Source organism: Triturus cristatus, chromosome 8, assembly GCF_964204655.1.
Source record: "Triturus cristatus chromosome 8, aTriCri1.1, whole genome shotgun sequence".
In the NCBI taxonomy this organism is placed as follows: Eukaryota; Metazoa; Chordata; class Amphibia; order Caudata; family Salamandridae; genus Triturus; species Triturus cristatus.
Genome location: NC_140591.1, coordinates 247,556,564 through 247,628,652, shown reverse-complemented (window position 1 = coordinate 247,628,652; position 72,089 = coordinate 247,556,564). Strand labels below are relative to the sequence as shown.

The 72,089-nt window shown below is 43.7% G+C and overlaps 1 protein-coding gene across 1 annotated transcript; it reads right to left on the bottom strand.

The window, feature by feature from the left end:
* Window positions 1–21,850: 21,850 nt before the first annotated feature.
* On the bottom strand, window positions 21,851–70,760 carry LOC146801916 (inhibitor of apoptosis protein-like). Its single transcript, XM_085621445.1, has 9 exons — window positions 70,538–70,760; window positions 49,979–52,409; window positions 49,769–49,868; window positions 43,518–43,596; window positions 37,818–37,863; window positions 36,661–36,903; window positions 34,765–35,019; window positions 22,770–22,811; window positions 21,851–22,214 (listed from the first exon to the last, which is right to left on the bottom strand). The coding sequence occupies exons 2-9, from the start codon at window positions 50,847–50,849 to the stop codon at window positions 22,021–22,023; spliced, it is 1,830 nt and encodes a 609-aa protein (XP_085477571.1). The 5' UTR covers window positions 50,850–52,409; window positions 70,538–70,760; the 3' UTR covers window positions 21,851–22,020.
* Between the last annotated feature and the right edge of the window lie 1,329 nt (window positions 70,761–72,089).

Below are 72,089 nucleotides of genomic sequence, written 5' to 3'. Positions count from 1 at the left end.
AATGTAATAAGGTTACCCAATGTTATCCTGTGGGAAAGGTAGGCCTTTCAGTAGAAAAAACTAGCTTAAAGGTTTTCTACTACCAGGACATGTAAAACCTAAAAGTACAAATCCGACTCTTTAAATACCATGCACCCTGCCCTATGGACTGTGCAGGGCCTACTTTAGGGGTGAGATGTTTTTATTAAAAAAGCTTTAGGCCTGGCAAAAAGTTCATTTTGCCAGGCCGAATAGGCAGTTTAAAACTGCACACAAGCTGCATTGGCAGGCCTGGGACCTGTTTTGAAAAGCCACTTTAGTTGGTAGCACAATATGTGCTGCAGGCCCACTAGTGGCATTTAATTTACAGTCCCTGGGTGCAAGTAGTACCAATTTACTAGAGACTTCTAAGTAAATGAACTATGTCAATTGGGTCTAAACCAATTTTACCATGTTTGAAGGAGAGAAAACAAGCACTTTAGTACTGATTTGCATTCGTAACCTGTGCAAAGCAGCACCTTCTCGTCGCTTTCTCACCGCGTCTCTGCTCCATAGTCCCTTGCTTCAGCTGGAACAGGAAGCACACCCAGGCTCCCCATAGCCAATCACAAACTGTAATGTAGCATTGTGATGGGTCTGAGCGCTGTGGTTAGGCGCTCAAACAGGCAGTGAGAGCCAAGGCATGTTCTTCACCCTGGCTGCAATACAGCCTGGGTGGAGAACATGCAAAGAGCGCATGAATGTTTGTGCGCACTTACAAAGTGTGCCTACCACTCCTCCCCCTGCTCCAGCAGGAACAAATAAAATGATAATAATGTTGAATTATTTTATTTTTCCTTTATTTCACAGCTAAAAAGCAGCGGGGTGACACTCCTTCACCTTAGCTGATGGAGCCGCCACTGGTGCAAATTCCTAAAAGCGGACAAAAACAGGTTCAGAAAACAGGAAGGGTGAAGGCAAAAAGTTTGGGGATGATCGTATAGAGCTGCTAAGTCTAGAAACAAAAAGGGTGTTACTACCGGTTTGAGTAACGGATTTACCAGCTTTGTAGGAAAAGAAGGCTGAGGTGTCCTAGGCATGGTGGCAGAAACATGAACTGCAACTGAGTAAATATATCCAGATCCATAATGCAAAACATTGGTGCTTTCCCTCCCACCTTGGTACTAACTAGAGGATGGAAGGTCATCATTAGGCTTTAGGAAGAAGAGTGTAAGCCTTTGGACTGAATCTCTTCCTCTTTTCAGTGACATCTTGGTATTTGGTATATTCTTGCTTCTGGAACTGAGACTTGAATCCTTTGAAGAAAACAAAAGTGCTTTCAATTTTCAGGCAGGCTTTTTTTTCCCGCACGTGGCTCACAAATTTGAGGTTATCAAACTCTGTTTCCATACAGATCTCACCTGTGCTGTAAAAAGGCAGGTTCAAGGTCTTTTGATGCACTTTTGTTTTTAGTTCTAACAATTGCAGGTAAGAAAACATCCAGGAGGAACCACCCTGTGTGGCATTTCCGCCTTCACACTGGGGTGGACATGTTCATGCCTTTACATTGAAACCACATGAGCACCTGTGAACAAATCCATAAATTCTTGTCTTGTTCAATGGAAGTGTTAAATGAAATTTCTGATCTTGTCCTAGAAGTACAAGAAAGGTACTAAAGCAGCTCTTTTAGCTAACACACTGCTAGTGCATGCTCATTGCCAATGAGGTCTGCCCCTTTATCAGCGCTCCTAAAGAAGGTGTTTGATGTATAAAATGCTGTACTTCTTGCCACATAGCAGCGCTAAGAGACCTGTTGGTATACACGCGCTATATAAATCCCCCTACAAATACAAATCAGCAATAGATCCAAGGTAAACTTGGGCACAGTCGCATGTAAGTTGGTGTATACAAGGTCAGCAGGCGGAAGACCTAGTAAACTGGCATTAAAATTACATTAACACAAAAACGTATTGAAGAAGACCAGAGTTGTGAAAACTGTAATGCTGACAACACCGCACTTTTCTGGTGATTAACGAATGTGGTAGCAGAAGGCAGGGAGAGGCAATTATCCACATCAGTAGGTAGCAGAGAAGGAAATAGTTACTTACCTGTAACCAACTGTTGACACCTCATGGTTTTGTAAACTCAGATGCTGAGCACTATTCGGCCACATAGTGTTGGATTCAAACTATTACAAGTTTTTACTTCAAGAATTTAGCCTCTGATAAGGATTCCTTTTCATTGCTGAAACCCAAAATGCATCGACAGACTATAACCTACATTATGGTTTTTATCCCCTTGGGAATATATGGATCTGCTTTTACCTGTTAGGTTAAGTATGTAACGCTTCGTAAAGTCAATTAACAAATCCTCCCTACTTTCCATCCTCAATAGAGGTGGGTGACGTATGTGAATTAACAACATAAGCCACAAACACTTGGTTACAGGAAAGTAACAGTTTCTGTTCGCAGCATGTGATGTTGCAAATCAAATGCTATGCACATACTGAAATGCAGTGGGCTGTCCCCTTAAAGATGAGGTTGATGGAAAGTAGAGGTAGCTGCAGTAAGGAATATGCTACTTACCAGTATGCATCTGTTCTTGGCATGTAGAGCTGCAGATCTACACACTTGTGCATAGATCGCCATCTGGTGTTGGGCCCGGATGTTTGCAGTTTGTTTTTCCTCTTGGAAAGTCTTTGGAAGTCACGAGGTCGGTGACTCCTCCCTTTGGATCGTATTGCGCATGGGCTTCGGCTCCATCCTCCGATAGTTTTTCGCCAGCAGGGAAAGATGGAGCGTAGTAATAACAGTGAAGATGCCCATGTGTGTGTTATCTAAATAAGATAAACTGGAACAGATAAAGGTAGCCGGGGAGGCGGGTGGGCGTGTGTAGATCTGCAGCTCTACATGCCAAGAACAGATGCATACTGGTAAGTAGCATATTCCGTTTGAGGCATATGAGCTGCAGATTACACACTTGTGCATAGATTATATAGCAGTACCCACCGTTAGCAGCGACCACCAGTATCTGTTGCAGTGGTTTGAAATAATGTTTTGAGTACAGCCTGGCCCACACTAGCTTGTTGCTTAGTTTGCACATCTACACAATAGTGTTTGGTGAAAGTGTGCCCGGTTGACCATGTAGCTGCTTTGCAGATATCATCTAATGGGATGTTTCCTAGAAAAGCCATTGAAGCCCCTATTTTACGTGTAGAATGGGCTTTAGGGGGAACGGATAGCGTTTGTTTTGCTTTATGGTAGCAAATCTGAATGCATTTGACAATCCACCTAGCTATCCCCGACTTGGAGATGGGGTTGCCCTTGTGTGGTGGAGAGAAAGAGACAAACAGTTGTTTGGTCTTACGGAAAGGTTGTGTTCTCTCGATGTAGTAGAGTAAGGCTCGTTTGACACATCTAGTGTGTGAAGAGCTCTTTCTTGCGAGAAGACTACTCGTAGTTCTACAGATTGGTTTAGGTGAAAAGGAGAAATGACTTTGGGGAGGAATTTTGGGTTGGTACGGAGAACCACCTTATTATGGTGCATTTGTAGAAAAGGTTTTTGAATAGTAAGTGCTTGTATCTTACTGACCCTTCTGAGGGAAGTGATGGCTACAAGAAAAGCGGTTTTCCATGTTAAAAATTGAAGTTCACATTTATGTAGTGGTTCAAAAGGAGGTCCCATTAGTCTGGTGAGAACGATATTTAGGTTCCACACAGGTGAGGGTGGCACTCTGGGGGGAATTATTCTTTTAAGGCCTTCCATGAAGGCTTTAATGGCAGGTACTCTAAAGAGTGAGAGATGTTGCCCGTTTTGTAGGTAAGCTTCTATGGCTGCGAGGTGTAGTCGAATGGACGTATAGGCTCGATTGCACCTTTGTAGGTGGAGTAAGTAGCCTATGATGTGTTGAATGGACACATCTAGGGGATCGATGGTGTTGTTATGACAATAGACAACAAAACGTTTCCACTTGGCGGCGTAGCACGCTCTAGTGGTAGGGCGCCTAGCTTCTTTGATGACGTTCATACAGTCAGGGGGAAGATTTAGGTACCCGAATTCTAGGATTTCAGGAGCCACATCGCAAGGTTGAGCTGAGCTGGGTCCGGGTGTCTGATCTCTCCATGGTTCTGGGTTAAGAGGTGTGGAGAGAGGTGTAATTTTTGATGCGGTACTACTGATAGTTCCAGCAGTGTGGTGTACCACGGTTGTCTGGCCCAAGTTGGCGCTACTAATATTAGTATGAGGGAGTGCTGTTGTAGTTTGCGCACCACTAGTGGAATGAGTAGGAGAGGCGGAAAAGCGTACGCAAATCTGCCTGACCAGTTCATCCATATCGCATTGCCTTTGGACAATGGGTGTGGGTATCTGGCAGTGAAGCTTGGGCATTTTATGTTTTCGTGGGTGGCGAAGAGGTCTATCTGTGTGCCCCACATTTGAAAGTAAGGGTGAAGAACTTGTGGGTGAAGTTCCTACTCATGGAGTTGTTGTGTTTGTCTGCTGAGTAGATCTGCCAGTGTTGTGTATTCCTGGGACATGTTGGGCTAGGAGAAAGATTTTCTGGGGTATGACCCATCTCCATATGCTCTGTGCTAATTGAGAGAGGTGTGGAGAGTGTGTGCCGCCTTGTTTTTGAATATAATACATGGCTGTCATGTTGTCTGTGCGGATTAGGACTGCCTTGCCTGAAATCTGTGTTTGAAAGGATTTTAGGGCTAGGAAGATTGCTAGTAACTCCAGATGGTTGATATGGAGTAGCTTTTGTTGAGGTGTCCATTTGCCTTGCATGGTGAGATGTAATAGATGAGCTCCTCAGCCGGAGAGCGATGCGTCTGTTGTTAGTACTATCTGGGGAACCGGGTCCAGGAACGGTCGACCCTTGGAAAGGTTTGTGGTGGTCCACCACTGCAGAGAGCGATGGGAACGACAGTCTACCAACACCAGATCTGTTAATTGACCCTGGGCCTGGTTCCATTGGTGCGCTAAGCACTCTTGGAGAGGACGCTTCTGGAGTCTCGCGTGAGGTACTATGAAGATGCAAAAGGCCATCATGCCTATTAGTTGCATGAACACCCGAGCTGGAAGGGAGTGTTGTGCTATGAATTTTGCGCGTAGAGCCTGAATGCTTGCAATCCTGGCAGGATTGGGGTAGGCGAGTGCTTTTGAGGTGTCTATAGTGGTACCTAGATATTGTTTTATGTGTGATGGTTGTAGATGGGACTTTTCGTGGTTTACCGTGAAGCCCAGCTGGTGAAGTAGCTGGATCGTGGTGTGTGTGTGTGTGTGTGTGTGTGTGTGTGTGTGTGTGTGTGTGTTGTACACACCGATTGTACGAACTGGCTTTTATCAACCAGTCGTCTAGGTATGGGAAGACATGAATGTGTTGTCTTCGCAGATGTGCTGCCACCACTGCTAGGCACTTGGTGAATACTCGTGGTGCAGTTGTGACTCCGAACGGGAGCACTTTGAATTGGTAGTGTTGGCCGTCCACTACAAATCTGAGGTACTTTCTGTGAGCGTTGTGCACCGGAATGTGGAAATAAGCGTCTTTTAGGTCCAAAGTGGTGAGGAAGTCCTTTTTGGAAAGTAGCGGGAGTACCTGCTGAAGCGTCACCATATGAAAGTGGTCTGAGTGTATGTATTTGTTTAGGGGCCGAAGGTCTAGGATGGGCCGTAGAGTCTCGTCCCGTTTTGGTATGAGAAAATATAGGGAGTAGACCGCCATATTTTGTTTGTTGGAAGGAACGTGTTCTATTGCCTTTTTGTCTAGGAGGGAGATTACCTCCTGCTTGAGTAGCAGTAGATGTTCTGGTGACATTGGGCGTTGTCTGGGTGGAATGTTTAGGGGGGTAGACATTAGTTCTAGGCAGTAGCCTGACCAAATTATTTGCGTTACCCATTTGTCTGAGGTGATGGTAGTCCAGACCGGAAGGAAATGTTGGAGTCTGCCCCCGACCGGAGTGTGATGGTCTGGGGGAAGTGGAGGGAAGTCATTGGGTAGGCGCAGTGGCAGAGCAGGCGGTGTTTGTTTTGCCTCTGCCTTTGTTATTGTTGCCCCTGTAGCCGCCTCTTTGGTAACCCCTTGTAAAGGTGGACTGAGTAGGGGATTTGTATGAAGTGGAAGCGGTGTCTGAGGAGTAGCCTCTAGATGTGCTCCGAAAGGAAGAGCGGCGAAAGGAGCGTCTGGGAGGGTGAGATTGTAAGGCTCCCATGGATTTTGCCGTGTCAGTGCCCTTTTTCATTTTCTCTAGGGCGTCATCCACTTTGGGGCCAAACAGATGTTCCTGGTCAAAGGGATGGTTGAGGATGGAGGCTTGTACCTCCGGTTTAAAACCTGATATCCTTAGCCAGGCATGGCGACGGAGGAGGACACTAGTATTGATAGCCCTAGAGGCTGTGTCTGCTGCATCTAAGGCACAACGTATGGAGGTATTGGTAATTGTTTTGCCCTCCTGAATTAGCTCATTGGCCCTAGCTTTGTATTTATCAGGGAGATGGTGCATTATGGCTTCTAGCTCGTCATAATGGGCCCTGTCATACCTCGCTAGTAGTGCTTGTGTATTGGCGATACACCATATATTGGCCGCTTGAGATGCAGTACGCTTACCTGATGCGTCCAAGAGTTTAGACTCTTTGTCAGGTGGTGGTGTGTCACCCGACGCCTGGGAGTTGGCCCTTTTCCGTGCTGTGGATATTACCAAGGAATCTAGTGGCGCTGGCCCTCTGATGTAGGAGGGATCTGTTGGGGCGGCTTTATATTTCTTCTCAATGCGCGGGTTAATGACCCTGGCCCTGACTGGGTCCTTAAAGACCTCCGGCGCATGTTTTATAACACCCTTAAGCATAGGCAATATGGAGGTAGTCCTATGTGTGGTGTCAAATGTATCTAGGAGGAAATCCTCCTCCACTGGGTCGGTATGTAAATCTACCCTGTGGTAGTGTGCCGCCCTTTGCAGTAAATGGTTGAACCCCAAGGAGTCTTCTGGTGGAGAAGGTCAGGAAGGGTAAAGATCGTCTTGTGGGACGTTAGGGACATCAGGGATATTAAAATCGTCCCATGGGTCTGGGGATCCTGTGGGAGTGGGGTCCCCTGTAGGTATATCTTGGGGAACATCCACTATGTCATCGTTTGGATCCCCTTGATCATCATCATCCGGGGATGGGGTCGGGGAATGATGAGGTGAGATGGAGGAGGGGAAGGTGTAGGAGGTGGGGAAGGTGTAGGAGGTGGTGGAGGTGGGGAAGGTAGTCTGAAAGGGGAGGTAGCAGAGTCCTTCCTTTTTGGAGGTGGAGGCGGAGCAGGTTTGTCTAACTGTCTCTTTTTGATAGAGAGCATCAAATGTCCAGTCTTGGGATCCTTAGTTAATGTTTTTTGTAAGGGATCCGGTGCGAATAGTTCTGGAGAGGTTGGTTGGTCCGTCGGCGCCGAAGGCGTCAGGCCGTTGGTTTCTTAGGCTTGTCGCTGCTGGTTCGTTGTTTAGAACCATGCTTGGAAAGCTCCCATTGTTTAGTAGGCGGCAAGCTGGATTTCGGCTTCGAAGTATTGGTGCCGGTTGTCTTGTGGGCTTTTGACGGTACCGAAGATGGGGTCGGTGCCGAGGAGCTGGGTCTCGACCCCGAGTGTTTGGGTGTGGGGCTCGGTGTCGAGATGGAGGCCGGTTTCTTTTTCGGTGCCGAAGAGTGTTTATCGGCTCCGACGGTGTGCTGGCTCGAGCCCGAGCCGCCTGAAGGCTTAATTGGCTTCTTTTCCGGCCCCGAAGGTGCGGTGTGGGAAGCAGTGTCTTTGGTCTTGCTTAGGCCCGAAGGCTTGACCAAAGCCCTTTTCGGTGCCGGTGTGGGGTGGTGGGGGGGGGGGGGGGTAGAGTAGTACTCACGACCCTCTGTGCCAGAGTGATGTCCTCCACATCTGAATCGTCGGCTTCGGATGCGCTGACGAGTAGCTCGTCTGTGTGTTGTTCTGGAGCGTCGACGCCTTCCCCGAAGATGTCGTCCGGGATCGCCGTCGAAGAGTGTGCCATGGTTCTTCTGGCTCTTCGGTCCCGAATAGTTTTCTTGGACCGGAAGGATTTACACGCCGGACAGTCTCGAGCCTCGTGTTCAGGGGAGAGGCAGAGGTTGCACACCTCGTGGAGATCGGTGTGGGGGAATTTGGACCCACATCGAGGGCACTTTTTAAATGGAGTCCTTTCCATTAGCCAGGACCGGAGCTTGGGTAGGCCCAAAGGCCGCCGTCGACGACTGGGACCGAAGGTCTTGCCGATGAGATGTGCTTTGAGTGGGGAGATCGCGATCGAAACAATACCGCAAATTGGGGTGAGGATTGCGCGTCGATCGTCGATCTGGAAGCTGTTCGGAACCGAAGCGCGAAGATTACATCCGAGCCCGATGGCGGGAAAAAAACAATCTGAGGATGGAGCCGAAGCCCATGCGCAATACGATCCAAAGGAGGAGTCACCGACCTTGTGACTTCCAAAGACTTTCCAAGAGGAAAAACAAACTACAAACATCCGGGCCCAACACCAGATGGCGATCTATGCACAAGTGTGTAATCTGCAGCTCATATGCCTCGAACATAATATTACTAAAACAGTTTGGTCGACCTCGGTTTCCTTTCTAGTATGAATGTCAGTAATGTTTTGTGAATGTATGAGCAGATGGCCATGTTAGTGCCCTGCAAATATCCATTCGTAGAATGTGGTCAATAAAATCATGGTGGCACTTTTAACTTATTAAATTTGCCTGTGGAAAAAGTCAGTAACTGGTCTGCACCTGCTCAAAAATTCCGACGGCATCACATAAACCATCTTTCTATACCCCTTTAAATATGGGCTTTGCAAGGTGCGCAGGCATGAATGTGACAAAACTAGGCCTAACAAGTTACTTACAAATATCGAACAGAAGGCGTGTTACAAAAGGTAAATTGTTCTTCTGATGCATACTTGACACACCTGACTGTAAAGGCAATGTTGCTTCAAAAACAAGTCCACTGGTGCAGAGCCGTCCATCTCAGGGATAAAAAAAAAAGAAAAAAAAAAAGAAAAAAGGGGGAATGGGTCTAATGGGGGAGGGTTGAATGAAAGTATGACCGCCCATCAAGGCCAGACTGGCCGTAGCGGGCACCGGGCAATCCCCCGGTGCGCAGCACAGGTGGGGGCCGGTTTTGGGCCCCTGGGAGCCGTTTTTGTTACAGGGCCGTTTTTGCAGCAAACGGCCCTGTAACAAAATCGGCCGAAAACCGGCCCTGGCAAAGAGCTCGGTGGCACCCCCAACCCCCCGCGGGGTGGGGCAGCCGAGCACTTTGCCAGGACCGGTTTTGGTTCCCAGTCCAGCCCGCCCATGTCAGGAAATCTAGGACACCGAGGTGGGTGGATACATTTGGTTAGAAGGGAAAGGAAAACCCATGATTGTATGGAAATTTTACATTGTGCTCCTTATGTTTCAGAGGAAAAGGAATGCTTCCGTTGGGCATGAATGCTAACTGCGGAGTGATATTATATATTTTGGATTTGCAATGGGGCACCTCCATGTAGATGGCTGGGGACGGTGTTCCCTGGTCACCATGCACACCCAGACCCTGGTCATCCCTGGAGAACAGCTAACAGATTTGTGCAAGCAACCATTAAGGAAATAGACCAACTTGCTTCACCAAGCTTGTCAGAGGAAAGCTGTGGACTATTTAGCTGGACACAATTCAAAGACATTCTAGAAGAATTCATCCTGTTCAAGAGAGCACAGCTGGGGGCCAATACCCTTCTTCACCCAGCAGAAAAAAGCTGATGCCCACCGGCTACAAATAAGTCGGTGGCAGATGCTCAAAATGATTAATAGCACTGAGCTCAGCCTCAATTCTATCAAAGAAGAAATGTGAGCACTCAGCCTCATGTAATGCATCACAGATATGTACTGGACTTAATGACCACAATGGAGGGAGGGGTCTGTGCCATGATTAGAGCAGGCTTCTGTACATTCATCCCAGGGAATGACATGGACAATGGGACGCTGACATTTGCCATTCAAGCATTACACAATCTACAGAGACATGCTCAAAGAGGGAGGAGCCCCTGAGCAGGAGTTTTCGAATTTGTTCTCCTGACTCCCATGATGGATATCCAGTTTATGTAAATCAATCTTGCCAGTTATCATTATGTTGCTATTGGTATGCGAGGTTATACAATTGAGGATCACTTGGGTAAAAATGCAGTCCTCAAATGGGAAGAAAGGTGGTAAACAGGAAGGTAATCGTCGAAAGCGGGCATAAGGAACAAAAGACCCCAAATAAAGTAACTGTCAAATTGTATGAGTTAGGTAGTGTAGTCAAAGAATCAAAGAGAGGGGGAATGTTAATATGGCATTTGATGCATTAAATCAATGAAAATGAAATCTCATTCTTATTAACAGAATCGCTCATTTGGAACTCTAAATCAACCTCGACTCGCAGATATGTAATCAAGCAAGCGTGAGACCTTAGACTGGGATTGCCGATTTATAGGTCACAGGTGGGAAAGTGCGTAGCTGACAGGCAAATGCTCAGGCATGAAACTCTTGTTCAATACTACAGATAGGCACAGAGACATTACAAAGGGTCAAAGGAGATTGCACCCAATAAAGCACACATGGCTGGAGGGGGTATGCGGCGCTCCTAAAAAACCATATTAAAAGAAGATGCCACTTGAATTAGGAACACATTCAATCAGGACCTAGTACACGTAGTGATCACGCATTTCCCATGCCAGACATCTGGACACGTTAACCACTGGCCACACTGTGTCCACACGAGGCTGAGACCCACCTGTAGTACCCCTTAGACAAATAATTTATGACTCCAGAGGCAGCCACCAACATTCTTCATATATATGGTACACTAGAAACTTGTAAAACCCATCATGTTGTGTATAAAAGGATACTTGCAACTCGTAAATTGAGACAGTCCTCAGACCATGTCCCTATAAACGTTCTCCCAGCCTTTTGTCTTTTTTTTTTTTTTTTAAGGGATTTTGACCTCCAACATGACCATCTCCCATTCCAGAGGATAGTTCCTCATTCTTCCGCTGCCCAATGTTTTGAGTCTGGGAGGATGTACACTGAGCCATAGCTTCCATGCAGTGAAAGCGCCCATTGAATGGGAGCCTATTCTGTGACCTCTAGTGTTCCGTAGAAAACGTCCTCTTTGAAAGGATTGGTTTTGTGGGGTATGTTGTGCTTGCTATATAGCTTCTATCTCTTTGGAGGTATGACGTAAGTATGTTAAATTGAAAGAGTTTTTGTGACTCAAGTGTGCCCATGGCTTAATCAATGTCCTTGTTAATGTTTTCAAGGGTCTAATTAACATGTGGGCCAAATAAATGGCTACTGTCGGAGAACAGGTCTAACAAATACTTCTGTATCTTAGAGTAGAACCCAGAAACACCTAATCAGGCATGGCATTGTAAAGAGATGCTGGCATTGATCTGGTGGCATGCCACATCTGCAGAATTCAGAGTGCGGCATATGACCCCCAAAGCAGATGATTTCCCTTACACCGACATTATGTTTGTTCTGTCCCATCTATGCTCAATACCAATGGGCTTATCTGGAATCAGACGTTACTAGAGGTGCGAACTGCGGACTTAAGCAGTGACCTTACAGTCTGGCAATAAGTAAAATAACATTTTAACAGGTTATCCACAAATGCAAAATTCAAATTGATTCACTATAACTACATCACACCTACCAGTCGGCAAACACAAAATGTTCCCATCGCCGCCGAATGAATGCCAAGGATGCTACTTCAATAATGCAGATTTGGCAAGTACATTTTGGAATTACACTGCTAGATCTCAGAACTGGATACCAGGGGAGTCGAGCTTTATCAACTACAGTGGGCATAGGGTTTTGTATGGGCTTCTTATCTGCAGCTTGACAAATGAAAGCTTATAATTATCACTAAGAGAAAGAAAGATAGGATGATATAAAAGCAAAAGGAGGATGGGCTAGTGGATGCATGATTAGGTGAAAGGATGGCCGATTGGGTGAAAGGGTGGGTGGATAAAAGGATGGATGTAGGTGTGGTGAAAGGATGGGTGGATGGATGGATGAGTGGGAGAAAGGGTGGGTGAATGAAAGGATGGATGGAAGAATGGGTGGGTAAAAAGATGGGTGTGTGGCTGAAAGTATGGAAGGGTGAATGGATGAGATCGCAAGATGACTTGATGGTTGGGAGAAAGGATGGCAGAGTAAATGGAAATCAGAGGATGGAGGATAGAAGAATGGATGAAAGGAGGGCAGAGTAGATTGAAATCTGAGAATGAGTGGGTGGATTGAAAGGATTTCAGAGTAAATGGGGATCCGAGAGGATGGATGAATGGCAAAGTAAAAGGAAATCTGAGAAAATGGGTGTGTGAAAGGATGGCAGAGAACATGGAAAACCGAGAGGATGGATGGGTGAAAGGATGGCAGAGTGAATGGAGATAGTAAAATAAATGAAGCGAGAGAATAGATGGGCAAAACGATCAATTAATGGATGAAAGGCTTTATTCATAGATGGGTATGACAAATGATGGATGCATCGATGGCTGATGTACAGATGGATGCAAGCATAGATGATTGATATCAGTATGGATGGAATGACAAATGGATCGATGGAATGGTGAAAGATAGAATAATGGAAGAAAGACTCAATGTATGACAGAATGTAAAGGTGAAATTGTGGATATGAACAGGCGATTGGAAGGGTCAAAGGATAAATAGCTTGATTCTTGGATGGAAGAGAGAAGGGAGCTATGCTAGGGAGATTCAGTCTCGCATGCCTCGCTTGGCTTGGTGCTATCGGAACTTGGGTTTAAAGTGGGGGGGGGGGGTATTAAAATATTCTGGCTACTCCCTTGCTGGGTACAATCACCAATATGACTGACAGGTAAAACGTTTAGTAGCCCCAGAGTATGCATGCTTGGTCTAATGACTCGAACTAAAAATACCAAAACTGAAAATAAATCTGTGGAAATTCGTAATATGTCTCAAGTAACAAAATGGCATAACTCCTTAAGAGGACAGAAAATTCAGTACTGTCAAGTCAGTAAACTTTGTTGGGACACAATAGTTTTACAACTAGCAAAAACATGAAAATAGACAACTTTGAACAAAAATCATTAGCATCACATTCATAAGCTGCCCCATTTAAATTGTTAAGCTCAAACCTAAGAGGCATATACGAATGCGTTTTACAGCGGAAGAGTAGACATATTTGTCAATACAAATATCAAAATGGGAGGTATCTTCAAAATGTGAACTTAATACACCCCAACCTTTGTCTAAAAATATAATCAATTTGAAAATGCTTTTTTATGATGACCTATCGTATGTTTATTACGCATAATAGCCTTAGCCAATAAGAAGGGTGTTACTCTGTAAATAACTGCAACCATTATGTTGGAATAAAATGTCTTGAGTTTTGTTTCTACTCCAGTGCTGATTCAATACATTGCACGTACCCATTTGGCTGAATAAATAGGTCGTACCAATCGCTTGCATTGCATAAAATGTTAATAAAAATATAACTAGCACTTGCAATGCAAAAGGTCTTGCATTTATGAGAGTTTGAGCTATTGGCATTGTAAATGACAATGCCTTTTATTTGTGTTTTTGTTTTAAACAGATAAAGGGCATTGTCATTTACAATGCCAATAGCTTGAACTCTTGCAAATGCGAGACCTATTGCATTACAAATGCTTTCAAAGAGAGCATGTCCTGCCTTTTCCTGCCAGCAAAAGCCAGCAGGATAAAGCCATTTGAGAAAATAGAGTTCGGAAGCTGTAATTAAAGTCTACTGAGCAACAACACACGTAACGGGCTGTCCTCATGGGAGGTTACAAAATGGGAAAAGGTGATACTAAGGAGGGACTACTAAGCCTATTGACTAATTAAAAGCCACAGTTTACAATGGACAATGACATAAGCCAATTAAAAAATGTGCGGAGCTTCACGTCTATACCTTAATACAGCATGCCTTGCAGGCAGCACATGCGCTGCCCAGGCTCAACCTAAGAAATTAAAAACAGTTCAATTTAAATCTGCAGTATGTAAATCTGTTCATGAGGCTATACTGAAATTACAGACGGTTTTACTTTCACCTCCAAAGGACTACCCTGCTCCGATGGATGTCTTTCGGGACAAGCATCTCTCCTGGGCAGAGCTCCTGTCCCGAGATCATAATCTATGGCTTCTTATTCTCTCTGGAGCATGATTATTTTTTTAAGAAGCGCTGCAGCAGGTGGAGCATTGTGAGGTAGAGCACTAGGACACAGGGTTTGGCTAGGACAGAAAATCAGCACAGGCACCGAAATAAAAGAGGCTCCCATTAGTGATTTAGATAGCTATAAAAGTGGCCCATGTTAGCAAATTTGGGAAGGTTTGAACTTATTAAGAAATGCTGTGTAGGTGTTTTGCAATGTATGGAAGACTACATGGAATTGAGCTTGCTGCAGGCAATATTTGTTTTAATATCAAGGAAATTAACAGTAGAAACTGGCCCACAGCACCATATATTAGGCCCCTAACAGCCTGAAAACAGGCCCATACACTGTTAGACCAGCCCGTTGGGCACTGCCTGATTGCTCAATAAATAGGCCAGTCTGACCCTGGACCAGGAGGCATCGAGGTCAGTTTTTTCTCAATTTCAAAGAATGCTTCTATGGCCAGCTTCTTTGGGACAAATGCTATGGACACAAAGGTGACATTAGCAATCAACTAGGCTCAAGGTGGCCACACATTAGGGAAGTTCTCAACACCAATGAATAGTATGTCAGAGGAGCTGTGATTCTATTTTAAAGAACAGGCCGAGGCAGGAGTATGCAGAGCATATGTATCTACAGCAATGCAACCTACAAACATGCTTTAAGTTTAAAAGGATTATGTGGATTCTAAACAGAAGGTACACTGGGATAAATGCAGTAGCGGTGCATCCATTAGGGCGTAGCCCCCCCCGCCCGCAGCGTTGGCGTCTTTGAACTTAAGTAAACTGAATCAGTTTACCTAAGTTCAAAGAAGCAGAGGGAGAACTGACAATCATGTCAGTCAGCATGACGTCGGACCGCCGGTGGGCGGTCCGCCGTCATGTTGACTGACATGATCGTCAAGATGGACCAGGCAGGGGCAACAGGCAGCAGCACAAGTGCGCATGATTGGGGAAGGTGAGCGAATTTTCGCTCCGTGCCCATTCATGCGCACTAGTGTGTGCTGAGGCTGGGGCATGCCCATTAGGAGTCCAAGGGTTGAGCAAAGGCTCAAACCTCGGTCTCCTAATGGGCAGGCGGGAGAGCAGTAACCGTGCCCCAAACCAATGGATTGGCTGAGGGGCTGTACCGCTGTAGGCGCTAACGAACGGACCAGATGCGGCGCGGACGTGCTCAGGACCTCAGCAGGTAGGATAAAGATTTTTTTTAAATTTATTTCTAACACTCTCTCACCCCCCCCCCCCCCCCCCCCCCCCCGAGCCACGACTGTTGACCACGCGTTCTGCAGCTCTCGGCGCCGCGCTGGGTGGGAGCAGATGTTTATTTTGTGCTGAAGGGGGAAAGTCTTTTGCTAAGTTGTACAAACATGAACGGAGTCAGGGCTCAGAGAGGGTTGTTGCTGCCCAATGTACATGTGGCTCAAAAACACCAGGAACGAAGGGCATTGTCAACCTGTGTTTGCACAGAAATATATATTAAAAAGGACAAAACCGTAATGGGCTGAAAAGCCATGCTTTGGAAAATGTCATTATATTTCATCAGCTCGGTGCAACGGTTTAATTCTGCGGGGCTGGGAGAAAGGTGCTTTGCCTGTGCTATAAATTACCATGCCTGTACTTTTCATTCTATCTGCTTCAGAAAGCAGCCCCAGAGCCTGGGCTCCTATTGGGCCCGTCCTAGGGCTACAGTAATTGCCTGATGACAACTGAAAATGATAGAATAATTGTCAAGAGAGACATTTTTAATGGGCAAGGTGATTTAAGTATGCATGAACAAGCATAAACAAGAGCATGATGCAAGCCAGTATAAACACAGTCGGGGCGATGACACATCTCACCGCAAACACCAACAGATTCCTCCTCTGAACTGTAAGGACGAATAGGCAGCCGCAAGTTTCGTTAGTGCTGTGACGATTTTTTGCTTGGACTTTGATTCCTGTCTCTTTCGAATTCCCGCATCTTATTAGTCTGTTTGCCTTGTTTATGCTCGTTATTGTCAACCTGCATCATATGCTATTCACAGTTAGCAAAAAGCAGAAGAAAAGCAGTCTGAAAAAAATATAATACCCTTACGGTCCGTAACTTCACACACCAGCCGGAGCCGAAGATAATCTATCACAATAATTACAGATACAGAAACCTACCTGACGCCGGGCACGTTCATGGCAGGAAATTCAATTTAGATTCCATCTCTTACTAACGCAGCACAGTATATAGATTGCCTGGGGAGAATTCTAATGGGAAATAGTTTTTAGCACTGGAAGAAAAATCCATGCAATTTTGTAGCATCCTGGTTTAACAGAATCACACAAAATAGCTGATGATTAACAATGATAATTCAATGTAAATTTGATTGTGTTCCACTGACAAATGAATTTAAAAGCTAAAGAGCTCGTCTGATTGATTTCCTGGTATTATTTCTTTCGAGGATTTTCAGCAGGCAACCGCTAATGAACACCTACCTAGGGGTTGTGTCGCAAAGCATATGTTTTTCCATCCTAAATGCTTGCATTCAATTTCTGGAAACTCTATCAGTGAACATGCCCCGTGAAGACAAATAAGGAGCATTACAAAGGCTGCCTGGTTGTTGCTGGGCAACATTTGTGACTAGCGATTGATGCAAGCTGTCGTTTTGCAACGGCTTGCCAGTACCAATCTACCTTTATACTTGTTAAGTGATGCTAAAGTTGGTTAAAATTGCACCACCATGAAAGTAATGATTATTATCCGAAGAGGAAAGGTTTGCCTGAATCATAAAATAAGTTGGTCCTCTCATATCAAGAGAGGTTCACTAAAACCTCAACAAGAACTGGTGCCATGGTTAAACTGCACAAGCAGGCCCAGCTGGGGGCAATTGCTGAACTTCCTCGCATGCAGTGACGAACAGCCTACAATAATGCCAGTGTCTGTGGGGAGGTTGGTTGTATTCTCGGGTTTGTGCTGAGCACCCCAAGCTGCTCAGAGGCCCCAGCAGACGTGGTGCTATCTACTGTAGTCTGTTACCAGGCAATGTCAGGCCTAGACAGGCTTTAATAAATGAAACCTATTGGGTGCAGTGCAGCTAAGGGCGAGTGATGTCTGTGTGAGTGCAGGTTGAGCAGTGTGCCTGTGTGAGTCCAGGGTGAGTGATATGGATGGGTGAATGCTGGCTTAGTGATCTGTCAGGGAAGGCCGAGTAGTGTGCCTATGTGAATGCAGGGAGAGAGATGTATCTGTGCAAGTGCAAAGAGACTTGTCTGGCTACTCCCAGAGATGTATTCGCTAAGCCACCTCTTTCTCAAGTTTGCTTGAGAATGCACCATTTGCCCACTCTTTATTTTCAAAATGTTCTCGAACACCTCGTAGGTGGTTCGGCCTCGCTCGCCACAGTGCAGTATTTACGCCCCACCACTTTCAAATGTCACCAGCCACCCCTGGATAAATGTAGTAACTCCACATTATTACATGTGTGACACAAAAAGGTACTTGAAGGTCAATGTGTGGAGTTTCATTCCAGTATAATCTCACATCACACATTCATGCAGTAAAAGAGCAGAATTCTCTGCCAGCAGATGAAGTAACATTTGGCATTCCCACACTACTACGGATAAAAAAAAAGAGCACTATCTCATGTGACGGTAGGAATACTGTAGGAGAAAGGTATGACAACCACAACCACAACCAGGTCAAAAGTTATTTTCATGGGTCAAATTTCCTAGAAATTCGCCATTGGGAGTAGGCTGCAGTATTTGACACAAGGGAACCCTACCAATTTAATCACATTTATGTGTTGGAAAAGCCTGGCATTCTAGTCTCCAGTGGTAAAAATCTTACCATCCTTCATTTACACACTTCTCCCTTTGAAAATGGTAGTCTACTTGTGGGTAGGCCTAGTGTATGGGACAGAAAGCAGCTAAAACCAGGGACAACTAAGGAATGCATTTCATATCGACTTTATAAGGGGAACAGCTGCAAGATTTTGCCATAAGGCTCGCCCTGAGCCCTACCAGCCCAAGATTGTTTTGAAAAGTTGAGATCCAGGGATTTCACAGAGGTGTTATTTAAGTAGAAGGCACCAACCTTTTTTCCTTCATGTAAAAGGCCCTGCACACATCAACAGCTTCTCCAAGTAAACATCGGTCTCCACCGGTGACACACTTGACATGCAAAAGCAGAGGGCATGTCAAAATCTTCTGGAGCTCTTTTCTTTAAAAATCATTATAATCTGGAGAATCACAGGAGTCCAGGGAAGCATAACCTGCTAACTGCCACGTGAGTCGGAATGCCATTCACGCATAAACCTATAGCTATTTTCACCACTGTTACACGCCATTACACAGCACGTAGACCAGCTACAACATCCATACCATCCTGCTTTCCCCAATTCTCTGAATTAACATAATAAATCCACTGTAGACACGGGGCCTACTTATTGTCTTCTAGAGGTTCTTTTCTTTAGAACTTTGCCACGGTGCTGGCAGTTTCCCACCCCGAAGTCTACCCCAGATATGTTTTAAAGAGTAGCGACCATGGGAATTCAGGGAGCCCTGCCTTGCATGGATCACACCATCACTGAAAAACTAGTAAATGGTGCGCTGTCAGACTTTCTTGAAGAACATGGCCTCCTCCACCCCTCCCAGACGGGCTTCCGCCCTCGTCAAGGTACGGAGACAGCGCTTTTGGCAGTGACGGAGGAAAGCAAAAAGATCTTGGACTCTGGAGGATCAGCTGCTATTATTCTCCTTGACCTGAGCGCCGCCTTTGACACGGTGAATCACCGGACGTTGATCCGGCGGCTCAGGAACATTGGTATCAGGGGCACAGCTCTCCGCTGGCTATCCTCTTTTTTGGAGGAGAGAACCTTTCAAGTTTTTAATGACACTATGGTTTCCAAATCCATACAGCTGCCGAACGGGGTACCTCAGGGCTCCTCTCTTAGCCCGGCGTTGTGTAACGTATATATGTCTCCCCTGGCAGCTAAGATAGAACCCCATGGCATCCGCATTATTAGCTATGCTGACGACACCCAGCTAGTGGTCGGACTCACTCAAACTAACCAAGAATTCCACACCATCCATGCGTGCCTGAAAGACATTTCAAGCTGGATGGACGATTCTCAACTCAGGCTCAACGGGGCGAAAACCGAGATTATGGTTTTGGGTAACCCCTTTCACTATACTCCCTCCAAGTTATGGCCACTATGCATGGGCCCACCCCCCACGCCAAAATCAGAAATTAAGAGCTTAGGGGTTTGGCTGGATCAGGATCTAAGCCTAAAAACTCAAGCTAGGAAAACTGCAGCCCTCTGCTATGGCCTACTTAAAATGGCCCGGAAAGTCCTACCTTTGCTCCCTCCATTGCCTAGGAAAGTAATGATTCAGTCACTAATTCTTTCCAGGCTGGATTACGGAAATGCCTTATACCTGGGCTCCCCCCTCTCAGTAATCAAGAAACTTCAAGTGGTACAAAACAGTGCTGCTAGGCTCCTATTAAGAGTCCCCAATAGATCGTCAGCAGCACCAGCTCTTCGAGCCCTACATTGGCTCCCAGTGCAGGAACGTATCAAGTTCAAATCCCTATGCTTAGTACATAAAGCCATACAGGGACTTGGTCCCCCATCTATCTCGAACTTGATTCGCCCATACAAAGCCAATCGCAGACTTAGATCAGACGATCTTCATCTGATTGAGATTCCCAGGATAAAAAAGGCCAGATGTGGTGGCAGACTTTTCTCATACAATGCACCCAGACTCTGGAATGGCCTGCCCCTGCATCTTCGCAACACCTCTGATCACTTGTCCTTCCGGAAACAAATAAAAACCGGAAACAAATAAAAACCTCTCTCTTTTCGTAAGCTCTGTCTTCTTCCCTCTTCTTTCGGTACTAGCGCTGGGATGCTTCCGGGTAGCCATGCGCCCTACAAATGTTTTTCCATTCCATTCCATTTTCTATCCAGGAGGACCTGAACATGTCAAATGGTGGCCAAAGAAAAGTAGAATTGTGTCTCATTGCATAGAACCAACATGAGCATTAGCTGAACATTTAACCTTAGCCAAAAACAGTCCAACATAATGAAAGCCCTCACACTGGTTATGCAGGTATTTTTTAATGCTGCCATGACATTCAGGATTTGCTGGGCCGGAGTACAGGAGCAGAAATCTGACAATAGTCATTCCCCAAGGTCTAACACAGCCATAAGAGAGACTTACTAACTCAATTGCTTCACTTAATGGATGTGCACACCCGAGAAACTAGTTACAATAAACCACCATTGTAACTATACCCTTAGCATGGCATTAGATGTCAGATCTACCTAGGACTGTAGGTGACCATACATAACCCCGATTTAGGTCAATATCCACACGTGGAACACTAGATGTACTTTTATGACAGGGTCAAACTTTAAACGAAAGGAGACTATGGGGATCCGAGTTTATATTCAACCAGACCAATATTTTTTTTTTAAATAGAACCTAATCGTTGAAGGGCAGGCCAGATTGTAATTTTTAGACCACAGGTTCATCTACAAATCAGCATATTTTTGAGAGTCCCTTAAACTGCAACACAACTGTTTGACACATCGGTGTAATTCAGTACAATGTATTTCATAATACAAGTCCAAAGTTGCTCTCCTGTATTGAAGGAATATTTATCCTAAACTTTAAAATGTACAAACTGACGAATATTCTCCAAGGTATCATAACACAATTTATCCCTTATGATCAGCAGTTTCTGAAGGATGCATCTAACCTCAGATTCCTCATCTTTAGAATATTCCCAGCTGCCAGATTGTATCCGGAAGATGTAAACAGCATTACTTCTGTATGGCGGTAAGTGGCACCATGTAGCTACGCATTCCCTTCGACCACTATTGTTGTCCCAGTAAAACTAGCTAAAAGTATTTTAATATCAAATGGCCATTTCACCATACCTTTTCAGCATCTTCTTCATGCAACATTTTTAGAAACAACTACACTTTGGGGTCTGTTAGGATGGCGGGCGGATATCTACCGCCGGTGGACATCCGCCTGCGATCGCAACCCTGAAAACCGCCGGTCCCATTAGCATGGTGGTGATGACCGCGGTAGTGAGAATCTCCGCCCACCACTTTTCCGCCGGTACCAGTCCGCACGCATGCCTAGCGAGTGAAACTGGACCGCCACAATGATGCCGGCGGCAGCCAGCCTTTCCGCGGTGGTGGAACTGCCATGGAAAGGCATGCAGAGAATGTCTCCGGGGGCCCATCATGGGCCCCCAATGTGTTGGGGGTGGGTGCACTGGGGTACACTGGGGTACTGTGATACCTCCTACATGTCCCTGTACCAGGTGGCACAGTGCAGTGACATGCAGGACATGCTCCTTTTCACACCGCGGCGGTGCTGCTGGCAGCAGCAACCGCCGCAATGTTGATCGCCAGAATCCGACCACCGCGGTCGAATTTCGACTGTGGAGCATCCTAATTGGACCGGCGGTAATGCCGGGGTCCTTGCGGGCGGTCTTTTCCCGCTACCATGGCGGTCGGGGAGATTTTCCGCCCGCTATCCTAATAGACCCCTTTGTCTCCATTAGCAAGTTTCATGAAACAACACTTATGACAAATGCAAGAATGATTTTAATAACAGAGGTGTTCTGGCAATAGGCAATTATATGCACGTGCATATTTTACATGCCTCTGGTTGTGCAAGACATTCAACACCGTCAACTTTACAGTTACTGTTGTGAAACTGCTTTATTTTAGACATCTTGCAATACAATGAAAATAAATAAACTTTCACATTATGAGAATTCTGAAAAGTGGCTTCATCAGCATCCAAAGACTGATTACTTTTAAAACTGTTTACATTTGCTCAGTTTCAAGAAACATCAAGGTTTACCTTTCCTCAAGAAAGGAAAGTGCGAACTGTGCCTTTAATTGTGCCTCTACAAATAGGGCACTTCCTAAGGGAAGGTGCACAATCCTTGCATACTACCAAATGGCCACATGGAATGAAAACAATTGAAACTTCTTTATCCATGCAGACTTTGCATGTTCTTTCTTCTTGCAACCGTCGCAGTTGTTCTTCCATAGGTAAACCTAAACACAAATGAGAGGAATAAATCCCACAGAACACAACTGGATGATGATCAGAGATGATGAAATCAAGAGAAAACAATGTTTTTGTAAAGATTTCCATTTGAGTTCTGTGGTAAGCAATGCTTTAAAAAATGTTTTTATTAGAATGTTGTAATGCTGGATTCTCCTTTGACACAAAGTGTTGTGGGACTAAACGAACATTCCAATTGTTTTCCTTTCTTCCGGACTGATTATAACATTTTGACCTCCGTGGATGGACCGTTTCAGTATACAGTCGGCAAATGGCATCATTCTGGTTAGACTGGTCTCTCCTTATGGTGCAAGGCTTATGAAATAAATAAATGCTGAGAAAATTTAGAGGGTAGTAACGGTAAACAAGGGGTGATTGTCTTCTCTTCACATGAAAGGATATTATTTAATTTGCTTGCATAAACCAGGAGAGGCCAACAACAATACATCAAAGATGCAAGCTAAAACACTACTCTTGATTTGTTTCAACAGCTAACTTTTAGGTGAATGCTTTACTAAAAGAATAACAAAATATAAACATTTTACCTGAAACATCTTCACTTGGTGTGTACTTTAGCGAATTGTCAACTACAACAACAAAAAAAGAAAATGAGGAATATTACCACAAAAGAAAATGAAGAATATTTTATTTTATTTATGAACACTTAACATTGTGCTTATACTCTGCTAATGTGGTGAATAAAAATGTTATACGAAAACCATATTTAATATGTTACAAAGAAGCTTTGTAAGTAAGCCATTAGGACACACTTCATTCCCTCATACAGGTGCCATAAGACTCTGCATCTGTTTTTCATGTATAGCATCTACACCTCCAATACAAGTTAAACCAAATTCTTTAACTGATCACTGCCTAATTACTTTTAGCACAAATCTGAATACAAATATTCAAAGCCCCCTCCAACCCCCCCATTTTTTTTTTTTTTTGTACATACAACCAATACAAACCAATAAACATTGATAAGGGAAGCCTTCACCTCTGTCATTATTGCAAGCTCCTCAACTAACAACCTACAGATTTAACCAACCCTCTCCTCCAAAAACTTTACAGAATCTTTAATAACAGAGGCTCCTGTTCAACTTAAAATAAAAAAATCAGACATTAGCAGATTTAAAATGGAGCTTCCCCAGTTTTTATACGCTTTACAGAATACACCTTTACCGGTCTCGGGGTCCTATTTTGGGGCAATAGAGGGGAGGTTAGAGCCCTACTGTGGGATGGGAAACCCCTGAGGATAGCTACAAATAAATTGACACAGGGGTATGACCGAGAGATAGAGTTACCGGCGTCTGGAAACTGGGAGTCATCAACCAATGGGTGCACTGACCTCAAGAAGAACCAGCATATCGGATGGACAGATATGTCCTACTCCCGGGAGGATATGTGCGAGTGTTATATATCGACCCTATACACCTCCATCCTACGGGTCCATCGGATCACACAACCAGGCTCTAGCACGAGGTGCATAGAATTTTGGGGTGGCAAAATAAAAACACAGTCTACATCGCTATGGGACACAGAGAAGCTGAGTATGCTGGGAAGATGTGCCCGCTTTGACAAGTGGCAGCTCATAGGTATTTCCAGAGTGGGCGACCTGTGGTCGAGGGGAGGGGTGGTTCCATTCAAGGCATTACAGCAGGATCATGAGCTGGTAGCTACTGAAACATTTAGAAACATGCAAATTAGACATGCTCTCCAGGCTATCATCCCAGACTCTCCCAGAGAGGTGGCCATATCGTCAAGGTTTAGGTTGCTGCAGCTGCGGATAGTCCACAAATCCTATTTCTTTTGCAATACTCTACTTAGGATGGGCAGGGGCGCGGACTCCGGTTTTCGCAGACAGTGTTGCAGAGAGGGTACTTTCTATCACATAGTTTGGGAATGCCCAGCAGTGAGAGCTTTCTTGGAGGCAATCCTTCACTACATGAAAGAGGTGTGTGGGGTGGAATTGGTACCATCGCCTAAGAGCGGTCTTTTAAACATATGGAAAGCTACCGAACTAACCAACAAAGCTCAGGCCTGGTTGAACTTGGGGGACAACTATTGCCAAACATAATATCGTATGCGGGGAGCGCCAACTGCACCGCCCCCGAGACTGGAAAAAAAAAATATGGACTGGTGCATGGCGGCTGAGCAACCTGTATTTGAAATTCGGATGCGGCCTCTCTCTGCGAGGCCAAGTGGTATAACAAGTTAGAGATATAATGCCTACGATGAAGAGACTAATGGAGTCTGGGGATAGAATTCAGACTAACATGCAGTATTGTACATCATTGCATGAATATAGCACTTCCGGAACCCATTAAGAATTAGTGGTGAATTAGTATAGTGAAATATTAAAGTAATTTGAGTGGCGGATATGTCAGTACTGTAAACCTGAGTGCTAGATACACCGTTGATATCCTTGATTGCTCTGATGCAACTGCTGCCGAATACCTTGTTGTATTATCAAAAAAAAGAATGCAATATTGAAGATCTAGGCAGGGTTATATTAGGAATCAAGGATACCACTCAGTGATATGGTTCATCTGCCTAGCCCCCAAGCTACATTTCCTTCTTTTGTAGTCCAGTAGCCAGTCCACAAAGAGATTGAGACCACGTTCCTCCCTTATTGCTTAGAAAACAGCATCAAAGAAGTGTAGTTCATTGTGGAATGTGCAGTACAGTAAGTATACTGTAGGGGTGGTCTCCTTAGGGGGCACTGCTCAATTGCATGTACAGTCTCAGTTTTAAACTCAGTAACTATTTTCCTTGTCATTTTTTTTTTTTATTTTTTTTTTTTTAGAACAGCCTTTCTTAAATCTTGCCTTTAAAAGCATCAGGATATAAATGGACCACAACAAACTATCCTAAAAATTAAAACGTGAAAAACGTCCAAGAAAAAGAACAGAAAATTTGCTTCGTAGGTTTTTGTACTGCTTTTAGTTGACCACTGAAGCACAGTCCATTGTGAATTTCAGGCTAAAAGATAGTGACAAAAGGATGCGTGGTGTCATGAATCAGACCATCAGAAGTTGTGTCCCAGGGGCCGCAGGCTATGCATACCCCACGAGGCACCTTAAATCTAGACTGCGATGGAGTGCAACAGAGATGCAGTGGGACGTAATATCAGAAACAGCAGGGAAAAAACCCAGGTTGCTGAGAATGGGTACAGTCTAATGCCAGAAAGGGCAGCAATAAGACTTTTTGGGTTCCATATGTTCCACTTCTAAATCTTGAATACAAATGGATCATGAACACCTCTGGTAGTTTTCAGTTGAGCCAAAAAACTAAAGTTCACTGCCCGACCAGAAAAACTCAACCAGGTCTTCAAAACAGAGGTAAAATAAACCACCATCTGCGCAGTCCTCCGGAAAACTTGAAAGAGTGTCAATCCTAAGGACTATCTACCTTAGGGAGCTGGCTTGAGTGGTCAAAAACCTGATCTACCAAGTAACCTCAAGAGAAGCTACATGTCTCAGGTGTAAAATCCGAAATGTGAAAGCCAGTGCAGCCACTGGCATTAACAAAACAAATGCTTCTTTAATTGCTCTTTATTGGATACAAAAGCTAAGGCACACAACTCTCTTGGTAGCCTTAACAACCCATACTCATATGGTATGGTGATGAGCGGGGAAGAGGTAATGGGAAGGGGAGAGGAGAGAATATGGTGGGCAGTTCAACTCTTAGGTGATAATGTTTGTTCTAAGCAGAATATCAGTTACAAGAGTTGTGGTTGTTGGTCTGTGTCACAGTGAACTAAGACTAGGTGCACTTTTACACATAGGATGTGCTGCTGGGTCACGGAGCTCATCTTGTCATACAAGATCAGCATGTAAGGGCATGCCTTGGAAATGGAAAGAGTCGGCACTTAATACTGACTGCATTGGTACTTGTATGAGGGCATCTATTCTAGTCCTCTCTAAGCAAGCTTTGCTTTAATGAGGTCAGAAAAGACCGGCATACAGAGACCTAGTTATTTCTCTTTCAAGATGGTTATTAGGGAAGGGGGCTTCTGGAAAAGAAGAAATTAAGTCACGTACCTGTAATTGCAGTTATCAAGTATTGGTGTCTTGCTTGAATCATTCCCAATCATCAAAGTCCGAGTCCCATGGTACCAAAATACAGCAGGATGTATTAACTTAGCATAAGCTAAAATGGCACTAGTCCAGGACATTTTTTTTTTTTTTTTTTTTTTTAAAGAGGACCAAACTTTAACTATGACCAATCGGGTCATACTAAACACTCCCAAGAGATGCCGATTTCCTCAGATTTTCAAGCACAAATGGGGATAATATCCCTAGTGAGAAGGGGAGCATCTCAGTGTAGGAGGGTGGGTCGCATGTACATTTTTGAATGATACCAATACTCAATAAATGCAGTTACAGGTAAGTAACTTATTTTCATATCCACTATTGGATCTTTCATATATTCATATGCTCGAATCAGAGTAGCAAGCAGTATTGTAGATAATGAAAATGGTAAACAGCCTTTAGTGCGCGGCTGCTAGTGTGCATACCATTACTGTGCAAGCGTTACTACGCTTGCGATGTTACAAAGCGTACCATTAGTACACAAGTTGTTACATCGCAAGCGTTGTTACAACGCATGCATTGTAATGGTATGCGCTATTCACATTGTTGTTTGGAAGGAGCTTCTGTTTCCAAACAACGACGGCCAGATCGGGAGGAGAGAGAGAGGTAAGTGTAGTTTTTTTGTGTCGTGCAGGGGTAGTCTCTTAGGTTGAAGGGTTATGTTTGAGTAGTGTAGGGTCGTGCTGGAGTTAGGGTTTAGGGTAGTGATGTGGTGTATGTGTAGTGTAGGGCAGTGTTTTAGGGTAGTGTAGGGGGGGGTCATGCACAGTAGTGTTTCAGTGTAGGGAACGGACTGGGGGTAGGGTCGTGCTGGGGGTAGTGTTTTAGGGTAGTGTTGTGGTGCTAGTGTAGGGTAATGTATTAGGGTTTAGGGTAGTGTTGGGGTGTAGTGCAGGGTAGTGTTTGGGTGTAGGAACAGGACTGGGGGTCGGGGAGGGTTGTGCAGGGGTAGTGTTTAAGGGTTTAGGGTACTGTTGTGGTGTTTGTGTAGGGTAGTGTTTAAGGGTTTAGGGTAGTGTTGGGGTGTCATGCAGGATAGTGCTGTAGTGTAGGGAGCGGACTGGGGAAAGGGTGAGGGTCATGCAGGGAGTAGTGTATTAGAGTTTAGGGTAGTGGTGTGGTGTTGGTGTAGTGTAGGGTAGTGTTGGGGGTGGTGAAGTGTAGTGTTAGAGTGTAGGGTCCAGGCAGGGGGGAAGGTCGTGTAGGGTATTAGGATTTCGGGTAGTGTAGTGATGTTTAAGTAGTGTAAGGTAGTGTAGTGTAAGCACGATTTTAGTGCGATGTTTGTAATTAGCATAAACCATAGTACATTTATAACCAATTTGCGTTATAAATGCATGCGCAGTTAAAACTTGCGAAGTAATGATTTATGGTAAGTGAAAAAATGCGAAGTAATGGTTTATGCCAAGTAAAAACATTGCACTAAAATCATGCGAAGTATCGACATACATCCAATGAAAATTCCCTTAGAGGACGGTGGGTATAACATTACACTTTGTAGAGGTTAATATGACCATTTGAACATATCATATAAACATATACAGTTCTCTATATATCCAGACAGATATGTTGAGAACATAAGCATTTAAGACGTTTAGAAAAGATTGCAAATAGAAAAAAGACCATAACTTGAAACATTTGATTTGAACATAAATAAACTAATTTATTTAAAGAGACTAACCTTATTTAATAAATGGCGTAACACTGCCTGGCCTACGGCTGCGTCACTTCTCTGCGCCGATTCCAGGCAGCAGTGCTGCGTGAATGAGTGGGTGCTCTTCCACGTCGCAGCACGGCACAGTTTGTGCAGCAGGATGCCTGCAAACAGAGCACCAGAAGTGGACACTGCTCTTGTTGAATGAGCTTTAACGTTTCTTGTTAAGGATTTGCCACTTTGGAATGGCAAAACAGAGTTGTTGTCGAGATCCATCTTGGGATCATAGGCTTTGTCACTAATGTGCCTTGATGACCTTGGCCATGAGCTACAACTAACTGGCCAGTCCTGCGAATGAGTTTAGTGTATGTGAAGGTAAAATTTGAGACACTGCTTGCTGTCCAAAGTATGAAGAGCCTGTTCAGCCAGTATGGCTGGGTTTGGAAAAAAGTTCGAAGTAGGACAGGCTCACTGAGGTGGAATTAAGAAGGGACCTTTGGGATGAACTTCAGGTTTGTCCTGAGAAGTATGAAATCATCTGACGAATGAAAAAAAGGCTCCTGAGTGATAAAGGCCTGTATCTCACTAACCCTTCTAGTAGATGTGAGAGCAAGGAGAAGGGCAACCTTTCACGTAAGAAACAAATTCTCAGCCTTAGGAATGGGTTTGAAAGGCTGCTTCATTAGTTGCGAGAGGACCGCATTGAGATTCCATTCTGGAGGAGACGCTCGCACCGGTGGGATAGCTCTGAAGAGTCCTTTCATGAACTGTTTTATGAGTCTTGTAGAACAGAGAGACAGATCTTGTGCCGGGCGCCTGCACCTTGAAATTGCAGTAAGGTTAACTTTGACTGAGGAGTAAACTATGCCCGACTTGGCGAGAGAAAGAAGATAAAGTAAGAACTGTTCCGGAGAAGCGTGGAATGGGAGTAAGTTGTTTTGTTGACACCAGTGACAGAATATTTTCCACTTTAGGCTGAAGGTTTTAGTCATGCCTTTCACTCCAGACTTAGAGAGGATATCCCTGCACTTCTGAGTGATATCTAAATTCTGAAACTCATAGAATTCAGGAGCCATGAATGCAAGTGGAGAGAGGCTGGTTCCGGGTGGCATATCTGACTCTGGTTCAGTGTCAGGAGAGATGCCGCTGGAGAAGCTCTGAAAACCAGTGTTGCCTGGGCCACTTGGGAGTGATCAATATGAGAAGGAAGTGCTCCATCTTCATATTGGCGAGAACCTTGGGAATCAGTGGGGGTGGGGGGAAATGGAGAGTACACATAGATCCCCGGGCCAGGAAATTGAAAGGACATTCCACCGCTACCCTAAGAGAGGAAACTGACTGGTGAAGTATTGCCATTTGGCATTGCTGTCCGTTGAGAAGAGATCTAGCGCTGGTTTCCCCCACAAAGAGAATATCTTATTCAACTGCAGTTGGTCCAGTTCCCACTTGTGGCAACTGCCCTTGGTTCTGCTGAGAGCATCCAGTGGCGTGATGTAGACTCCGGAAACGTGCTCAGCTTTCAAGGAGATTCCTTGGGCTGTGAGCCAACCACACAGCTTGTGAGCTTATTGAGATAGTATTAGATATAGAGTTCCTCCCAGTTTGTTGATATAATACATGCTGGTCGTATTGTCGGTACGGACCAGCTCGGAGGCATTTGCGGTCTTTAGGAGGAAAACCTGCTCTGTGAGATAAATAGCCTTAAGCTCCAAGCTGTTCACGATGAGAGATCTTGGACTTGTGGACCACTTTCCTTGGATCTGAAGGTTCTGTAAGTGGCCTCTTCAGCCCTTCATAGAAGCATCCGTGGTGATGAAATCCGGGACCAGTGGTAGGAAAGTGAGGCCTTGAAAGAGAAGTGGTTTGTGGGACCGCCATGCCAGTGTGGATATCATCCGGGAAGTAATTGAGATCAAGTCCTCGAAGGACCCTCCCGACTGTATCCACTGGAGTTGCAGTTCCTCTTGTAACGGCCTTATGTTGAGGCGCGCCAATGGGACCAAACTTACTGCAGATGAGATCATGCCCAAGACCGACTTGAACAGTCGCACAGAAACATACTGTTTTCTTGCCATTTTCCGAGCCAAGAGTGCTAGCCTCCCTTTTCTGTCATGGGAGAGGAAGGCTTTGTTCCGAATTGTGTCTAGATCGGCTACAAGAAATGTCAGTCTGACTGGACTGGTGGAGGACTTTCGCCAATTTACAGTGATGCCCAGTTCGACAAAGAGCAAGAGACAAGCTTTTGCTGCTCTGGAAGCTTGTTCTGGGGGTTGAAGCTTTTAGCAGTCAGTCGTCTAGGTAAGGGAATACCTGATTACCTTGTTTACGGAGTGCCGCCACTACTGGTGCCATGCACTTGATGAATATGCGAAGGGCTGACTTGAGGATGTAAGGGAGGAACTTGAATTGGTACTGGACACCAGCTACTGTGAATTAAAGATATTTGCGGTGTTTGGGATGGATGGAGATATGGAAGTAATCGTCTTCCAGGTATAAAGAGGTTATGAAATCTTCACTGTTGAGATAATAAATTTTGGAAAGGGTTTGCATCCACAAGACTTGCTTGAGGAGGTATTTGCTGAGCTTCCTGAGGTCTAGGATAGGTCTCCACTCTCCTGAATGTCTTGTGAATAAGGAAAACACAGGAGTAGAAACTTTTCCCTTTTTGAGCAACCGGGACTTCCTCTCTTGCTCCTTTGGCAAGCATAAGTGAAGTAGTAAGGGTGGACGGGGGTAGAGGGGGAGGCTCTCCCCTTGGGGGTTTGTTGGAGGCTTTTCTGTGAAAACCAGGGTATGGCCATAGGTGACAAGGTCCAATACTTATCTGCCTGAGGTGATGGTTTGCCATTGAGAGGCAACTGGATATATTCACACCTAAGGGATGGGATGGTTGAGTAGCTAGTAACTTGACAAGGTCATTGTTTGGGGCCTGTGTCGCGGCTCTGCAAGGCCCTTGCTTGGAGAAACCCACTTTAGAGGATTGGTGATATGACTGTTGCTAATACCTCTGTCTGTATTGGGGCTGATAGGACAGAGTGCTGGAATCTACCTCTGTAGGAAGAGAAGCCGCGTCCATGCACTCCTCAAAAAGGTACTTTGCAATATTGAAGGGTACCAAGGGATTTGGTAGTATCTAGATCTATTTCGTTCTTAATGACAAGCAGAGCATCATCAATATGCTTGCCAAATACTGTGTCCACGTCATATGCCATATCGAAGACTGGACCTCCGTTCTTAAAAAGGTCGCTTTGAACCATCCATGGCGCCTTAGCACAGCTGCGCCAGCCAACTGATGGAAGCCTGTGGAGGCAATGTCCATGGCTCTATCCATTATTTCAGATGAAGTACACTCGCCCTCCAGGATAATTCTTTGCTTCCGACTGTTTAACCTCAGGGATGAGGTTGATGATGGGACTGACATAAGACCACATATGGTGGTCATAATGGCCTAGAATCGCTAAGGCGTTGGCTGCACGCACTGTTATTGCTGACATGGTGGAAAATCTTTGGCCAATATTATCTAGACAGCGACCATCCTTGTCGATGGTGCCCGAAATTGGAGTAGATGGGGTTTTCAACCTACATCGCGCTGCCGGAGAGATTACCTATCACTAAATGCATAAAATTATGTTTTGATAAGAAATAAATGCATTACAAATGATTACTGTTTCTTTGGCGCTTCTGTAAATTATGTTCTTTGTAACTATGGTCTATGTATTCATAACATATCACAGTATCGTAGTGGTTTCTATTGTGGATTTAATACCAGTGTTGTAGTTTTGACACAAGACATATTCAGTATATTGGAATTGAGTTCAAGCTGAAGACAGACAGGGACCATCCTTTATATTCCCGCATTGCACCCAGGTCCGGTGATGATTATTGGGTTACCCCATTATTTACGATGAGAGATTACGGAGCCTGGTTTGGGATGTCCTGTCAAACAGGCAGGAAGATCCTCAGAAGCCTTGTATTTTTTGTCAATGCGAGGGAGGACAGCCGCTACCGTGGCAGGGTTTTCCATAACCTGGACTCCTTCCTGCCATATGTAGTCCGCAATCCGCATACAGGGTATCAACTTTCTTGCACACTCTTTAAAAGATACAAGAAACAGCCAGACTGTTTCACGAACATAAGGAAATGAAATCTGGTAGCCGCTCGGTCCATTAAGTTGTGGAAACCACCAAAATCTTCTGGAGGCAAATCGAAGGGATGGTGCTGGCACAATGTATTCATCCCATTCGGTTGTGAGTCAGGAATCCTACCCTCTTCCCTTTCATCATCAGATGACGATGGATCATCTCTATTTGGCGCTGCTACACGCAAGGTAGGCGTCATTGTAGAAGCTGCTGGCACTGGGAGAGGTGCTGGAGCAAGAGGGGTGGCAGGATGTGGTGTATCCTGTCGATCAGGAGTATGTGAAAAAAGCCTCCGATAGTCTATAAGCATGGCCTTGAGTCTTATACCAAAGAAGCAGTAAGATGTAAAGTATCCCGCTGAGGTGGAGGGTAGGAATAGTAGCTGCGGGCTGGTAATTTTTTGGGGTGGAGGATATTACTACTGGTAATAATGTGCTTCCTCCTCAAAATCCTCATCTTCCTCCTGACATTTAACATTTTGCTCTGACAGGCTGAGGGATGGACCAAACAGGCCACCGTCATCATCAGGATCCTCAATGTCCAGCAGGTGATTTGGAGGCAGAGGTGAGTCCTTGCTGGATGAAGTGACTTCAGGAAGTAAAAGACTCTGGTGACCTTAGAACCTTAATTGTCGACTGTCATCATCATCATTAACAGACGCGTTGGTGGGACCATAGTCGATGGCAATGCCGTTGATGGCCTTGTCATTGACGGAGGCATCGGTAGGGACTTTGTCAAGACCTGAATCTTCGTTGATGAGATGGGAGTGCTGATGGCAGCTGTTGTCGTCATTTTCACCGTCGGTCTGGACTAAGAGATGGTAGTGTAGTGGTCATCAACTATCTCAGTGTCGAGGGTGAAGGCTGCGCCGAGAGAGAGATTTTGAAGCAGACGAGGTATGAGGGCAATCTTTAACCCTGTCAGATGGCGTGGATGAGCCCAGCAAGGATGTTTGAGGAGAAATGTTTTTTTCTCCTTTTTCTTGGTGCTGTGAGGCTAATGAGAAGTTTTTACAGATTTTCTAGACTCCTGTGACACTCCATCATGGAATCTAGGCCTTGGCGAGACCTTTAATAGGTGTCACTATCCACCTCAGATTCTTTTTTCTGGGATTTTGTTTCCTGAAGCCACGGACATAGCCTCCCTTCGCTGTCCCTCAGGGTTTGGAGGAGAAAGTGCGACAAATCTTGCACTCTTACCTCATGCTTGGGATGAAGGCAGTAAATGCAGTCCTTATGTGGGTCATCCACGTGAATTCTTCTTCCCACAGGTCTTACATGGACGAAACAGCTTTCAAATGAGAAAACCTGAGCAGAGCTCGGGGAGAGTCCCTTCACACACGAAGTGTGGTGAAAATCTGAAGAAATCAGCATCTCTTGGGAGTGTTCTAGAGGGCGCTATGACCTGTTTAGTTATAGTTAAAGTTTGGCCCTTTAAAAAAAAAAATAATAATAAATTTTAAAAAAAAGATAGTTAGGCTATAAAACTTCATGGCCTAGTACCATTTTAGCCTATGCTAAGTTAATACATACTGCTTTATTATGGTACTGTTGGACTCCCACTTTGATGACGGGGAATGATTTAAGCATGTGAATCAATGAAAGTTCCAATACTGGATAAGGTCTATTTACTGTGGTTGATAAATTTTGCCTCGAGAAAGAGGCAATTAAAGAAATTGCATCACTCCTGTTCTTCAGAGCTCAAACTGAAACCGAATCAAAAGGAGCACAAGTGCACACGAGCTGCTGGTTAACCAAGCACTGCACCTTTAATGTTACATTAATTCTACAATCTTCAGCATATGTGACACTGAGTCAGTAAGCCAAATATCAGAGAGGTTACAGATTCCATAGACGCAGGGAGTTACCCAAAATCAAAAAGGAAACACAATACTCAATCTTCTTTATAAAAAGTCCAAACTCTTTGAGCAAACAGGAGCAAGTAAAGGGAAGGGTGTTCCAGAGGATGGCCCGTGCAGGGCCAAGTGCGCTCTTGAGCTTCAAATGTAACTTTATGTTGTTAAAACGTTTACTGATCTACTTGTTTTCACTAGGAGCATCACATGAAGCCCAGTTCCTAACAGGTGAGTTAAAAGCCTAAGAATTGGCAAAGGGTCCCAATCCTGAAATCAAATAAACAAATGGGTAATGCCAGCATCCAATATTGTAGGTATAGGACACAAAAATACATAAAAGGGTTTATTTTCTTAACTGCTAAGAAACTATTTGATGATAGTATAAATATATATTGGTTTCTTTCAATGAGAGAGAGGCAACATGTACATCAACCCACATGTGAGCCCCAGGGTCATTTGGCATTTGATAAAAGGCACTCCTGCCGAAACGCGGCATGCTATTTAAAATAAAAGAAATCCTGCAGACCCACTGTGTTCCCCCAAAAGTAATGGTTTGTGTGTGTGTATATATATATATATAATATATATTTCATTCTCTCTCACTAAGCAACAGAAATTGTCAATTTTGGTCATGCAGCAATATTTTCAACCCACTTTCATGGGCAATTCAGTAGCTGGTATTTGTACTGTAAAACGGTGCCCCACATGTATTACATATATATCTCGTAGCGGACTATCCCCCCCCAACATTGAAAACAATAAGAATAGTTTTCTGTAAAAGAAGCACATTAAACTCACCAAAGAGATCTCTGTACAACAATGGATCACATTCCTTCAAACAATTTCGGAAAATAGTGGCTGCTGCATCACCTTTGACCAGAATCATATCTATAAGTTCTCGCGCTTGAAGAACAGTCTGAGTCTTCTGTTTGATGATGTCATGCTCAAACTCATTTATAACACGTGCGGATAACAAGCTTTTCAGAATGGGTAGTACACCTGTTAGACGCTGAAATAGAGCCATTCGATTCTTCCGGATTAAAGACAAGTCATCTACAAAAGCAGAAAGGAAATTTGCTGTGAAGGACCATTTAACATTCATTTGCACCAGCGGCTTAGTTCAAATTCAGTATACAAAAAAGTGAAGCATGTAATGCTGGAATTAGTCTCAGCCACTGGTAATTACTCAGGCCGCATCCCAATCCATTCATATTTTGTACACCATGTCACCTCAGTTTGGACCCAGCTACATGCAAATCAGTCTTGTCCTACTCCAATCGGAACGGTCCAGCCCGAAAAGCCAAGCCAGGTCCTCCCAGAACCGGAACACAAGCAACCCAGGACCGGTTTTGCCCTAGTTATGGGCTCATCAGCCGGGTACAGCTTGGTTCCAGTGCCAGTGTGCACGGGACCCACATCTGGGCAAACCCATTCCACTTAGGGGGACACAAAGTACACAAAAAAGGGATGAATGGAATGCATGAATTAATCTCAGCCAGTGGCAATTACTCAGGCCTCATCCCAATCCATAGTTATTTTGCACTGACGTGTGTCCTGGGCTCACTTTGATACTGGCTGAAGAGCACTAACTAGGGCGAAACTAGTCCTAGGTTGCTTGTGCTAAGGTTTAGGGAGGACCTGGGCTGGCAGTTCAGTCTGAACTGTTCCCATGAGGAGCAGAGTCAAGACGGATTTACATTTGGCTGGGTCCAAACTGAGGTGGCATGGTGGGCGAAAAATGATGTATTGGAATACGGCCCGGGCAATTGTTAGTGGCCGAGATTAATTCTTTCATTCCACCCATCACCATGATGTTTTCCCATTTGTTGCCCGAAGTGCGCCGGGTACACCCAGACCTGGGTTCCGTGCTCACTGTGCTACTGGACCCAAGGTATGCCTTGCTGAAGAGCCCTAACTAGGGGAGAACCGGTCCTAGGATGTTTGTGTTCCGGTTCAGGTAGGACCTGGCCTGGCAGTTTGGGCTGGACTGTTCCAAAGGGGAGCAGGGTCAAGACTGATTTGCACATGGCTGGGTCCAAACTGAGGTGGCATGTGGGTGAAAAATTATGGAGTGGAATGTGGCCCAAGTGACTGTCTGTGACGGAGATTAATTCAAGCATTCCATCTATCACCATGTTTTTGCATTAGATCAAATACAGGGCATTTGAAAAACAGTCCTAATGCACATTTGAATGGTTTGTTGTGTCTAAAGTACTGCGTACAGCAGCTTTTCAATACATTTGTTCCCAAGAAGATGGAGCCATCATGCACTGAACATTGGTTAGGAAATGAATTGTTCTCCAGGAGCACCCACAGGTCGCTGCCAACAACAACACTATTACATTATTTAAATTTCCTCAGTGTTTGTTGCAATACAGCATTGGGCTGCCACTTTTTAATCAACTTAGATGCATTGGCTGGCCAAGACAGAATTCAAGAATCATGTTTGTTGAAGACCCAGAAGGTCTATACACTGACCTCAAACATGTCAGTATAACTTAAGGGCTTCTCTATAGACTCTGTTGGAAATGCATTATTTTTATTCCCTTAAATGTTTCTTTTTAAGATATTACTTTTGAGTTCCTCTTTATGGCTTTGATAAAATTTCTCCACCCCTTAATATTTTAAATCCCTCATGCTCACTTATGAAATTACTATTTTTTTTTTTATAGAAAAAAATCATTAGTAAATTACCGGATATCATTTCTTCTGCTTTCCTCTCGCGCTCTTCTTCAACTTTCTCATCTTCTGCAGTTAGCAGATCGGACACAAGTTCATTCACGGTCTTATAATTTTCATCGGTTGCCAGGATTTTACTCTGCACAGTCTGCCTCACAAGTCTCCTGCTAAAGCCCATCTCCAAGGCAGCTTGAACAACAGGAGTGTTCATCATTATGGCATCCTCCGTGTTGTTTTCTCCAGGATCCAAATGAAAAACTGTTAAGGGGTAAATTAATAAATTACAAAGGTCTTCGCATTTATACAGACACCATCAATTATATTCTTTGCTGTGAACTTAAATACGTATCCCTAAATATTAATGAAGTCCGAAATAGTGAGCTTCTGAGAATGCTGCACAATGTACAACTGTTGCTGAACCTCTTTTTTAGGTCGAGCCTAGATCAGCGCATGCGCTGCTGCGCGACTTTTAGTAAGGGGCTTTTCAAAGTACTACACTGTGGCCTAGAGCTTGCGTGCAGGTGCGCAGGCACGCGCTTACGAGCAGAGGCGCCATATGGCTTTCCTCGCTCGTCATGGGTCATCAGCTTTCAAGATACGAGAGCTTTCTTTCAGATTCCTGAAGTCGATGCTTCCTTGTTGCTCATTGTTACTACAACTGTCCACAAGGTGGTGGTGTTCCCACATTGTATATGGAAGCTACTTAATATAGACAACATAGAAGTTAATAAGTCATAGTGTTGCTTCCTGGCCAGTATTGTATCGACACGGCTGGTGTTTGTAGGTCACGACCGTTTAAAAAAACAAGCATTGGCATAGCCCAGATGTCTCGCTTTTGGGACCTTATAAGTATTTAGTTATGCAACTGTTGCATGGCTAAACACTCATAAAGGTCCCAAAGGCGAGACCTATTGGCTATTCCAATGCTTGTTTTCGTTTGTTACTCAAATGGGCAGACACTGGCACTCACTCACAGGCTAGATAAGATGCAGATGATCATTCTCATTATCAGATACAAGACTTGGAAGTTCCACCAAAGTACAGTTGCAGAGGCTTATTACGAAGATCATTAAATGTACAAAAGAGATGTGAATTTCTTTAGCAAATCTCACTAACTAAATCACACTTCCTAAAATAGAATGAACTTAAAACAAGTAATCAAATGTACGTACTTGGCCTCTCTGTCTCATCGACAGGGGTGTCAGAAGTAGAATACAACTGAAAATAAAAAAAGACAAGGTAAAAAAGTTATTAGGTTTTTAAAGACAGACTGAATGCAGTTCTGCAACCAAGCTTAACCCCCAAAAACAAACTTTATTAATCATCAACTCATATTTTAATACATGACCATTATTTACTTAAGGCATGATCTCATAAAATTAATGAGGGTGTATTGATAGGAAACACTTTTTATTTACAGTCTCTAACTTAAGTTCCATTCTGTAGTTCCATATAATGTATGTACTGTAAGGTGTATACAAGTCAGTATAGAAATGTAGAATTTTTATAGGAGGAAAAGAAAAGGTTTTTTAGGATAGGCTTTAATTTGCAGGTAAAAGAGTGGTCTGGGCTGAAGCAGGCAAACACCACCCTATGCCTCGACAATTTCTGATGCCAAATTAGAGAAATAACTTTCACTCCGATTTCCTCGAGTGTTTTCAGCTTTTCCAGAGAGGCAGGAGGGCTGTTAATGAATTATCCATAATGGAGGAACAGAATACAAGAAACAATCATCACAAGGTCTTCTCTGACCTAAGAAGAATATGTTCTACAAATAACCCACTTGCAAGTCTAGTTTGGAGCCACAGCCCAGATCCGGAACCACCTCCACATTGCTGCTCTGCAACTTTCTTCAATTAGAATGACCCAAAGTTTGGCAACCATCAATCACCACCTTGCCACCAGTGGGATGAGTTTTAGGCATGCGCAGAAGGGGTTGATTAGGCTACTTTTAATGTGACAAATTAAACTCTACAGTCTACACTAAGCCATAAACTGTTCAGATATTTAAAAGTTTGCAAACTGGTTGAGAAAGAGCTGCTTTTGATTTCTAAATCCGTTGATCATATTGGAGTCCTCTAATAATGGTCTCTTTACATCTCCTGTGCAAAGTGTTTTTTCTGTAGAAGAAAGCTGGTTTTGGCTTATATGAAAATCACAAAATAGCGGTAAACCAGAGACACCACATTAAAAAGAAAAAAAAACGGTAATAACTTTCAGCAGGAATTGCATTCTAGTAGACAAATGTCAATAAAGAGGATGGTCAGCTTTATGCATCAATGCAAATAGATTAACTGAATTAGAAAAGACTGCTTTAAAATTAAGGCTATTTATTTTTACAGAGGGGACTCCTTTTAAAACCAGCTTTTGACCGGTACATGTGAAAAAGTTTGAGTTCCTAACATATACAAGAAATGATCCTATGGCTATAGCCCATATGCACAAGCACTTCCATGCCTCCTTCAGAATTTTCATCCAATCGCGAGGGAGCTTTGTATGCCCACCCTGCAGGTGTTTAGAAGCACTATAGTTAATGTGGTTGAATGTTGTAACTGACGGACTACATCCCCATGCAAGACATGAATAAAATGTATGTTTTTTTTTTAACAGCTTGTAAGGATAGTTTCCATCTACATTACCGTTTTGGCAAATCGTTTTTAAGACCTATTTCTATAAATCTATGAACTATATATCTGGGTTGCCTTCTTAACATGTCTACATTCACTTCTCAATCGTTTTGATTGTTATTATGAGTAACTAATATGTGCTGCCAAACAAAGATGGCGTATCCTTTATTTTGTACTATTAAAATGCCAATAAACATTCTTATTTAAAAAAAATTGTGATTGTAGTTGACTTAGAACCTCCCCATCCCCTGTAATCATGACAGTAATCTCTTGTGTGTCTTCTGCAAAATGAGAGGTCAGGAAAACCACTACTGGAGTGATCACACCAGAGCTATCAGGGCCATCTTCTCCATGGATTCCACAACTTTAAATATTACCATCTTCAGAAGGGTAACAGAGGGCAAACACAAAGAAAAGAACAGCTGACCTGTTAATCACAGGGGCAATCCCCATCAATTAGGCTCGATGCCTTACTGAAAGTTTTTTTTTTTTTTTTTTTTTAATAGTACTACAGAGAGAGATCCTAGCATTGCGGATGGTTAGCTGGTCCTATCCTCTAGACATTCTTGTAGAAATCTAAAGTTAATGTAGCGGCCACAGATGCCAGCAGGTACAAGATATAGCAAGTAGAAACAGGAGATGTTTTCTCTGAAAGATACACTCTTGAAAATATCCCCAAAAGACAGATTATATAATCTTAAGGGGGGATGCTGATTTGCTGTGCCTTATCTACAACCTCATATTTGCAGGCTTATGTAAAAGCGTTTCAGAACTGGTCTATGCTTAGGTGGAGGATTGGATCATGGAAGTGTACCCTACCACAATGGATTCCTCTCTTCTGAAGAGAGATGCTACCAGAGGCATGCATACAGAGGGGATATCAGGCCAAATGGTAAAACCTTGTATTGGGACCTTTTGTTGTACAATGAAAATCTGCAATTGTAATATCAAAATATACATAGTGGGTCTGCTGAGCATTTAGTAGATTAGAGACAAATGGGATATTTACAACTTTCATTTATTAGCTGATCTTAATTCAACTTTTTTTTAAACAAATGTAACAGTAGTCTCTCCATTTGATCCTTTGGGACTTGGGCACTTTTTACTATCGGTTTATTATTTAAGAGTAAGTAGAACTCCTGGTGCAGTCAATAAGGATGGAAGTTTAGGAGTAGGATATTGTTCTTTAACACACATCTCTTTTATACGATATTGATTGTACAGCCATCCTTGATGACAGTGGTGAGGATTTGCATTATCCTGGTTATTTAATGGTAGACATAAAGGGAGGAGATAGTCATCTAATGTTTGTTAAAGGCTTTGAAATTTACCTCCGACACAGATTCTCTACCTTTGGTGGTGGTGGGTGGGGTTGGCTACTGCTGCTCTTGTTAATATAATAGGGTGCTGTAACATTCTGTTGTGCATCTCTATACGCAGAACTTCATATTGAGATCTAGTAAATTACTTTCCGTATTCAAAGCCCAATCTTTCATTCCCGACCTTTATATTGAAATCCCAGCTGCCGCAGGGACTAAATATGGAGGAAGAAAAACGGAATGATATGGACTAACCTCCTTTTGAGTATCTTGTTTGTTGCTTTGGGTGAGACACACACGACTGTCTCAAGGCGCTGACGTGACATGGGCAGAAAGGTTTGCTGCTGCACTTATAACCTGGCCTGAATCTTCCAATTTCTAAATGATAAATTCCACAAGTCTTGTTCTTTTAAGCTCCGGACATGCACTCAATTAAGCGCTCAAATGATTCCCACAATGAACTATTGTATTTGGTAGAGGTACCAAATAATTTGTCCTGAATGTATACATCTGTTTGCCTTTAGAAGGGGTGCAGACGAAGATGAAAAGGAATACTTCTGCATCGGCAAGACTCCTTACTGCGATAAAGATGCAGGATACTCCTAAAGAATAGCTGATCCAGCCCTCTTTTGGTGGTATGAGGATTACCTCTTCATTAAGGCTGAAGTGAATGAAGCATTCATTTTGGTTGAGAGAAGGCCTTGCACCAAATGACATAAAAGTGCACACAGCTCCAACATTTAACAAAATGACTGGTCTGTGTTGGTGGCCTTAAAGCTGAAATTATGAATTTTGAGGCAGCTCTGTTCAGGAAGCCTACAGGCATAGATGATCCAATCTGAAATGTTGACTTATCATCTGAGAGTTAAGTAAGGTGGTGTCAGGGATTATTATTGAAGCAAAAAGAGGGATAACTGCCAGGTTAAAAAAACACAACATTTTGCATCCATCACCTTCTGGTTCATCCAGAATACTAAAATGTAAACAAATGCCTGACATTTTTTTTAGAAAGACGGCAACCCCAGCTATCAAGGGCCTCATGTAGGTAGCCAAATACCGGTCGGTAACGGCCGATTTTCGGTAATTATACCGTTACCGACCGGTATTTTGGCTTTTGGTATGTAGGGGGATCATTTTTGTATTCGGTAATTTACCGAATCGGTAAAATTACCGAATCGGTAATTTTACCGATTCGGTAAATTCCGAATACAAAAATGAGATGTAGGGGGAGTGTGTGGGTGATGTTTTGAGTCGGTATTTACCACCAACTAATAGTTGGTGGTAAATAATGTATGGTTGTGTAAACGCATGTGATAGCGCTTAGAAGTGTGCAATGTGGCAGACATACATGCCCTTAGGGCATGTATGTGTGCCACATGTGCACACATGGCCGAATCAGGGGTGCAACAGGGTGTCAATGTGACACCCTGCCACCCTTGCAAGTGTTCCCCCCATTACCGAATCGGTATTTACCGATTCGGTAATGAGGTATTACCGAATCGGTAAATACCGATTTGGTAATTACCGAATTGTAACGAATCGGTAAAAATTACCGACTCATTACCTACATACGAGTTACCACTTCTTAAATACCGATTCGGTAACGTTCGGTATTTAAGAAGTGGTAACTGGTATGCTACCTACATGAGGCCCCAAGTGTGAGCAATGAAGCCTTACTGCTGAACGTGAAGGGGCTTGGAAACCCAAAATATGGTAAGACACCTTAAATAATACATAATAAACTCAAAGTCCAGTCAGCGTTTTACTTTATAAATAAAAACTAAAAAAACAAAAACTTTAATGACCGATAATCAAAAAGTGTATATAAACTTTGAAACAAAAGAAAACCAGAAGGGCCTAGCATCTTTTCAGCCTGTAATTTAACCTTAAATGTGAATTCACACCATTGCAGTAGTTGCTAGAACTTTGTTCACCAATGAGCATTATACGGCCAATGTTAATCATTGGGAGAAGCGTTCATACAGTTCTACAACGTACGGAAGCACTCGGGTCTCACAACTAAAAATAAACTTTTAAGTGGCAGAATACAGGCTGTTACACTTGCACTCTGGCTTTACTTTGCTCTACCTAGCTGTGGTATCCAAACATGCTCTAGAATAAAAGTAGGCACCTCAAAAATAGTTCAGAGCTATAGTTTTCTAAACTGTCAATCCCATAACCCCATCGCATAAAGAACAGAATTTCTATTCTCTGGAACCTGTGGCGACTTATTTAGCTTCCCCTGGTAGCCCTTGGTAACTACTAGGGTCACAGCCAGTACCATAACGGTCCATTTTGTCTTTTCTGGCAATAGATGGCAAAAAAGTGGACTACTTCCAACTAGATCCTCCAAGACTGATTTTAAAAAGCAGGTACCTGTGTAATAGAAATGCTCAGTTGCCATAAAAAGTTTCCAGTGGCGAGTCATCTATAGTCACTAGGAGCACCTACCACAAGCTATGGTGGGACCAGTAGCCATTGTTTAATTAATTTTTTTTTTTTTTTTTAAAGTGGTGGATACTTCTAGAATCTAAAGGGCTACAATCGAAATGGCTAGAAAGATAGATTCACTTTTCAAGACAGCCTCCCAATGTCCATTGGATAGGGCAGTTGGACCAAAAGACAGTCTGCCCAATGCGAACATGTCAATAAAGAACTACAAATAAGAATGGATGCCAAGCTCCATCTCACTGAATTGTAAGCACAGTTTAGTCCAATTCACTATTCCGAATACTAGTTAAAAAAATAAAAATTGGAGAAATAGCGACAAATATAAAGGCGTGAAAGATGACATTTGGCAAATGAAGAACAGGAGCTTTTACTGCAAACAATGCCTTTAAATATAGTAACCAATGCATTTAAAGTGTAGACAAAGCAGAATTTCACCTTTATTAATGGTCTACAGCCCAGCATAAAAACATCTTACCTGCTCAAGAAGATGAGGAAATCTTGCTTGTATCTGATCGACAAACTCCCGTTTCTTTATGAGTAACAAATACTCACACCTGGAATAGTAATTTCATTCAAATATGTATTAATCCCTGTAAAACGTACTTTACAAAGAATGTCAAGCAGTGACCAGTGGATAAACAGAATGGGTACCCTTGAACCAAACTCAGAATAGAGTAGTAATGTTAGCTCTTCCCACCGATCCAGCCATTACAGGACACGTCCTTCAAACTATTAACATTAGAGGGCCGGCTTTAGCGCTGGTGGCACCCTATACGACAATGTCTGTTGGCACCCCCCACATGACCACCTCTGCCACGGATTCCCTCACTAGCACCCTTTAACAGTGCCTCTCAAGTCTCCATAACCACTGTCTATCAGATTCATTTAGTTTTATAGCACCACTCATACCAGTGTAAGGTGTCAGAGCACTTTATACCACACACACATTGCACAGAGACAATCATATGTGTGTAAATCAGTGTATAAGAAATGTTACATCAGAGAGTACTACAAGGTGTAGTGTAGGAGTGGCATGTCATCGATACTGGTAGGCAATATAGTTTTAAAGTTCTTATTCAGAAAAGGCACAAATTCAGAATTTAAAACTACATCATCGTTAAGGATTCTCTTTCATAATAAGAATTGTTTTCTACCCAAATGAACCCTTTTCACAAGATTAGGATAATAAAAGACTGGGCAAAAAACATATAGCTCTAACATATACCTTGCCGTTTGCAGCAGCTCTAGGGAGTTAACAGCTCAATGTTCTGTATTAGGATTTTGACTTCTAAACGACAAGTAACAAAAGGAGCTTTCTTACAGAAGCAGTAACCCACTGACCTATTTATATGCACTTCGTTGTCTGCATGGTGCACTTTCTTAGCAGCAGGTATTTTAACGGTCTGCGCTACCTTAAGATGAGTCAAAATTTCCACTAGACAAACCTCCAGTCTCTTTCCAGGAAGACGATTAATCACGGGACTTCTCTTGGCATTTTAATTGATGTATGAAAGTTGCTGGAGGCCAGGAACAAGGCAGCAGGTGCTTTTAAAATGAGAATACACATTTTCAGAAAACATGCCCCCACCTCAAGTCAACGCCCGGTGCGGTCGCACCGCCCTAGAGCCGGCCCGGTTTACGTTCATGGCTGGGGTTAGCTAAATGCACTACCACTTTGGCTCAGCTGAGAAGCGTTAGCGTTCTGTTCCTTGGGCAGAAGTTATTTTTTATGATGTCAAATTTTGAAAACAAAATGTTTTGGATGTGTATGCTCACTGCGAGGGTAAAAAGTGAGATTCATTAATCTAACCTGTAGTTTCGGTGACTGCCCAATTCTAAGTTAATAATATCAGAAACAAGATTAAATTAGGTTTCGGATAAGTGTACAAATGTATATTTATGCTTAACCAGTGAAAATAAACATGACTTAACATTCGTTATTTAGAAAAAAGTGTACTAATAAACATTCATCTACACAGTACTACAGCGCGTAGGTTATGTTCCATGGTACTAGCATAGTCTAGTTTTTATTTGATGGGTAAGCCTTGATCTCCATCTCTCTAGGACCCAATAAATGCTGCCCTACTTGGCTAACCCATACCCACATTATGATGCCCATGGTCGGGATCAGATTACAACTATGCTACAGTGTGTGCTTACATTGGTTTCTCTTTAGGCAGGGTTTTAAATGGGCCGGTACGGAGTACCTGTCCTTTTATTCTGACAGGGACGGTACCTACATTTCGAAGCAGAAATGCAATACTTTTAATTGGAGTGCTGGCACTTTTCAAAAGTAAATAGGTACTCTGGTATAGTGTACCTGCACCTCTGTAACTCCATTTCAACCACTGCCTTTAGGCAAGGATAGATTTCAATACTGCCTCTCCTGCACCACTCACATTAGCCTAAAGGATGCGATAAATACTATCCTATTTGGCCTTCAAAGCTATTAATTTCGGAAAAACTATTCATCTTGCCAAAAAAGTGTTTTTCAAATTGTGGGTAATGCTCCTCTGGGGAGCTGTGGCTTCATCTTTTGACAGGGAAGGGCATCTCAACAGCTAAAAAAACCTCACTACTTTTTCACCTTTTAATTAATCGAGGTGAGGATGGAAAAGCAAACCAGCATAAATATTTGTGAAACAAGCCCAAAACAAGCAAACTACAAAGTGGTTGTGAAATATTTATCGGCATCATTGTGAGGGTTAGACTTGGACTCAGTTTCATAGGCAGTTGTATCGTTAAAAATATTAAAATAATCAGCGACAAGGTCTGAAATGTGAAGAATGCAATGGAGCAGGGCAGAGGCCCGCCATGAGGAGAGGTAAAGTTGTATCTTGAGAGAAGGAACACTACAGGAAGAGGGTGCAGTAGGTGCCTCGACGGACGAGAACTGTAGGGAACTGAAGGGAAGCAGTTCTGCAGAGCCCAGTGGAGATGGAGTGCTACTGAATTATAGAGGAAGCAAGAAGTATTTGAGCCAGGAACAAGTGAGAGCACCGGAATCCTGAAAGAAGGGGACATTGAGGAAGGGTCATGGAGTGAGGGGAGCTAAAAGAAGCCTAGGGTAAACAGTGCTGCCAGGTTTCCCAGATCCAAATGCGAGTAGCTGCTCTTGGTTGAGGTTTTTGCCTTGCATTCGGAGGCTTCTGGTGCAGGTTTTATGAGAGTAACAGGACTACAAGTCCCAGAATGCAAAGAAAATCATCCTGACTGCAGCAGTAAAGCGCAAGTAGCGGTGGGAAACTAGGCAGGTACATAAATACTACATGCGCCAGGAGTCAGTAAATGCTGTAGAATCCTGTGAGATACAAGAGACTGGAGTGATTAAACAAATGCCAAGAACCGGAGCTGGTGCACTAAGGAGGGACGGGCTGCTGCAGGACTAAGTAAGGAAGGCCACTATACAAATTCAGAAGGTAAGTAAGGAGACAGCACAATCGTGGAGGAAACAATGCAGGAGTTAGCAGAGTGTGTGCTACGGGGGAGGAATGGGAAGCCAAGGAGGATAGCCTATCCTATATCCCTCATACCCTTGTATAATGAGGGAAGTGCAATACATTTGAACAAGCTCTCACACCCTAAACATCAACTGCACTCCCAAAAACGTAAGCCACATGCGCAGGCTAAAGAAGGCCACTCCTTCCAGGAAAAGCCAATCACTTTGTTCAGGGAGACTTTCAAGAACCACTGCCATAAAAAGATCATTTTTATGTTCCAGGTCTACAATAAAAGGAGACAGTCATTTCCTGGATTAGCAATGCCTTTGTTCAAGTTAAGCTCTTTTGTGGACTATGAGCCTACATTGAACTCTCTCCATCTTTGCTTATGATGTGAATAATTTTTGTTCATGTTTTTTGCAATGTTTTTTTTTGGGTTTGGTCCCTGTCTCGATTCTTTCTGGGTTATGCCAATCGTTTTTACTGTACAATTCAAAAATGTATTTGTGTTAGCACTCATCCGTTGTTTGAATAGGTAGACGCTATAAACCCCTGATTTGTATTTCTGTCTTTATGTTAGCATATATCTAATTGTTCTAGATGCCATTGCAGACTGGCCTTCTGCTATATAAAACAATAAATAGTACTGTAATAGGGACTTGTGGGAAACCTCAAAATCTTTTTAAGTAGCTGGTTCAAACTATAAATTACACTAACCAGCAAAAGTGTGCTGCTGAACATCTAACTTTCTAATGGCTATTTCCAAAGATAATCTCCAAGCCAAGGTAAGCACATTTTGTTATTTCAATCATGAGCATCACCAATGATGACATGGTACAAAAAGGCATGCGAACTGGTGTTCAGTTTTATCCTAAAAGTAAAAGGTCCTAACGTAATTTTGCCCAATACGGATCTTGAGCCTCTTTTTCGTGGAACATCTTTCTGTAGAAGTATCCGACAATACTTCAAGAGATGCATTTGCTATGGCCCACTGAAGTTGAACATGTGATGAATGCCAAAGCTCTGCATTAAGTCAAGTTATTATGAAGTTCTAGACTATACAAGGTTCAGCTTATTACGTTTCCACTATATTTAGAAATGACAAAGAGAGCATGCACATATTTAATTATGTATAAATTAGGTTTTGAGAATTAGGGTGTCCTAAAAGGGAAACATAATATTAAGCATGCAACAAAATAGGCGCAGCTAATATACTGTTCATTGTGACCACTAAATGCTTTGAGGTGGGCATGGCAGATTTATGACCGAGAATTAACACTTCCAAAGATTTAGATAAATTATTTGAGAGGTAAACACAAATTTTATTGGTCAGTGGTAGGGCCAAACCAATAGGGAAATTCAGAGTAAGGAACCAATTAAAATAGATATGAATAGGGAGAGTAGGGTGCACAACACAATCCCAAACTCCTTTAGCTATGAAACAGTGATTTTCCAATTCTAAGCTTGGGCCACGATTCTCTAGGCAGAGTCGACATTTTAAAGATTGGCTGTTGGGGATTAATGAAACATTCACCTCTACAAAAAAGCCAAAGTTTGCTTCTGATACTCGTATTAAGGCAGTTCTTACATCTGTAAAGGAATTAAATGATTGCTTTAAAGTCATTAAAGAAAGCCCTCTGAGCACACTTAAGGTTGGACTGTGGCCTGAAATTGGTTTTTGCCAATGATTACAGTCTCCCAAGCAGATTTAATATAATGTTTAGAATCAATGAGGAAGTTGAATGGGCCACCCAGAGTGGCTACAGCCTCCATAGATGTGGTTTGCTGCCTACATGGTCATCCTCCAACCTAAGCAACTTTAGTGTGCAAAATGCAAGACACCACATGAGGTAGGAAGGTTTGGCCAGAGGGTAGCACTCATCTACACAGCTCATCTTCCCACAGATGCCCAGATGGGGCACCCAATAGGACATCGCTGAAGATGGAGGAAAACCTCCTGATCACGGTCCCAAGGAGTTAGTTTTCACCACTAACTATAGAGGTAAGAAACCTCTTCCCAGGAAGCATGAAAGTTAAATATGACTGGTTTGCTGCAGAGGTCAGATAAAGAATGGATTATTTTTCCTCTAAAGGTAGAAGACCATGGGGCTGAAATGAATCCTCTCCTGCAATGCAATTCTACATTTCCTGAAGTGACAAAGTCACAAGATGTATGTATGACCTTGGACTATGTTCACATCATCATTATGAACCACATGAAGAGGTGAGTGCCACAAAAATAAATACCAGGTCGACAAGTATTTTTGCTTCTAATCCAAAGATCACTTAAGAGAGAAACTTTAACAATGGATTGAAAATTACAGAATTGCATCGAGTTTTGATAAGTAGCATTATTTTCATGCCTGAGAAACATACACTATATTTGGACACGCTTTGAAAGTGATTAAATCACTGCAACAAGAACGTCATAATGAGACTATAAATCAGTGGTCTTCAAACCTTTTCATGCTGCCCCCTTCCTCCCCCATGGGGAAAAGAAATCATAGGAGCCCCCTCTCAAAATTATTCACAATTATTCTATTTAACTGGCAATGTTTAAATACGGCTAGACTTATTTAAACATTGCAGTTAAGTTCTGGTTTTGAAGAATATTTGGAGTCCCTTCACTTGGACACCTCCTCCCCAGTTCCTTTCCTTTTGACACCTCCTCCCAACCAGGATATAAATGACAAAATATTTTAGTGATGGCCCATTACAGAGCAGCTTACTGCGGCTCATTTTCTTTCTGCTGAAAACAAAGTACTATCAGCATAATGGTTCTTTTGGTCAGAGCCTTCCTCCCTGGGATCACTTGAGGCCCCCTGGGGGGCCTGTCCCCAGTCCGAAGACTCCTGCTATAAATACATGTAAAAGTGTTTCCAAATGGGATCTATACACTTTGCTAACTGCAGTAGCCGAAATAAAACTGTACAAAATTGCATTTTACCAACTTAGAAAGCACTTCACTTCAAAAGACATTGGAAAGGGTATCATCGTCCATGCTCAATTGATGGCTAGCTTTGTAACTATTGCTTATATGTAAAAATATTTTGCAATGTAGTAAATTCAAGCACTTCAACAGGTTAAGTAATACCACGGTTTCACAACATATCTTGGAAAGGAAGCAGGTTTGCACACAACAATTGAACAGGGAAATTAGAACATGGCAAAACTAGAAATCTTACTTTGCAACAGCTCTACAGACCATAACATTTGCAAGAGGGTATTGCCCAAGCTAGCTGCAACAAAGCCCCAAAAGCCACTGAAGGCACAATCATAACTGTACCTTGGAAACCATTTGGCATGCTCAATCCATGGGTCATCACCTGATTCCCAACATCTCAGTCCGCCATCACAGCAAAAGCACTTGACATCATCATTGCGACCTCAATATATTGAAACAAAAAAGAAATCTTATGCAATGCATGTTTTCCAAAAATGATTTAAATCAACAAATACCAACAAAATTCAAGGTCCTTGTATGAATAAAACTTACCCACATAATAGAAACCAGCATTTGCCAGCTGGTCTGGTCGTACTGGGATTCTTGAAGGCCAACTGATGAATGTTTTTACCCGGGCAGCATAGGTTTGCATGCTGACATTGGAAACATTTAGTCGCGACTGTTCTGCCATTTGGCTTTCCAGAAAGGGACAGCTCGGAAAATGTCTCCGATGCTCCGATAAAGCGTTATCTTTAGGTTCCCAATTATTCAGTTGCCCTCCACAAGTGAAACAGGTAACTCGGTCTCCAGGTCCAGTGTAGTAAAAGCCAGCCTTTGCGAGATCGGTTGGAGAGAGAAAGGGAAGCGGCCATGCCTTAAAAGTGCTCAACCTGGCTTCTTCTGTACTCAGAAAAGAGCTGGGCTGGCTGGACCGAATGTTTAAAAAGTCTTCAATGCCTTGGGAGGTCACCGGATCCTGAGAAAAACTGGAATAGGAAGAACTGAAATATCCACTCCTATCTAAAGTTGATGCTAAGGAGGTCGACTGTGGAGACTGTAAGAGGCTACTTGTAGCTGGAGGAGAGAAAGCTGAATGTGATGATGACCCAAGATTGCTAACTGAATGCAAACCTTGAAGGAAGCTACAGCTTGGATAGAGTTGTTTGTGTTTTTCCAGCGCATTGTCTCCTTTTTTCCAGTTATCCAGCATCAGGCCACAGCTGAAGCATTTTACTTTATCATTTAAGCCAGTATAATAAAAGCCTGCCCGGGCTAGGCTCCGCTCGGTCACTGGCACATTCGGAGGGAAATTGGAAAATGTGGAAAGACGATAGAGTTCACAAGAGAGGTCATACTTGAGCTCGTGCACAGTACTGTTGCTCATCAAATGTGTCAGGAATGGACTGTTCTGCAGAACATTCATAATGGAGAATATGAAAAAAAATGGGGAAGGTCTTCCTCTGGGAGGTAGTTTTGTGCATTAATTCACTTTGTCACTTTTATTGTCGCTTTTCAGCCACAAATAAAGAATAGCTGTCTGTATTTTTATTGATGGATACCTTTACATAAACTAATTTAGGTTTACTAGCACAACGAGCAGCTCCACGAAAAGTAGAAATGTTGACTTCTGGTTTTTTTTTTTTTAGGAACCCTATGTTCAAGCACATAAGTTCATGTTCAGCTGGAGTCAAAGAAAAGACTAAATTACTTCCTGCCGCGTGTAGACAACCCCAAGACACCAGATATCCCTGGCTAACTTGCTTGAACCTTCTTAAAGGGCTCAATCAAGAAAAGAACAAAACAGATTTCAAAAAATGGGTGGTTTCATAAAGGATTGGAGTTAATTTTACAAAACAGTTACTCCACCAAACATGTTTGGTAACCGGCAAAAGTGAAATAATGAGCCCTGCATTAAATATTAAGACATTCGTTTGCAGTTTTTCCAAAATGTTATCAGTTTTAATTCAAACCAAATCTTTTCCGCAAGTCTTAATAGGTTTTATTCGTAATCTGGAAAACCCTCAGAATACAACAGTGCGGTGCCAAAAAACAAAAGGTTTCCAAAGCAGGCTGGATCTAGACATGTTCCACTAACACCATTAGAAGGGCAACTGCTGTGCCCTGAGAATTGGACGACAAAAGAAAGAGGTCATTTCTCTGAATGGGGACAGCAATGACAAGGGCTTGTAAAAAGTTTTAGGTGACAGTTAAAATCTTGCATTTTAGCATTACCTTTAGCTGTAATAAGTTTAAAGACGAAATCTAAAGCAGCAGTACACCATCAGGATACATGTCCCCTCAAAAGCCAACCGAATCTAAAATGCACTTTCTACTTTAATTCAGTACTTTTATAAGCATTAAATGTTCAACTGTTGTTTTCTCAGGGTTTTCAAAATCCACAAGAATAAGGTTTATCCTGAACAATTTGGCAGAAACTAGCTCACCAAAAAAGAAACTTTATAATGACCAACAAGAATCCATTTATTACAGTTCGGTCCAATAACCAAACTGTAAACACACACACACACGAAGCTATTGTACTTGCTATATGTAAAGCTCTTCTCTACTCGTTAATGCAGAGTCACTGAAATAAAACAGTAGACGATGACTTAGCACGATGTAGAACGCTTGCTTTGTCAGCATAGCAGCATTTTTCAATTTAACACCTTTTCATATGCCTCGTCTCTGGTTTTCTCAATCATTCGCTGCCTTATAAAAATGTTTTATAACCCTCCAAGGGAGAGGTTCCATCACGGATTCTTTATAGACCATTATTTGCATGTCTGCTACTTGTACAAGGACAAAATAATAATCAACAACTTCGGTTTACTATCTAGTTTCTTTTTTGGTTCACAAAACTACCTCCCAGAGTTTAGACCAACATCCCCTTTAGTGGGTTTAGGCTTCCATTTTAAAGCGTATAACTCAACAGAAGAAATAATAAAAAATAAGTAAATCCAGGGTGTATTTTGGCTGCAGAAATCTGAAAAAGAAAATAAAAGCACACGTTAGAAACAAAAGCCACATTTAATTACTTATCATTCAATTGAAAGTCATACAAAAAAAAGCGGTTTGAGAGATCCGGGCCCATTACACAGTTTAAACAGAACACATGTGGGGGGGAGGTGGGGGGGTGAGGGAGGTATAATCAAGACACTATTTGATCCTTAGCGAAACATGCAGCTCTGATTCTTTTCAGAGTATGTATTATTTCCGCCCAGCTACACACGCCCTTGTCAAATGTTAGTTCCGCTTTGGTTTGCTTGTTCCAACATTGCACAACTAAACTAAAAGTAAACTTAACAAAAAGTGAGGCTATAACAATTAAGAACTTACGTTAGAGTGCTGTTAAGATATTGGTACCTTTTTGAAAGCTGAACATGGATGGCATGGCCTGACAAGATGTAGATCCTGCGTGCTCCAAGAGCCCCGATCTGTATCCTGCGGAATTCTGCTGGGAAAATCGTCCTTCCGGTTTGAAATGAATGTATCCCACCTCCCTGGGGAGAATCTGAGGCTCGGAAACCAGAGCCGCTGGGTTGCGACCTACTGAGGGCAAGAATCGACGGCCATTTTCAACCTGGGAATTGGTGTGCGCACTAGAACTGGCAAGTGGAGGAAATGAGAAGGTGCTGGGTGAGTGCAGACTGCAGTGGAGACCTGTGGCCACTGTGGAACAGAGCTGTCCCGACACCGTGCTTATCTGCGTGGAAAGGCTTCTGTTGGCAAGACGGCTGGATGTGCATTGCATTTGCCCGTAGCCGAGTGACTTACTGGGGAGAAGCACCGAGGCCGGTGTGCGGGCTAAGGAGATAGACCCCTGAATTGCGCATGAAAATGACTGGGTGGCTTGCCGTGGTGTAAACTGGGGACAGGATTTTCAAAATCCTGATACTACCCGGAGACCCCCTTTCTGCCAACAGCGGTCCTTAGGGAGGGGTAGGTGTCCCAACTAGGTGAGACAGGACATCAGCCCTGCCTGGGGCCTGGTGGAGGTGCTGCATTATGGAGCGGTTTGCCCCCTGGGGCGAAGAGATGCAGTGCACACTGGAGATTGGAGAGGTTGCCATCTAGACGGAGAAGACACACAGAGTTTGCAACACTAAGATAAAGCCCTTACTGGGCAATGATCGTATGTGTATGGTACACTGCCCAGGTGCCTCAGAGCCCTTGAGCGCCCCCCCCCCCATTATTTAAATATGCTGCATGTTTGTACAGTGGTTCAGTGAAGGATCATTTATTGAGGAGACTCCAAACGAGAAGCTGGTGGTCAAATACACCGATAGAGGGCACCTGAGAGTAATGGCTGAGAAAATATTAGTTGGACATTAAAGGACAGCAGTCCGCCCTTAAGCTAGGCAATATTATAAACACTCAGAGAAGTGGTTTCATTGTGCATCGTCTGATGCACAGTACACGCGGCGAGGTCTTTGAACCAGCAGACATGGTGAAGGAGAAACAGGGAAACACCATTACGCAGTACACTATGTACCACGCCCTACAGTAAAGAACTACCATAGACAGAATCGCAAAGAACACAAGAGCAGGAAGAGCAACTGGATAAATCTTCTAGGACCAGTGCTTTAAATGGGCCGGTACTGTCCCTTCTCCAGATAAATGCAATACTTTTAATTGGAGAGTACCAGCACTTCTCAGAAAAAAGCAGTTACTCTGGTACAGAGTAACTGCACTTCAATTCTTCCATTTCAAGCACTGTCTAGGGCAAAACTCTTGACAGCCATATAGGGATATTGCAAGGCCCTGGAGGGTAAAATAGAACGTCTTGTTGGATGTCAATCTACTACGTGCTGACCTGCACAAGGTGTTAGACACAGTGTATACAAGGTTGAGGGCACAATGATTGGGCTGCATGCCAAGTTGCAAGCACTGAAGGCGCAAACGGCGAAATTGATGACTGCAACCAACATTCTGAACCAAAGGGCTGAAGGCACTGAAGAATCGATCATGGTGGACGATACTTTGGTTCCTTGGGCTTCCGGAACAGGTGGAGGGAGCTAATGCACAGTTTTTTCGGGAGGACAGGATCTGTCGAAACCGGATACCCACTGGCCAGTATGCTGTGGAGAGAGCACATCAGGACCTGTTGGCTCACCCTCATCTTAAGGCTCAGCCGCGAGCCCAGATAGAACACATCATGAATTATAGAGACAGGGACTGTAGCCTAAAGGGAGCCTTCCTGGTTATGGAGACAGTATTTGAGAATCATACCATCATTGTTTACAAGGATTACACTCGGATGTTGTGGGAGAAGTGGAAATCCTTTACAGAGGTCAAGCAAAAACTCAGGGCATTAGAAATGCAATATATATTGCTCTTTCCTGCATGACTGAGTTGTTGATCAGGGTAAGGGGGACAGTTTTTTTTTTTTTTTAAACAGCCGTGAAGTGTGGACATGGTGGGTGGAAAAGTGGGGCAAGAATGCCCTGTGGGGTCCCTCGGGACCAAAGAGAGAGCCCTCATAAAGCGTTGTGCAACGGCACAGGTGGTAGCAGGGCTGTGGCCGCAGGCACAGACCAACAGACAGGCCAGCGAGTAAGAACTGGTGAGGATGGAACGATAGTGGGAGCAGTTTTGCTGAGGGCAGAGGAGTCCTTCTTTGAGGGACCAGGACCTCCTACGGACTGTCCGGCATAAACCCTGGGCGAGGGTGCTGACACCATGGAGGAGGAAACTACCTCTCCATAACTCTTGGATGTGGTTGCCACTGTGCCCTAGATGACTTGAACAAAAGTGCGGACAAAGGTACGATATTGTTCTAACCAACTCTGTGTGAGATGATAGCCTATAAGCAGAGCCACTGGAATTATGCGATTGTGTGGCTGCAGCGATTTTCCGCATAGTTACAGATTTGCTGCATTTCATACATAATTCTTTATCTGCAGCATAATCTGCAGATTTTTAACCCCCCAAACCCCCCCCCCCAAAAGGTGTTTCTAGCTGAAATGGTTCAAAAGTTGCTAAAAATACATCAACATGCGTTGCCACGCAGTGGAAGTCCCTTTGCAAAGCTGGACTGGTCACCTTTCTGTTGGTTATTGCTAAGTGTGGGTGTTAAACTGGCACTAGTGAGGTACAGCCAATGCCCAGACAGTATTATCAAGTTTAAAAATGACAAAATAATGAAGTAATACTATTACAAAATGTGCAGCATTATGCCGCATAATTTGGCTTTTTGCTGCATAATTTACTCAACCCTGCCGCATAATTTAGCCCTCTCCTGCCCCATAATGCCAGTGGCCCTGCCATTAAGATATAAGGGAGCAACTAGGGGGAGGGGGCATTTGCAAGTGTGATTGGGGCAGGCTGAAGAACCAGACTTAACATTGGTTCCCCCATCTGATTCAAAGGGGGAATGCAATGATCAGAGGTCTCACATGCTCTATTAGGGTGTTGGCGGAATCGGCCTACACGGGGGTCCCCTCATTTGGTTGGGCCTCTGGCTGATCGTAAACTGTCCGCGGTTCTGTATTTTTTGTTACAGTATAGGTGTGGTGGGTACATAGACATCAAGGTAGTGAGTTGAGGTCGGGGTAGAATTAGTACACAGTTGTCTTGTTTCATAAGAGAACTAGAGATACACTTCGAAAGACCACAGGCTGGGGAAAGGTTGAGTAAGCCCTTCGGGTGTGTGTTGGGGGAGAGGAGAGACTAATTGCCATACTTTGGAGAGGTAAGGGAGGAATAGAATGCAGAGTTATTAATATAGGCTGCAACCAAGCTGTTTGTGGTGGATGGATTGGAGCGTGGTCATCTCCTCTGGGATGCCAGGGAGGCTCTAAGAATGTATGCCACTGTGGGAAGACCTGCTGGACGGCTACTTTAACCTAGAAGGTACAGTAAACAAAAGGGCACTTATTACTTGGAATGTTCTAGGACTAGATCATTATTCCATCAGATACAGGGTACACTCATAGCTTCGCAGATACAATGTGCAAATTGCATAGCTGCAGGAAATCCATCTTCTTAAACAGAGAAAAAAAATGGATGGGTTTGGTGTTTGCAGCTTCATACTCTAATTATACTAGGGAGGGTGATGATGTGGAAACTCCTAAAGGTCTCTTTTAAAGAGAAGGTGGCACTCTAGGATCCGGGAGGTAAATGCATGATAGTAACTGGAGCTCTGAGCAGATTTAATGCTCGCTTAGTGAAAAATCTACAACCGGAATGTGAACGATAAAACATTTTCCTGAAGTAACGAGGCTTACAGTCCTGTAAATGCACAGCAGAATTATGCGGGCAAGAGATTTTAATAGTTTATTAGACTGATAACTTGACAATCCTCCCACCCCACCCCAGTCCCCAAGCCAGGCCTCACGTTCAATATGGAAATGCGGTTGAAGAGGGTTGTGGAGGATCTTAACTTTCTAGAAATCTGGCGGGCCACACTTATTTCTCCTATTCACATGTGCCAGGGTCATATAACTAGCTGGATTATGTAATAGGCTGTAGTGAAGACACTGTGTATGAACAATCAGCTTACCTTAACCCTTGCCTTTCGAACCATTCTCCGTTACTTATTATGGTGCTCTGGAGGTGGTTTAGGCCTAAAATCAAATTCCCCCACCCCATTGGAATTGTACTAGGTGATGCAGTCTCAAATGTTAAAGTGGCTGCTGGGATTTTTCCTGGAGGCTCAAGAATAAGGAGTCCTTCAGATAATGAGGGTAGCGCTGATGGTGCTGATCCCCGAAGAGGGGATGAGGAAAAGGTTATATAATATCAACAGGAGTGCAGAATTTTTTTTAAATTCACCTGACTTTGTACAACGTTGTCTGAGAAATTTTCCATGTACGTGCTGACATTGTGCATTCTTTTCTCTCCATGTCTTTGGAAAAGTACTGAATGGTTGCTAGAATAATTACTCCTTGTTAATATTTGTGCTTCTCTGAAATGTAAAACCACATTTCTTTTCCATTCAATTTGCAATTAGTCAAGGTCTGGGATTCTTTCTCACATTACTTACCTTGAAAATGTAGTGTGGTTATCTATTATTTTTGTATGGATAACTGGAAGGACATTTCCAATGGATTAGGGAAGGGGAGGGGAGTCTGTACGCAGACTTGTTTGAAATATAGTATAAATATGAAAAGAGAATTATTTCAGTTGTCCATTACCTTCATAGATCAGGTTTTTTCCTTGTTGGCTTTGCACCTGCTTAAGCGTGAATAAACTGTCCCGTTTTACCGACTACTTATACTCATTTGAATTTAAATGGACAAGAGTGGGATCTTCCAGAGCGCAGAGGTGCGCTTTCCACAGGGAGGGACCCTGCCTTTCTGGCATCTGTCCATGTGGAATACAGACATGAAACTGCGCTTCAGAATTTTAGCAACAGACTGCTTGGGGTGATCGAATTGCTGATACACCCAGATCAAGTTGGGTTTCTGCCAGGCAGAAGCACAACATAGAATATTAGTAGGCTGAATCATTTATTGCACTCATTGGAGACATCCAAGTAATATTTTACTCTGGCAACACTGGATTTAGAACAGGCTTTTGATACAGTGGGATGGCAGTACATGTGGGCAGTCTTACAGAGTGTGGTATTTGGTCCGAATTACAATAAAGGGGTGCAGCTATCGTACACGGATCCCGTGGACAAAGTGCGCAGTGGAGGCAATGTCTCAGACGCAAGGAGTTTGAGCAGTGGGACTAGCCAGTCTCTTGTATTGTTTGTAACATCAGTGGAGTTGCTGGCCTGCAGGTTGCGGGTGGTACTGAAGCCATGGGGTAATTAACTCGCTACAGAGACTTATTTTGTGCATCTGTATGTGGACAATCTGACAATGCCCTGGTATAGCTTAAAGTCCCAGAGAAGTCAGAGCTCCTATTATTAGAGGAACTGAGGAGTTTGCAACGGTGTTTGGGCTACATACTAATAAGACCAAGACCCTATTGTTTCCTCTGGGAGGTCTGGGCCAACAAGGTGCAGCTCTTCCATGGGAGGCAGGGCTACAGTGAGAAAAGGACAAGTTCCGATACCTGGGGATATGGGCGACACTCTGTCCACTTGACACAGTCGGACCTTAATGTGGTCACACTGATGAAGGGTTTGGACTGCTCAGTTGACTTTTGGATAAAACCGTTGCTCTCCATAATGGGGCGCTTAACAGTGGCCAAAATGGTGTTCCTCCCCTGTTTGTGTTCTGTAGAACTAAATGTGTCCAATTTCATCTTCAGGATTGATAGGATCCTGAACTCTAGTGTGGGCAGAAAATGAAGCCAGGTGAAATTAAGGCACCCTAAAATCCCTCTGGCTGGAGGGAGGGCTGGGACTGCCTGATCTGTTTTTGTATTATGCAGTAACGCAACTGCAGCACGTCACCAGCTGGTTTGATGAGGGGCCTAAGTAGGAGAAATCTCTGCTTGCAGACGTGAATAGACCCTACTGCCGCCTGCGAGTCTTTATGATGGGCAGGGGAGCCCCTCTGAACTCTCTGTAGTTAATTAGGCTGACAGCAAGTGTATGTCCGTGTGTATTACACAGAGTGGTCTGCTAAATACTGAAAATGCCTGCCTTCCCATAACATATGCCGCTTTGGACACTGAATTTGTTTAATTATTATTATTATAATTTTTTTTTTTTTTTTTTTTTACATACAGCAGATCTTACAACTCGTAAACTAACAAGGACCGCGCCGTGTCTGTCCTCGGCTGATTTCCTTTAAATGATCTGGACTTGTCCGCAGATATTGTGTGTACGGGTGAAAATACTGTCTCACTTTACAGCACTTCATTGTGCAGGGAGTCAACAACAATCTGCAGACACCAGTGAACATCCAATCAGGGTCTACTATCAACGTTCCAAAGTCACACATGACTCCTTCACAGTTGCTCTCTTTCATGGAAGCCATTCTGAATTTGGTATGGCTTTGTGTTTTCCCCCCCCACAACGGAGAGTCTAAGACATTCAGGCTATAATCCCGATGTTTCAACCTCTGCCCTGGATCTCAGTGAGGATGACTGAGGCTGCTTGGATTGTTGGCCTTTGACACCCTGCTGGTGAAACATGCCAAATGACACATGCAAGCTCTGCAGTGGGGCTTGAAGTTCCAGTGGGTACAGCACCAGCGGAATCTGTTGGGTTGCATCCAGATTTCAGAGGAGACTGTAGAAGTGACTGCTGAACCAAGAAAGGTTGGTGGTAGGCTGCTTCTCCTAACCAAATATGACAATGGTGACGGATGGATCACTTCAGGGTCGGAGAGGATGTCTGGGAGAGGTGGAGATCAGGGGCCTCTGACAAAAGTTCTACTTCAATTAAATTTGTTAGAATGGTCTGCGATACACTTGGCGTTGAAAGCCTTGCTGTCTACCATCAGAGGAAGGCTTGGTCAGGTGCTCATAGGCAACAGTACCATTATGTGGAAATGCAGCAAACAGGGCAGGTGGGGTCTTGGGTCCTGTGCCTCTGAAAGAGGCAGGACTGCCGGGTAATTTCTCTGCCAATGAACTACCAGGCAGAATCTCTTTAAACCCCAGAGTAGACAACTTGCCCACAAGGTTCAGCGGTCCACAACTGACAGTTACATCTAGAGGTAGTCCTCCATCAATTCAGAGAACAGTGGGGCTCAATCTTTCCGCCACTGCGAAAAACACACAATGTCATCACTTTTGCGCATTGGAGTTCCAATGATGTCTCTTTATCAGAGAGTGGGGCTCATGGCTCCTGTATGCCTTCCCACTGTTTCCTCTCCTGCTCAGAGTTCTGAAGAACATCAGGAACAACCAGGCTCAAGTCATCCTAGTGGCACCAGATTGGGCCAGGAGCATGGGTTATCTGTCACTCGACTCTGGATATAGGAGACTATGCTCTGCTGGAAAGCACAAAGATTAGTCTCTCAACATCATCAAATTGGGCTCAAAGGGCAAATGTCAATGCAGCAACAGCTTAGGAGAGATGTTAAAGTCTCCTGTTAAAAATAGATCGAAATCTGGGATATCTGGCATCAAAAGAAGCAGGTCCAGAGGTAAATGGACTTCTCTTTGGTGACTCCTTGATTAAGGAGATGAGCGAATAAGTCTTTGCTTTTGTCACATTTGATAAAGTCCAGTTCCATTGTAGAAAATCTATGGAGTGCAGGTTTTTTGCAGGGTCAGCAAATGCACAAGCCCCTTTATCGGCCGGATACCACTTATGAGGAACACTCACTTCAGAGGCTCTTACAGATACCAACAAAACTTTAAGCAAGGTTTTTCCCCTCCAAACAGTCAGGGGGTTCAGAAACTGGATTTATCACCAGAGAGGAGGTCACATCACAGGAAAGTCCTTCAATTACAGGTCGACCTCCAGTAGAGGGTCACCTAGCTTTTTTCTTTCCCCCTTAGCAAGATCTGACTGCAGACATGTGGGTTTTACAAACAGTACAGGGGTACTACATAGATGTGCAAGCCACCCTTTCAAATTGCACTTTCTTTTCCTCTCCTATTCCAAAAGAATCAAAAGTGACTTGTTTCTCAATAAGCAGAATCTCTCCTATACTAAAAGAGCTACAGAGTTCAGCTCTTTAGATTCTTTGGTTTTCTTAAGAACAATTTATTGGGTACAAAAAATAACCAGACCAGTGATAAACTTCAAATTATTCAACAATTTCGTAGTTTACAGTCTTTTCAAGATGGAGACAATCATCCATCTAAGGACTATGCTTCTGAAAGGTGAGAAGATCTCCAAGACACAGACCTTATGTTTACCATTGACAAATCCTTCAGGAAGTTTTGAAGTTCCAGTGGAAAGACACATTTTACTTCTTCAAATCTCTTTCATTTGGTCCTTCTTTGGCCCGCGGGTGTTTTACTAAGGACATGAGAACGGTGGAAGCTCACCTAACGGCTCAGTGTCCTCCTCTTTTCTGGGAACTAGGCTTTATCAGGAAAGTCTTTTCTGGTACCTTCAAAACAAATGGAATTCTTGGGGTTCCTATCATATTGAGAAAAATCGAGAAAGCAACATCCTCAGGCCAAGGTGGAAAGAGTATAAGGAGAATTACACCAAGTTTTGAAAATAGCCACAGTATCTCTCAAACTACTCGCTTGGCTGGTAGACCTGTTGATGCCTTCCTTAAAAGCAATTTTTCGATGTCCCCTTCACTATCAAGCATTACAGAGGCTAAAAATCTATCTTCTTTGCTAAGGTCTCTACTACTCCGATACATTAAATTTAGATTCAGACTCTCGTTCAGAGCTCAAACGGTGGTTAGATCATCTGGACCCTTGAATGGGAAAGCAATTTTTTTCTTCCACCCAGACCTAGTATTAGAATCTAATGCCAGTCTGACTGGTTGGGCGAAGAATCTGCCCACATCTCAACTGGCAGAACACATTCGGACCAGAAGTTGGCTCTGCATATAAATTGTTTAGAGATGCTTCCAGACTGGTTTGCAATATACAGCTTTGCAAAGGACAGAATAAGAAGTTTCGTACTTCACTGAATGGGCAGGTTGACTGCAGTGATGTACATCAATCACTTGGGGGGTGGAGAAGGGAGAAATCAAAGCCGCTGATGGATCTAGACAAAGGTTTCTGGGAATTTTGTCCACAAAAGTTTTTCTGTTCAGGCAGAGATTCCTGCAGGCAGTATAAACAAGATAACCTGGTGCTCCAGGCACCTTCAAGATTCAATTAACTAGTATCTTCACCCTAAAATATTCTGGATTTTCTTCAAAGTGGAGTCCCTTTTCAGTAGACCTTTTTGCTTCACGCTTGAATACTCCAATCCCTTTCTTTTACAGATGGAGACAAGATCCACATAACTTGGCTGCAGATGCGTCTCTCCAGGATGCGTCTGTTCACAATTACACCTTTCCCCCGATACCTAGAGTTCTGGCTCAAGTCTGGCACCAAAAGCGTTGTTAATCCTTCTGACCATTTTTTTCTGGCACTCTCAGCCCTGGTTACCTACCATTCTTGAACTGTCAACAGATGGCTCAATAGTAAGTCCTTCTTTTTCGAGATTTGCTTCTGGTCCAGCAGGGCTACTATCAAGAGAGGATTCGCAACTAGATACTACCTCCGTTAGCTTGGAGGATTTTTGGGTCAGCCTGGAGAACCACAAGTGTTTCATCAGAGGCGGCTCTGCTCATCCGTCAATTCAGGCCCTGGCTACCACTAGAACCTACAGATCCACATCAAGGGTATGGAAATGCTAGTATCTGAATTGGGATTTTGAGCCATTCTCAGCAGATGTAGTTTTGGTAGTCAATGTTCCAACCTCTTTAGCTGCCCAAGAGAAAGCATACAGTACAATAAATATCTACAATTCAGCTATGTCTGCCGAGTATGTGAGAGCGGATAGAAGACCCGTTGGCAAACATCTACTTCTTTCTTGATGTTTAAAGGGAGTAAGGTTTTCTAATCCTCCAGAAATACAATCAGATGTGGATGTTAATTTCATTTTGAATATTTTTCCTGATCTGTTAATGATAATTCCATTTAATCTTTAAATGTTTTTAGCAGTAACACTTGCTTTCCACCATGCTTAATTTCTCTGTAACTATTTTCTGATGTCAGCGTTTGATGCTTTATTGGCACAATATACACCGTCAGACATACGTTTTAAAGTTGTATATGAACAACCACAAATTTAACTACCATCAATAAGCCATACTTTATTTCCAATTGAAGATTTTTGTGGGTCATTGCTTGATGGTTTATATTAAGAAAACAAATGTGAAAATGTCCTCTTCCTTACTGTGCCTCATTTTTTTCAGGAAGGCCCATGAACCAGTGTCATGCCTTACTTTGGCTCGCTGGATTTGATGAATCATCGATTTAGCTGGGATAAACATCTCTAATTTTGGAGCTCTTTCTACTAGAGGAGCTATGGCTTTTGAAGTATTTTGGGTGGGAGTGAGCTTGGATGTCATTCCTAGATCGGAGAATTGGTCCAATGCCTCGACTTTTAGAACCTTTTATTGTATACCTGTTTGTTTAGTGACTAATTCTATTGTGGATATGCTTTTAAAAAGGAGATAGAAGCCACTTGTCTTGTAATAAAATGTCGATTTTACCCACTTTAGTGAAGGAAAGTCATGATTTTATTGAAGACATGGAGGTGAGTATTATCTCACAGCTATATGTGCTAATTATTACCCCATTTCTTCTTCTAGTGCCTTCCAGAACAACTCATCATCTTATCGCTGGACTTCAACCAGGAAACAGTCCAAGGCACAGGGCTCTTTCAAGAATGGCAAACTTAGTCAATATTTGTTTCTTCCTTTCAGAAATCAATGCCAATGCCCAGTTGTGATTTAACTTACTTAACCTCTTGAGTGCCCATGACGAGATGGTCTCGTCATGGGCCGCAGTTGCGCTGTGCCCATGACGAGACCATCTCGTCATGAACCCCGCCCGCTAATGAAAGGGCCGGCACAGGGCGGGGAAAGGGCGGGGCACTCAAGGGGTTAAGAACTGTTTACCTTTTTAATGGTTATGACTATTATTTTGGCCAATGTTCCTATTTCACTATACTTGGCTCCTGCTCCCACAAGAGGGCTTGCTTCTCCCAGTGAAGAGTATTCATTGGTCGGCTGCCTGTCAGCATCCATTAGACTTCCTTTTGTAGTTATTTTCATAGTGGTTCCTGGGAAATGTAGTTTGTAGTGTCTTGGCCACTGTGTGAATGACTGAATAATAGTTGTCTCAATGTCTTAAATGAAATCAAGACTTCCTTCACTAAAGCTAGGAAAATCTACAAGAAATATGACAGACAGCAGAAGAGCGAAAAAGATGTGACGGTGAACAATCTGCTAATGAGAATGCAGAATCTGTCAGGGACAGCAAGCAGAGTCCATCAATAAGAGGCACCAGTCAGTCAAAGAGAGCGCACAGGGTGTCAGTATTATGTACAATTGAAATATTTATACAGGACTTAATTTCCCTACGAGGGGTGCTGTAGCACATTTAAGGCAGGTTGCATGCTACGCTGTTAAGAGATGCATGGTTGGTAGAGTAATGTATTAAGTGTGTCAACAACATAGAATACAATGGATTTATGTAGGGAACTGTGCAGACTTGTGGCGAGGGAGCACAGTGCTAACAAGCTGTCCGAGGAGTGAATCAGCTGTCTGGTGACGGAAGAAGCTATATCTGTCACACCTACATATGTGGTTCACTAGAATGGTAAACAAGCTTCCAGATGGTGGCCTAGGATCCAGCAACATATTAAGCTTTCATCCTCAAACAGCAGAATTCCTTTTTTTTCAAATCCTTAAGTAAACTCCACCCAACTGGGTTTCAGAGCATTGTACATAGTATATTGACAACATGAAGTCTACCATATATGGACTATGGCAACACCTAAACAATATTTGTCACAATTGTACATGGGTAGTTTAGCTGCAAGTGGATATATACATATAATATGTGGGAGTATGTAAACTCCCTATAATAAACTATTTTTTTTTATCTAAAGGTGTCTTCTGACGTCAGAACACATCTAAGATAAGAAAATGAAGCACTGTGTCACTTGTAATAATTAATTACAAGTGACTTGTGACAGAGTGCTCAAATAGTACAGAGGCATTCCCACAGTGTGAAAGAAGTTGGTGTACATGAGTCCAAACACCGCCTGTATGCCAACAGCAGCTTGTAGAGTAAACTGCACGTCTCCAGGGGTCCGCATTCCTACTTCCTTCATTATATTTGGAAAGGAATGCAGGCTGCCCTTAACAGCTTGCAGGAATGAAGCAAATGAAGTGCAGGTCTGTTGAGACAGAAAAGTCCCTCGTATGGTGACTGACGTGCACCCCTACCACGAGTGCCCTAGTTTTAATGGTGTCTCAATCTCTGGTGATGATTTTTGTTGTCATGGGTGAACACGGATCATGCTTGTCGCACTCACATAGGCGGACTGTGATCTTTTTGGACTAGGAGAGGGCGCCTAAAGCACTACCTTCACAGTGGTGAAAGGCTGCTGCTTTTCCCAGGAGTTGAGGCAACACAAGTGCATTGGTGGCAGCATATGGTGTTGGGGATCAGTACAAGTGAGAAAGTCCTTTTGTTTGCGTCACTAGTGATGACTACAGGCTCAATCATGTAAAGTTCAGATACTGTGTGCTTAAGCCACACTTGGCCTACATCAAGTTAGTATGTAGTTCTGTGCAGTGTGTGCTTGTTGTATGCATATACTAGGTTTAAGTGATCCTGTGGAAGGTACAATACATTGAATAGTCTTGGTTCCATTTTGGGAGACCCATGGCTGACTGGAGGAGCATGAGAAGGTAGAGGCTTCCCACTAGACATTTATGGATTGCTGCATTCCTGTGAGCTGGGTGGGACACACACCAGAGCAGAGGTCTTCAAACTTTTTGATGCCGAGACCCACTTGCCAAAACTTTTTAGGCGCAAGGACTACCTCCTGACAAAAATTTCGAGAACCTGGTACTGCTCATCATGGACAGCTATAGACAACCATAAACATCCCCAATTCCCACTGCAAATCATTTGTATGTTGTGGAACTAATATTGAACAGTGTTTAGCAAACCAAAGGTCAGCGAGCGTGGGGGCGTGGTCGAAAGGTGTAGCTAAAAACAAATAGCTTCATTTTAGAATTGGCATAGGGCAGCGCCGCAAGTCTTCTTGTTTTGCTGCCCTACGCCAATGTGAAAAGGCATAAATGCATTTGACTGAACCCCAGCGCCATCAGCAGGCCACTCCTTACACCCCAGTGCTTTGAGACCCTCACAGGTTAGCCAGGCTCTATAAACCCCGATTGATTGAATGCACCGTATTTATGAAATACGGTGCATTTTGTCCTTTCCCCTTGCGTTAGCGCACAACTTGCTGCCTAGCACCAACATAGGCAGGATTGCTTTTGAGCAGGAAGGGGCACCTTCCTTCACACCTGAGAGGCGGTTTCCTCTATGTGAGCTGCAGAATGCAGCACACTTGAAAAGAGGAAAAAATTAGGAAAATATATAAACATTTCTCCTCGTTACACCCCTGCCATGGAGGCATAAGGTATTGGCGGTGTCCCAGATTTTGTAAATATGGGACAGCATCAAAATCCATGGGTGTTGCCTGGGAACCCCCACGAATCGCCCATGGAACACCTCCATGATGCAGAGTAAGGCAGCGCAGTGACTTGCGCTGCTTTGTCTTACTCCATATCTATGAGGCCATGCAGGGTGACTTTGCGCCGCCTCATAGGTATGGTTGAGACGCTTGCGCCTCCGGAGTATCAAAAAAAGTGATGCTCCGGCAGCACAATCCTCTCATAAATGAGCCCCAAAATATTCTTTACGTTTTTAAGGACTTTCACCATAAAACAATGGGCAGTGTAAATGAAAAATACATTTTAAAAGTTGTTACTCAGTGGGAAATGCACTGTAGTACATTATAAAACTTCTATTAGTTAATGCACTGCAGAGGTTTGTGTGTAACCAGAGAGGCAAAGAATTAAATCTTGGTTGGTGCAGTGGAGAATAGTGACTTGCGTATTTTTTGTGCTCCGAGGTCACAGCCTGTGTCAGAAAGCACTGTGAATACGCAAGTCATTTTTTTATACTTGCATTACACACAGTATAAGTTAGACTGATACAAAATGAGCAAACAGTTTTACAATAAAATGGTGCTTCCAAAATGTAGATTTTCGTAATATACCAGAGCGTATGTAATGCAATTACATAATAAATGTAATTTTAAGGAGGACTGAAAACGGGTCTCTATTGGGCTCGGTTTAGTGCCCTGGCACAGGTGGTCCGTTTTTTTCCGGACTGCAGTGACAGCAGATACATCGATGTGCGCGTGCTCACTTCACACTAGTGGAGAAGTTACGGCATGACGTCATGCCAAGTGAGCGTTGTAGGGGAAGGGAAATCCTTTAAAGAGAGTCCTTTTCTCTCTGGTTTCCCCCTTCTCTTTTTGAAACTCAGGAGCAGCAACATTGTCATGGTGTCACCAGAGCTTTAAGTAGAAGCTTTTTCAATATTATATATAACAGGCCATAGTTGATGCTTATTTATCTTATGCACCTAACAACCATTGACAAAGCCAATAGTCCTGACTTGTTGTAGGTGTGATGTTGTATCATATATTTGGATGCAATGACAAACAGCAAAATACAAGTCGGGCGGCACAGATCTTTAGCTTATGTGTTTTAAGCCACACCCTTCACTACATCGGCCATGCCTCTTTGAGAGACCCCCCAGTTTTTTCATCCCACTTAAAGCCCTGGGTACCTGGCCCAGTCCTGCCAAGTGTCACGCATCAGGCGTGACACAACACATTTTAGTGTGGTACTCCGCATTACCGCACTGAAATGCAATGTCACGCATATGCTGTGTGTCAGCTTGGTCACTAAAAGCCCCGATTAAAGCTGACCCTGTGGCAGCACGCCACCTCTGACTTGCGCGTGCTGCTCCAGCAGTCTGTTGGCAGCCGCACTCAGCTGTTTGCTACAGTATCATGATTGTGCTTTCCAGTACCCGGGCGCGGCTCTCACTATTGGCCTGACGTCCTCGCAGGAGACTTCACGTCACATCCTGCTGCCAGAACGCGGAGTTTGTTTTGGGAGTTACAAGGCATGTGGCTAGTTTGCGGGCAGCGCTGCGTATCATGGCCGGAGTGCTGCAAATAATCATGGCGCAGGCCGCGGTGCTGCTCTCAGCGCTGCCCACTGCAGCTCGCGCCAGCCCGGGTCACCGCCTGCTATCAGCGGTTGTTTATTACCGCTTCCATGCTTAATTCAAATATATATCCAATCCACACTAGTCAGTCTGTCATAGGATGGCCCCGCCGCCGCCCGGGACTCACAGGAGTCAGGAGAGCTGATCGGCCTGGACGAGTCTACCACGTGGGCTTGTTCCAGGGAGCACTTGCCTTCTTTTCTCTTCCAGTCAACACTGGATGGCTCATGCGGCCGGTCCAAGTCTGGATTCAACCTTTTCTCCTCACCTTGCTGCTGCACAGGACTCATGGTGGTTAAAGTGGAGCTGTGTGCACGGGGCGCAGCACGACAGGATCGCCCTGCCCATGTTGCCGCCAGCAGCCACCTCGGATCACATTGCTGCGCACTCTAGAAGGCCCCCATGCTGCAGCTGTACTCACCCCTGTGCATTGTGGTTTTACCTCTGTTTCTCTGGATGGCGCGTGCAGGCCGAGCCCTGCGTACCTGACGGTAAGGGCAGGTCGTCAGGTGCCTTGCACCCAGTACAGAGGCACCAGACTTACGTTCCAGGAACAACAGGTGAGTGCTCACATAAAGCATTTAATTGCTAAAATACTGATTACAATTGTTGAGAAAACATGGTCTGCAAGCCGGCAAATTTTTAAAAACGATTTTACTGTTATTAAATAGTTTATCGTTAGTAACAGCATCGCAGCTCTGATTTTAGAGACAGTGGCCGGCCTTCACTCTTAGCAGGACTCAGCTCAGCACTGAGGAATCGGGGCAAAACATTTAACTCGTTCCGTGCTCATGACGGAACCACGCCGTCATGAGCCACGGTTGCCGTGTGCTCATGACGGAGTGGTTCCGTCATGCTGCGGCCGTTGGCGGCCGCGGCGCTAATTCCCCACCTGTGCGGGCGATTAGCGCTGTGGGCGGAGTCATGACGGAACCACTCCGTCATGAGCACAGCCCAACCGTGGCTCATGACGGAGTGGCTCCGTCATGAGCACCGCGCCACACCCCCGCACCCCCCAGCGCTGCGGCGGAATTTCCGCCGCAGCGAAGAGGTTAAGAAACCATCCGGTTCCTACCGAGCACACAGTTTTCTAGAAACAGTGCTCATAGAATCCGGCGCCCGACCTACCAGTCCAGAATGACCTTCTAATCAAAGATACGTATTAGCATCTAATGTTCCAGGGCCTTGGCCTGAGATTAGCTATGACAGCTGGCACGACTGGCGTTAGGGAAAGTACAGCCCCCAAAAAACCCATATTCAGGGCCTGACTGAGGGATGGATGTCTAGCTGTCAGTGACTGCTACCTTTAGCACAGAAAATTAACAGCAATTTGAAACAGTTTATAACCTCAATATTATACAGAGTCATTCTGTATTTTTTTTATTATTTAATGTGGGCCTTATGTCGAGGTGCCGTGTTTTAAAACTCATTAATGACAATTTTAGACAACTTAATAACACTGTTGATGTATTTGGAGCTGCAGGTTTATATTTCAAAGGAAACAAATATGAATTCTGAAGAGCTTTCCCCATTTTTTACCTGCACTGGCATAAAAATACCTACCAGGCTGGTGAAACACTGGTAAAATATTGGTCTGGTCTCAACCCTAACGAACATGACTGAGATGACTTCTTTCTCATTAACCGCCGAGAGGTTTCTCTAGCATACCATAGTCACTACTGAATAAGGGCCTGATGATTTATCTCCAAAAGTGATCAGGCAGGAGTCATGGCAGTCATCACAAGATGCCCAGTATCTTTCTAGAAATCACTACAGTAAGATCACTTTAGAAATGCGAAATCAGATAGTGACCCTCCATTTAAGGGGGTTTATAACAGTTCCTAGGCCTTCTGTGGGGCGTCTTACTGGTCAGAAGGCGCTCATTTCTGATATTTAGCTCTTTAAATGGACCTTATTCCTTGGTTTCTCACGTGAGAAAAAGTGTCGCTCGCAGCGTCACACATTTGCACTACAATGTCACACATAAGTACACTTATTTATTGGAAATGTCACACATAAGCAATCTGAAACCTTGGCAGCTCTGCTGGCCCAGTTGCTCAAGATCCACTGTAAATAGGAGCAAAAGGTCTCAACCCCCACAGTTAGCCCCAGGAGCTCCTCTTTGCCCCATGGCCTTCTGAACGGGGTTCTTACAAGGTATGTTCAAGAAATAAAATCATTTCTTTCACGTGTGAAAAATAGAAAAACAAACAAACTGAAAATCCAATACTCAAAATTCTGCAGGTTAAAAAGGGCAGGATCAACAGAAGACGTGAGCTACGTAATCTATTTGGTAATGGGGCATAAAAGAGTGTACGTGCGTGTCTCTCTAGCAAGGTAAGTCATGGTAATAAATAATAATAATGAGATCTATAGACCAGGGCCGCTTAACTGTTGCCGTGTTCCTTTCCTCCAGGTTAGGACTTCCTCGTTACCCGCGTCACCCTCACACCCCCGTCCCCTCACCTGCACGGCGTCGCACGTCCCTCGGGATCCAGGTCACATCTTCGACCGCTGCTGAACAGACAGAGCATCCCACTGTCTGCCCATCGTCGGAATTCCCCCTGTCACCATACTCAGAAGAGGGTGTGGCCCGGAGCCCCACGTGACTCTCTGGCTTCCGGAACAGCAGTAGAGCGCAACGATTTAACCCTATGGTGACTGGGCGCTCAAACACAGAAAAGGCACTGGGAGCAATGCAGATAGATTCCGAGCAGTCTAGTGTTTAGACACGCCCTGCCTGTGAAAAGTCACCACTTCCGAGTTTCTGAGAAGGCCTTGAAATGTACGGTGTGGCGTAATAGAGATAAAGTTTCGTTTCTTCACCTCGGAATGAAAAGGAGCGGTTTAAACAAAGGCGCGATCACGCACAATTCTGTGGAAACCACCGAGTTCTCACCATCCGCATGAATTACATCATTTTAACCCTAGAGCGGCAACGTGGTGATTGGCTACAATTCCTCTTAACCTATCAAAAGCTTCGCAAATCATAATAATCCTCTAGGTAATTTGTACGATCTCGGTGCGTGGTTGGGGACACAGTATCGCGAGTGAAAAACAAAACTAGGGGTTTCCGAAAAAATACGTGCAGGCATTGTTTCAAAGTGTTATACAAAGGGGAATTCCACCCTTCAAACGCTTCATTCATCTGCAAAAGTCACTTGTGGGAGGAGTGGAAATTATTCAAGCTGTTCACAGTCAGGGATTTCACGCATTTCCTCCACAATGACTCAGAAGTCCCTCTTTTGGATTCATAGTCTAATTTTTGGGTACATGTTGAATGACAGAGCAGCAAGACAAGCACATGACACTAATGATGATTTAGAAGATTACGCATTGCATTACAACACAGAAAAAAGCCCTGATACACAGTGCTTTATTATCTGGTTATGTAATTTAACCATCTAGTGCGCATTCAAACACCAGCCACAGCCTGTGAATTATATTAACGTCATTAGTAATACTATTGATTTTTGCTGTGTATGGCAAATATGTCTTACATTTTGCCTAGTTTGGTGTGCGGGTTTGGAAACAGAAGAGACTCAAAGCCACGAAATCCAAACATCGACGTTTATAAGAAGACCCACGACCACTCCCTAGGACGTCTCAGCTGTAAATGCTAGGTAAACTCCAGAACACTCACAACGAATGACATCAATTTTCTCCATGTTCAGAATATTTTATTGAGTATAATCAAACAGCAATAGAGCACATACAGAAAAAATACCGTAACTGTAAGGAATAAAGGCTATACCATTACAATATAACAGCAACATCAGTAACTTACATACATTGTAGAAATGTAAGTAAGTAATTATCTAGGATAAAAGAAACAAGCATTGGCATAGCCACCAGGTCACGCTTTTGGGACCTTATAAGTAATTAGTAATGTATCACAATATCCTTGGCGCAATAGCGTTACTGTTGCATGGCTAAATGCGTATAAGGTCCCAAATTTGAGACCTATTGGCTATGCCGTGTGACCTTCAGAGATTTTTTAAGGCTAGAGCAATAGTGT

What these genes read in the sequence shown, in the direction of transcription:
- LOC146801916 (XM_085621445.1), bottom strand. Translation starts at nt 50,849, where the DNA reads ATGAATGTTCTGCAGAACAGTCCATTCCTGACACATTTGATGAGCAAC. An exon ending in CGATGAGACAGAGAGGCCAA is followed by an intron (nt 36,904 to 37,817) that starts GTACGTACATTT and finishes ACCCCTTAACAG; the next exon opens with TTTTTCATTTGGATCCTGGA. An exon ending in GTTGTACAGAGATCTCTTTG is followed by an intron (nt 22,812 to 34,764) that starts GTGAGTTTAATG and finishes TTGTTGTTGTAG; the next exon opens with TTGACAATTCGCTAAAGTAC.